Consider the following 53,191-nt stretch of genomic DNA (forward strand, 5'->3'; position numbering starts at 1 on the left):
TGTGCTCATGGCAACATGTTTCTCTTAAGGGAAATATTCAAGGTGAATAAATATTCATCCATTATGTACTCAGTTTGATAACTAAGTGAAGTTGGTGACAGGCGAAATACATATAAACATACTTAGCTATTAAGAGAATAGCCATGACATATATTTCGAAGGTGGAGTTATAGTGGCCACAAGTGTCGCATGTGGATATAATGACTGATGTCATGAATCATCTTACAATAATAATCCCACGAAATCATGCATTTACTGTATTTGGGAATGCCAGTCATGCATTACTGAAAAATGCTAATGCATTTATTTAATTTACTTGTAGGAGTAAAATAAAATATATGGATGAAATGATCTTGTTGAGCACAATCCGCCAAGGTGATGCTTGGTGAACATGGGGTGTAAACCTTCAATATAGTGCATGCGATAAAATCGTTGCTAATGTTTTGGGCTTCATTCATGAGAAAAGTGTGACTTTTAGACTCTCGGCCAAAACATAGACTTTGCAATTTTAACATTGCTTAGTCACTATGAAAATAACAACCACAATGTGATGTGGATCTTGCAATAGTGTTTGAGACACTCGTTATAAATTATGGTATCCATCTTGATGGATGGATGACACTATAATTATAAATAGTAGCCTAGGCTCCATTGCCATGCATTTTACGAATGTAATAGAAGGTAATCACATGTATTTGCAAATATTTTCATGGTTTCCTATGACATATTCAAGAAAAATGTGCAAGAACAATATTTATTATGAGAGTAAAATATTTTAGTGAACAACAACAATGAATGCTTCGGAGGAGCAAGTTCTAGTACGGCTGATGCCTTATAGCCATATGTGTAGACTTCAATTTATGTAGGATAACACTCTGAAGATAATCACCAATATGGTGTAGATCTCGCAGTAATAGAAAACATAGTCTGACTATTGTCAGTAGATGTTTATAATTCTATTACCTTATGTTATGCTAAATGTATAAAATCACTTTGAAGGCAATCGTTTGTCAAAATGACATGGTGTAGACCTTGCCGTAATATTGGATAGTCTACAAAATTTTGCAGTAGATGCCAATATTATCTTATGATATCTTGAGGTAGTCACATCTAAATATTAATATTCAGAAGAGCACTTTGAAGATAATCATCTTGTAAAACTAACAAGATGTAGACCTCACAGTAGTGATGAATAATCTGCGAATTGTGCAGTAGATGTCATCAATACCTTATGATTCACAAATAAAAATTTAGGCTATATACACATTAATATTTGGAAGAGCACGTTGAAGATAATCATCTTGTCAAAATGAAAAAAACGTAGATCTCACAGTAGTGATGGATAATCTGCGAAATATGCAGTAGATGCCATCAAATACCTTGTGATTCACAAATATATTTTAAGGTAATCCAACACTATAATTTCATGTGAGTTTACATCAATATTTGCAAGAATATATATATTTAATTGCCAAAATAAAGTTGTTGTACACAGTTACATGTTATAGAGATTGCATGAGGCAAACAAATTAAACATGTAACATCTTTTTTCTTCTTCAACACCTTACAACAAGTACACGAACTAAACCGGAGAACCAACCAAGTCTGATGACTTATATGCAAAATACTGCAATGCATGTGTACTGTATGTATTAACATGAGAATATAGAAAATAGGAGGGTTGATCAAAGAAATTTCCAGAAGGGATAAGGTTGCCCCACTTTTTCCTCATGTGTGGTTGCTAATGGAGATATTCACCGCCGTTCTCATTTAGGAACGATGAACCAATTGATTCATAGTGCTCTGATTAGGCAAGTGCCGATGACATCAATGTTGCGGGGTTGCGTTCGTTGGTATTATGCGTGCCGGCCGATCGTCGCAAGGATCGCGTCGGAACGCTGAGGCCGTTGCGCCGCGTTCTAGATGGAGCCGCCTCCATGCGGCATGCCGGAGGGCGTCCAACAACTTGGATGCCGGGTCGTGGGGAGCCATGCCAACAGGTTGCGGCCTCGCGTGTTCCCGTCTCGTGCGCTGCCTGAGGAAGGAGCGCCACGCCTCCATGCGTCGGCCGGAGGGAGCGCGGTCGTTTGAATCAAGCGCGCAGTTCCACGTCGGGAGGAGACGCATCGTGGAGAGGGCGGCCAAGCTGTAGGTTGCGCGCCGCGCGCCGCCCCGCAAGGAGCCTGGCCCGGATGGGTGCTGGTCGCTGTGGACTTCACCGACCGCCGTGCCATGAGCGGTCGTGGAGCGTGGAGATGCGTCATGCGCCGCCATGGCGTGGGGCCGTGCCCAGTAACCGTCGGGAGCCACGGTTGCGGGTGGAGGCGCACGATGCGAACACCGGATCCGCGCTCGCCGCGTCGGCCTCTTGGTCTGAGGGCCGAGGGCCACCGCTTCATCAACGCCGGAGGGCGTCGCCCCCATGGCCGTGCATCGGTCTCGTAGTTCTTGTGCTCTGTGTCTGCTCTCGGTAGAGGCGTGCTGATAACGTGTGAAAGAATAAAAGAAAAGAGAGAGAGCAAATGATGGAACAATCATCTCATTGATTGAAGTTTTGGGTATATATACCCCGGTACAAAGACGGTTTACAAGGAGCAGTTGTCAATCTAAGCAACCGACATAAGCAGGGATTATCTCCTAATTAATTTAATTAATTTATTCCTAACAGATTCATCGGTCTCGCGGTGTCGAGGTCAAAGTTTAGGTGGTGGTAACGGCAAATAACAAAGGCGGCCGGCGGGCGGCCGGCCGGCGGCGCACACGCCACAAACTCTGGGGTGGCGTGCCGGGGCCGGGCATCCTGTCACGGCGGAGGTGAGAGATACCCCCAATTAATCGACTTCTTCTTACCCCCCGCGCCGCAGAGCCAACGACCAAACCACCGCGCAACCGCACGCCACCCTGCGTCGTTCGGGGGCGAGGGGGACAGCGACCGGCGCGTGCGCCAGCGAGGGGAGGGGATATAGATGGAGGCGGGCAGTGCCGTGGGGGCGCGATCCACTTGGCCACCAGCCGTCCTGAATCGAGACCGAGACCGAGACCGCGCCCGAGCGCCCCGCCGTGTCCGCTGCCGCGCCGCCGCCGCCATGCCGCCGTCCGTCCGCACGGTCTCCATCCCCTTCGCCGACCTCAAGGTGAGCGGCCCCCCTTCACCTCGCCTCGCCTGGTGCAGCGGTGGCTGGTTTCGTGCTTCCTCTGGTTCTGACTGACAGACTGACGCCGTCGATTCTGGCGGCTGCGGCGGGTGCAGGAGCGGGACAGGGACCTGAGCGGCAAGATCGAGGAGGGGCTCGGCCCCAACGGCCTCGGCATCATCTCCATTTCCGACGTGAGTGCCCTATCCGGATTGCGCCGTCGCCGGCCGTCTCTTGCGATTGCGTACAGCGGGCTTCTGACAGAGCCAAGTCATGGCCTCATCAGGTCCCTTTCTTCAGCCAAACTGGATTTTAAGCGTGCCTTTTTGCCTTCAGGTGCCGGATTTCCCAGCTCTGAGGAGAACGCTCCTGCGCTTGGCGCCGAGGTATGCTTGTGTCTCTCTCGCCTCAGTTCAGCGCAGGATTCTGTGCAGAAATGTATGAACCCGTCTCTGATATCTCTTGTTTGCTGTCTGTCAGAGTTGCAAACCTTCCTGAAGATGTGAAGAAAGAGCTTGAAGACCCGGACAGCAGGTAGTAAGTTGTAACCGGTTATATGGTTTCGTCATCAGGATTTGGGTTATGACTGCTGCACTTCGGACTTCAGATATCCTAGTTTTGGTTGATAGTGATATATGGCGTGTGCTTCTGTTCATGTCAAGTTTGATAGTTCTCACTCAGCGCACTTTGAGTGTTTCTGCTTGTGTAAAGATCGCTAGCTTGAAATTATTGATATACTGTTGTGGTTGCTGCACAGGTATAATTTTGGGTGGAGCCATGGGAAAGAGAAACTTGAATCTGGGAAACTCGGTAAACATTCCCCTCTTATACTCAGTATGCATTCGCCTGCCACTTTCTGAATGATGATTATTGCAAAGTGACTTTAAACCTTGGGGACTATTGAACCTCATTCCCAAAGTTCATCGTGGAACATGTACAGTTTCGCTTTGCATTCTTAGTTTTGTGTTAGCAAACTGAACTTAACTATTGCATTTATGGAAGTAAATCAAGTGCAACAGTACTATAGTGAACACAAAAGAATACTATTTTATTTTATTTTCCAAGAACTTGTATATGTTGGCATAATTTTAACTCATAAGGCAATTCTGATCATCCATGCAGACACATTCAAAGGCTCCTATTATGCCAACCCAATTTTGGATGTCCCTACTACTGATGATGTCCTTGTAAGTAGGTATAATATTTCTAACATAAAAATATCATCTCCTTTTACGAATAATATTTAATTCTATGAGATTGCCGCAAACTTTGCTTTATTTTGATGAGATCTCGGTCCATATTAAACATCTGAGTGCCGGTTATTGTTTTGTATCACTCAATATGTTTTGATGTGGTTGCTACTCATTCTGAGAAATTCTCAAGGAAAAGACAAATAAAGCATTTCTACATTTTGAGATTAATATTTCTAAATGACTCTTGAGCTGCAATATTATATGACTTATGTTTGCCTTTTCATGATATCTAATGGTGCTTTAATCTGCAGGTACCCATCATACTGCCGACCAAATATATGGCCAGCTGATCATCTTCCTGAGCTTGAAATAGGTATGACTTGACTGACTGTCCTGGCACTGTAAAGCCCCCTACAACAGTTCATGACTATTTATTCACAGAATTAAAGTTGCCATCACATTCTTTCATTAACAGCATTTAAAGCTCTTGGAAAGCTAATGTTGGAAGTTGGCTTGATGTTGGCTCGTCATTGTGATCTCTATGGTATGTACTGTGCAAACATTACTGTAACTCAGTATGGTTCTGTGAAGAAACACAATTTTTGCCACATAGAAATTTTAATTCCTGCAAAGCATATATGGGTTATAGTATTCTATGAAGATTGTACAATTGAAAAGGAAATGACCAGCTGAATACCCAAATTTTTATAATGTGTTATGAATTTAAATAGCAGTTGCAAACTCTGTTATGAATGGCCAATAGTGATACTCAATGCAACAATGTATTTAAATAACTCTAGGGATACTTGAAACATTCTAAAGATTTTCATGGACAAACAACATCCATTTGTCTTTGTAAGATCTCCAGTAGTTTATATAGGCTTGTTCTCCTATTTCAACATGAAAGCAATAATTTGCGCATCTAATGATAACTACCACATTGTACTGGGAGGGGCGTTTTGGCTCCCGTGTCGAAGTGATCCTGTTATCATGGACGTCCAGCTGCCTGTTGGGATGTGTACCGAGCTGTATTCAATGCTCCACGTGAGCGTCATCAATTCCGGCATACGGAGCAGCCGTACGGGGTGTAGACGTTGACCGACGGGCATTGACGGCCATGTTATTGTTGGGCTTTGTGGGTGACGGATGGCGGAGACGTGCAGTTCATGTTTCCGTCCAGCTCATGTTCCCGCTAGGACGTGAAGTGACTTTGAGCCACCAAGGCACCAACCAGCCTGCTGTCTACGTAGTTCAGGGGGATTTCAAGGTTCGTTGGTTTCCAGGTTCCCATTCTTTGTGAACAAAGAGTCCAGGGTGGCGGAGCACTTCAATTTCCATGTGGCAGTGTACGGCGCAGTCGTTGCGTCCATGAGTTGATCCAGTGGGATTGCGCAGCGATATGAGATCTTGCGCTGCAGATTTTGCTAGCGGCGGGAGTGGGCAGATGATTTCATTCGCCACGCAGACGAAGGAAAGGATTAGTGGGAGAAGCTCTTGAGCTCTGCTGAGCACGAGATGGACGAAGAGGAATCCATGGCCGAGGTGTGATTTGAGGTCACGGTGCAGGCGACGCAGCTGGATTTTGACAGGCACCTCCCTTCATGGGGCTGACACATGTTTGCAGGGTCGGCCCATGACTGTGAACATCTGCCTGTACCATCCTCCCTATTGATGACATAGTCAATTTAATGGCTGCATGTGTTGGGCCAGAGGGCGGGAGCATCTGGACCCGAGAGCCAAGATGCATTTTCGCATTGTACTGCAATATACGAAAGGAAAATATTTGGTATTAAGAAACATGTATCGTGGATATGGCATCCGTAAGTGTCTTTAGGAAAAAGCGACCTCCATATTAATTCTAGGTCTTCTAATTGTGCTTTACTTTTGAATTTTGGTTTACCAATTATTGGTCAAATGGATCAACATATGTCTCTTTTACAGTAATGCAGCACGGAGTGGGACAATATGATGGTGAAAGTCTTGAGCAGACGATTTCCCGTTCAAGGTGTCACAAGGGGCGTCTGCTGTACTATTTCCCCAGACAATTCAGGTACATCCAGCATATGTACATGACTCGTAAAAGAAACGTTCATAAAGTATTAATTTGCTCTAGATGGTGAATACCCCTGTAACTTACAGTTTGTTGGAGTTTAAGAGTATTTAGAATGGTTTATTGTGGTTTGGTGGTTCTGCACTTCCTTTAAACAGCCCATCAGCTCATCAAGGATAATAGCATTAGCAAACTATACTATCACAGTATCACTTATGCAAAGGCATATTACACTTGGATCAAATCTTAAATTCTTTGTTTCCCATTCAGCCAAACTTCCAGTTTTTAGTTGTAACAATTGATATTAACTTACCTCATATGACAGCGCACAAAAAGAAGGTGGTGATTCTGTTTCATCGTGGTGTGGATGGCATACTGACCATGGGTCTTTAACAGGTAATACACATCTTATCTCGGTTTCGTTTCATGTGTGTTGCTATCACATTGCTATGGTTTATCTTGAAGAATTATTTTTTGTAGCTTATAGTTTGTCTGTTCATGCAGGACTTACATGTGGCCTGTTTATGAAAAATTCAGTGGAGGTCCCCTGTCCTGATAGTGCAGCTGGGCTGTACATCCGGACACGTGATAACCGAGTTGTTAAGGTAAGCTCCTGTGAGTCCCAGTAGCTTTCTCATCATATAAAGATAATAGGCTATATAATGTAAATTATGAAGTCATCTTTACATTAGCACATGTATAAAAAAAAGGTATACATGTGCTTGCTGCACTGGGAAATAGGCATCCTTGACAACCAGTACCAACTATGCTCCCCATCACTGGTTAAATTGTTGCACATAGTCCATGTTAACACACATCATTGGTTAAATAATTGCACTCAAACTACGTTAACATTGTACTCACAGTGCCGCGTTTATTTGCTTTTGGTTGGATACCGTAGGTTACATTTGGGGAGGAAGAATTAGCTTATCAAATTGGTGAAACTACTGAAATACTATCAAGAGGTCGTCTATGTGCAACTCCACACTGTGTGCAGGTATTATGTCAAAGAGCTTACCAGTTGAACGTGTGATAGCAACCTACTTCTGTAACTTATCAACCTACTTCTGTAACTTACATACTGATTATCAGTGTTTCCAATTTCCCACAGTTGTAACTTATCATGCTGCTGTTGTTACTTTCAGGCACCCAGCAGTGAGAATGCTTCAAATGTTGAGCGCTCTACTTTTGCAATGTTCATGCAACCAGATTGGTACGCACAAACTTTCTACTCAAAATTGTAGTGGCGGTGTAGTTTTGCTTTCATTTGATTGATTATGTTATCTGTGTTTGTTCCTCTGCGTTAAAAGTAATAGCCAGTTCGATGTCCCGCGCAAGCACTAGAAATTTACACTCCTTAGTGAATGCACTTCTGTTTTCACGTTGGGCCAGTTAAGCTAAACCCAGGAAAACTAGATTTCATAGGGTATTAATTAATCCGGAAGAACTGGGCGGTTACTATGGGTTCTTAAACATCAGCTTACCTGTACTAAAAGAATAATCATTCTTTTATAATTGTTTTGCAGGAATGAGACGCTTAACTTTCCAAGTGAAATTCCTTACCACCAAGAGGTTTGTCATTTATCCATCACAAAATCTTGCCTCACTGTGTTTCTTCTTTTTCGCAATGAACATAAACCTGCATTTGGTGCTGGTCCGCTCCTTTTTGGTTCTACTAATGTCAGTTTTTTTGTGAACATGTCAGTTGATTCCACCAAACGGAGCGCTTACGTTTGGAGAGTACTCAGAGAGACTGGTGAACAAGTATTACGAGGGGAAGACATGATTCACGTGGATTGCTACGATGAGGCGTGGAGAAATGGCCCCAATGAAGACATAGTGCTACTAGGAAACTAAAATCTTTAGCTAGTCGTGCCTGCAAATACACTTCCAAGTTCCTAGAAAGCATAAAAAGATTTATAGGTATTCTAAATTACATAATTTCCGTACCGTGTGCGTTTGTAAAAAAGATGCAAAAAGATGACCTGTTGAAAACTGTATAAAATAACATGAAATTAGTGTACATGTAGTTTTTGTTATAGTCCTAATTTGTGTATGCAATGCTCTATTTTTGGCAAACTTGTGGAATCCAAAAGTGTGCTCTTGCAAGAGGAATATCATCGCTAACTTTCGCCCACATTGCTAAGCACGACATGCTGCCATCCTCTTCTCTACTGCCCTAGTTTGCCTGAATCTGCCGATTTTCACTGCAGGCCGCCACATTAACAACTCTCTGTGATATTAGACATTGAACTTCATGTAGAAGAAAGGAAGGCCAGTCTATTGCAACAAAATACCAACAATGATGCGTAGTGACTGTTCTCATACAGATGAAAAGTACAGTAGATCTTTCTCAGTGGAAATTCCTTCTATCAGTAACAATAATGGGGTGTTTGGTCAATAATTTGCGCCATCACCGGTTCTTCTTGCATCCATTCTTGAAGAAGCAAAGCTTTGGATTACTGCCGGCGCAAAAAAACTAGGGTCTGTAAATTTTTTTGTAAGTAATTGTCATGCCGTTGGTGAGGGATGTTATGTACCAAACCGCTTAATATAGACAGTCAAAATTGTTTGCACTTTTGGAGAGAGAGAGAGAGAGAGAAGGGGGGGGGGGGGGGGGGGGGAGGCTTCGCCAGTGCTAGCAGGGATGATGATAGCAGCATCTGCGACAGGGAAGAGATGTTAACGGCATCAACCCGAGAAATTGAGGAAGGGATCAACAAATAAAAGTACAAATTCATGAATACTTACTTGTTAGAGATGCCATCATGGAGAAACCGACCCGTGTGGTGATGAGGTTATTGCTCTCCGGGAAGACATCATGTGAGAATGGCGGGCATGGATCATATATATTTGATCTAGTGGGGTACAGAAAACAATTGGTCTAATGAGGCCTTGAAATTTCTAGAAATGTGATTCTCTAATCATACGCTAGAAACCTACATGGAGATATTTGTTTGAGCATATGTTTCATAGATTCATATAGTGATATTTATAAGAATATTAAAGCATACACGAACACACATTCACACTATATAATTTTCAAAAACTTAAATGTAGATTTTTGTTACAAATACAGTTTGAACTTAGCACAACCCAAGGATATATATTTCGCAATAATTGTATAACAGAGAACAACATAGTGATATTTAGCACAATGTTGCATTATTAATTATGTTGACTAAGTAAATTTACTAGTTAAGATTTTTGCAGGACAAATATTCCCTCCGTAAACTAATATGAGAGTGTTTAGATCACTACTTTAATTATCTAAATGCCTTTATATTAGTTTACAGAGGGAGTACAATATATGTATAAGTGTAAAATTTTAGTATAAGTTGCGTTAATTTTAATTTGCCGTGAGCCAAAATTTTGTTTGGATAGGCCCTAAACGGGATGGAGACAAAAATTCTAGGGAAAGTACACGTGCACCCAATCGTGGGAAAATAGGTGCAGTCGTCGATAGGATGGGTCATCCCCTGCCGCCATGGCCTTCCCTTCCCCCTTTGTCATTGGCTGCAGTGGCTCCTTCCCCATCGCCACCGCCACCGTCAGGGCCTCCTCCCCACGCACCATATCCGCCGGGCCCTCCTCCTCCACAATGCGTGCAACTCTTCCTACGGCTCCCTGGCGACCACCACTTGGACCTTTTCTATTGTCCAAGGATTTTCTTACAATAAGCACACTGTTTGAGCGGAGAAATTTAAAACACGACGATTGCATTACTACTTATTACTTACACGAACAGCAGGTTTCACCGCTTCTCTTGCGTGAAGACGATGTGTGAATTGGGTGCGATGCCCGGGTTGGACTTCCCCTCCAACTTCAAAATATGTGCGACACTCGGGTCGATCTTCTCCTCTAGCTTCAAGACGACGGGTGCGATGCCCGGACCGATCTTCTCCTCTAGCTTAAGACTATGGGTGTCGTGACCCGGCTCATCTTAATATCTTCCTTGAAGGACGCGAGTGCCATGCTCGGGCTCGTCTTCTCCCTCGGCTTGAAGACTACCAGGTGCGACGACCGGTGCAGTCTTTTTCTCCGACTTCAACACCATGGGTGGCGCATCCCGACTCGTGTTCCTCTCTTTCTCGAAGGATGTGGTGGCCCGGCTAGTCTATGCCTCAATTGTGGGTGTCACTGATCCACTTCTCTCCCCTTTGTTGAAAACAGTGATGTCTTGATGAGAGCGGACTCCCCCGTCCAGGATAGAGTGTCATGAAAGGGTTGGTGTCGAGTCCACATTCAGTGGTAGTTCGTTGGCCGACATGCCGTTTAGTAAGAGCCCGCCATCGATCCAATGCCCTGCTAGTCCTCAACATGCTAAGAAACTAGGAGTAGCTAGCAAGAAAATTATAAGCGAGAATGACGATGGTACATCGACTTACATGTGCAAAGTGTCATAACGACTGAATGTAGGGCGCTCCGACGAGGATGGCAAGCGGAGGCTCGGGTGCCCAACACGCTAGCATCGCACGATGGCGATACCAGGAGGCGCTCGAACATGAGCGACGACTGAAGTAGGCGGTGACCTGACAAGTCATCTTTGTGCGATTGCGAGACCAGGAGGCATCCGGACAGGAGCGATGACTGAAGTAAGCGGTGGCCTGGTGCGTCAACTTTGTGTGGTGGCAAGACCAGGAGGCGCCCGGACGGAAGCATTGACTGAAGGAGGTGGTAGCCCGATGCGCCGGGAATACGCTATAGCAAAACCAGGAGGCGCTCGGACGGGAGCGGTGAAGAAGTAATTCCTCATGTCAAAGTCATAAGAAGCATAGGTCGTCTAGTGTCATTCACACATTTCTATCGCAAACAGAAGCCGCAATGGTTGAAAAAAAAATCTACCTCATCCATTTATGGTCCTCGGTCAACCGTTGTCCCATGAGCCGAATCCTACAACTAATATGATCTCCAAAACGATGTTTTAGAAAGAAAGATATGTCCTCGATCAAAGAGGTTTGAGGACGTGAACATCACCGATCCTTCACGATGACACTTGGTTTTCACCTAGGAACGATACTCTAAGTGTTGACACGAGTCGGAGGCCTTCGACATCACCTTTATGTAGGAAAAAATGTCGCCCAAAAGGCGAAACCGTTTAAATACCAGCGTTTTCATCTAGACTAGTCAATTCCAACATATAAGAGCATGGCCCATTGGCGGGGAGGGGACTTTTTACCATTCGACCAATGCGATTTTGAGAAACTTGATCCACCATATCATAAATTTTGGGTAGTGGTGCATAAGTATTTTCGCTATTAAGCTGAAAGGTCCATGAAAGAGGGAAATCGGATACATTGATTTTTGCTACTATGTAGATTTTTTTCGATAAAAAACATTTTCATTCCATCATATATCGAATTGGTACAACCATACTTAGGGCATGTCCGACCTCTAGATAACACGATGTACACGGCCAAAACATCCAATAAAACCAAAATGAAAATATTTGGGCCGACCTATTTTATACTATGTAGATGGACGAATCAAGAAAAACATGATAGTCATCCATGGATTGTCTAATGAAAGGGCACCAAAACTGATTAATAAGGATCATGTCTGCAATAAACATCAACTATACGTAGGCAACAAATTGAAAATAAATTATACATATGCAATATCAGCTTGTTCTTCAGTTTGGATGGATCAAAAGTATTTTCACTAGTTAAAGCAACAAATATCAGCTTGTTCTTCAGCTTGGATAGATCAAAAGCATTTTCACTAATTAAAGCAACAAAAAGGGCCTATTAGCTCAGCTGGTTAGAGCGTCGTGCTAATAACGCGAAGGTCACAGGTTCGAGACCTGTATGGGCCACTCTTTCTTTTTTTTCCTTTTTTCTTTTTTACACGATGGGAAATTGCCAAAAAAACAATAAAAAGATTGGCTTCGCCCGGGTTCGAACCGGAGACCTTCAGTGTGTTAGACTGACGTGATAACCAACTACACCACGAAACCTTTGTGATTACTAAAGCAAAAGATGTATTATTTATTTGATGCGCTCACTAATGTGGTAAACATATAGATGTCATGTCAGTTTCAGATTTCCAGCAAAAAATACAGTAACAAATGTGTAATCTTCCGTAATTACTCACTTATATAAATTTAATTTGTGTACTTGTATTTCTAGTCAATGAAAACTAACACTTATGTTGGGATAGAAAACGTCTCCCTATTCTGTATATTTTGCCCCTCTCTTTCCTAAACCATAAATATATAAGACTTTTCAAGTCAGAACAAGATGGTTAGACAGACAAATCAATGTCATGTCAGATTGAGATCCTACAGGAAAAAACAAGGACGAGTGTGTAGTCTTCGGCAATGGCGTAAGCTATATAAAGTTATTTTGTGTAGTTGTGTTACCAATCAATGAAAACCAACACTTGTATTGGGGTATATGATGCCCTGGAGCCAAGTGCTTTTCCGAAATTTTCTGCTGGTCTCAGTCATGCCTTTTTTATTTTCTGTTCCAGGTATCATGGTGATCATTGCCTATGAAGCAACGCCAACTATTGTATCATCATTTTCCCTTCACACTTAGTTTTTTTAGACAACTCTTCTCAAACCGGGACAAATGTATGGCCAATGAGAAACATTTCTTAAATATACTCAAAAGGATGATCACGTCTTAATATATTTGTTCTTAGCAGCTCATGAAAATTAGATGATCAAGACCTCATATGCCTCGGTATGTTTGCTTTCAACGACAAGGCATTGGGATCTACCAAAATTTGGCATCGATTGACTAGCACTATTTTTGCTAAGAAAAATATAAGTAATATAAGAATTACATTCCTCCATGTTATATTTGATCTCTCCGACCACAAATGCATATCTCGATTTTTCGCTCTCCTTACTGCCCCTATATCCAAACAATCAGACTCGATGTCGATTGATAAGTTACTCCACTGTAAGGCCAAAGAGAGGGCTCCCATGATAGCCATTTTTATAGAATATTAGGCAAGGCAAATTCGTGATTAACTTCAGTAAATAATTCATGACTAGACTAGAAATTAGCATCCAACAATCTAGCACACTAGATTAACACTAAAACATGTACAACAACATTGCATATGTAACATCAACCATAATTAGAGACATGAATATATCATGACGCATACAGTGTTCGTTATTAGCCATAGCTGGCGCTGGAAAGATATTTTTAATTCTAATGTTGGTGACGACCTGATGCAGACGACGATGAGTAGCGCCGCCTTGGACGAAAGACGAACCATGGTGACAGATTTGAGCAAAAAACCTAATTCGTTTTCTCTCCATGTAGGATCACAAGGACGAACATTTCTGAAGACCTGGTCACCCACACGGTGCATGCCGGTGTTTGGGATGGAGTAGACTACTATGACGACGTGAGTCAAAACCCTAGGTGTTTTAGGGTGCCTTTTGCCGCAGCTGGTAAGCATGATATATAGGAGGACCAAGATAGTATTGTGTCACGATCACGATCTCACACTGACTTGGTTTCCAAGTTGTGAACTTACCGGAAAAGTAAGCGATCAATTTGTGTGCTAAGACATCAAATAAAACAACAAAAGGAAGCAACACTCCTGCAAGGTCATTGGTCGGATTTCTGCGGATCATTCACGTGCATATTGCACGCCCGCCAGGCGAGGTGAGACGAGTGTGTTCTTGTATTTCACTCCTCAATGCAACACTTGGTGTTATGAGGGGGGGGGACTATATAACCAGGTATCACACCTCTTGAACTTCCAGGGTGGGACATAATTTTAAAACCACCACTTTGCCATGAGAAATTTCAAATATTATACATGCGCCTGACCTGTTATATTATATCTAACCAACTTCAGACTCCAAAATATCATTACATGTGTGAAGATACCGACATGTGGTGAAAATAACGATGCCATCATGGTCACTCAATACCATATCCGTGCATGTTATTCCTTCGAAAATGGAGCCGACAATATTCAACCTTAGACGGCGAGGAGCTAGGAGGAGTCGTTGTTATTGCATTGGATCCGAGTGTGTGCAGGCATGTGTGAGCTAAAAAATCCCTTTAATTTGGTCAGGTCGATCTTCAACGTGTGTAAGGAAGATAGATAGATGGGGGGAAACCTGGTGAATACTTCCAAGGGGGCAACTTCGAGATCGGAAAGAAACCTGTCGGGGTAAACTCTCCATAGAAGCATCATCAATCGAAAGCGCATAGTATTATCAAGTTCACACACTAGATGAATGAACCATTCGTTTCCAACCGGTTGGATCTCTGTAATATCAGGTACCTCCAACTCCCAACTCATGGAGTGCCAAAGCCGCTTCGCATTAGAACATGAAATATATTATCATCTTGAACGCCACACACTGGACAGGTAGCCCTGACCTCGAGATTAATTTTATGTTTGTTGCAACAGGATCAGCACACCAACCCCAACAAAGGGCTAATCTCAATATCCACCCTCTCCATCACAAAATGCATAATGAGTGGATGAGGTTGCGTTTCAAATTGCAGTTTGACAATGGAGATACCTATTTCTAACAAAGTGAGTTGTTCAACTCATGCAACCTACTCCCTCCGTTCCTAAATATAAGACCTTTTAGAGATTGCATTATGAACTATATTTGAATATACATAAACATATTTTACAGTATAGATTCACTTATTTTGCTTTGTATGTAGTTTCCTTATGGAACCTCTAAAAGGTCTTATATTTTGAAACGGAGGGAGTAGGTTGTCAAGGCTTGGAGTGAAGGATCGAAATAAAGCAAAAGCTAACCTCATAGAGAACATTTAGAGTATTGTTGTAATTTAGACTTATGATTTGGACACAATGGGGTGGTGGCGCAGTTGGCTAGCGCGTAGGTCTCATAGCTAAAGCGAGTGATCCTGAGGTCGAGAGTTCGAGCCTCTCTCACCCCAACCTTTTTCCGACTAGTGATTTTTGTCCTTACTGCTGTTGCTGAGACTGGTAAGGTGTGCCAATAAACACGATCACGCCAAGTAGAACAATCCTAAAACCTTATGCTTGATACATAAGCACACATCAACTGATACCCCGATACAAAAATAGGAGAAAAGCCACACGCTGAGGGAACTAAAAATGCCTTTCAACTAGGAGCATCACAACAGCGCAGGTACCTTCGTTCACTGCAATCCACACTTTTATCCGTTTCGGATTAGAAAAAAAACAATCCACACTTTACGCACAAAATTATCTGCGAGTACAAGTGACAGGTACATGCATATCTTGCTCCTCACCTGAGCCTTAGGTCTCTCTGTACAAGCAGAACGGAAGGGCAAATTTTTGTCAGGTACGGTGCAACTTTTTCCGACAAATCATACAATCAGGACTTCACGGATTTAAGCAAGGATTTTATCAGGAGCATGAAAACAGATACGAGTACTGACTGATTTTCGTGCCTACCTGAAACATCCAAACTTGTTATGCAGTGTTGACTAGATTTGTGGAAGGCAATCATCTCTAGAGCAGCTAGCACACCGGAGTAAATCTGATAAGAAAAGCAAAAAAATACTTCGCTGATGCCAGTGGGAACCATGTCTACAAAAGAGAGGCTTTACTCTTGTTCCGCGGTCTGTGACTGATGTGGGTCTGTTCCACGTATTATCTGACTACAATACATCATTTATAAGTATACTACATTACATCATTTCCATACCATGTGCGCTTGTAACCCTAGGCGCCGCCCCCGCCCTGGGCGACTCAGGAGCTTCCAACCCTAGGCGCCGCCGCCGCCCTTTCTTCCTCCCCTCCTCCTCGCCGCCGCCGGGTGAAACCCACATGGCAGACGGCGGCGGCGGGGGACTCCCTCTCCCGGCTCCCCTTCCTCCGCGGGCGGCGGATCTAGGCGGTTGACGGCGGTGTCCTATGGCGATCGCGGTCGGGCGCGAGAGGCCAGGCCCCGGCGAGCGGTGGCGGGGAGCGGGGCGCTCGGCGGCGGCCCTCGGCAGGCGATGGCGGGCACTGGGCTAGCGACGGTGCTCCGGCGTGTGCAGGCGGTGGTGGCCCGTGTGCGCGGTTGGCGGCTCCCTCTTTGACACGGACGGCAAGGGGGGTGGTGGCGTCTGCGGCGGCGGTCCTCGCTGGATGCGGGTGGCCATGGTGTTGCTTGTCCTCGATCCCGATCTACTCTGATCTTCAGCGGATCCGGCCCCGGATGGCTTCTTACTGGTCTTGGGTGCTGGCCTTGCAGATCCGGTGGTTGGAAGGGTTCCCGGGGAGTCCCTTGGTCGGTGCGGCGGCCACTCCGAAGGCAGCGCCTTTGGGTGTTGTTCCCCTTGTTGGAGGCTTCAGAGAGGATCCCCTTTCTTCCACCCCTCCCAGGAGCTTAGGTGAAAACCTCAGATCCCCTTGTTCCAAGCGACGACGACACCGCGGTGGTGTTTTCCTTCTTGAAGGCGTTGCTCGGGGCCGGCTCAAGTGGCGGTGGAGGTGGCGGCGGTTCGATGTCGGCGCATTTTGGCCAGCTTCATCTTGGAGGCTGTCACGTCAGCGGCGCTCGTCTGGTGGAGCAACGGCATTGCTGTTTGCGTCATCAGGCTCGGGATGCTCCAGGGGAAACCCTAGATCTGGGTCTTCCTGGGTCAGACGATGATGGCGTTTTATCGCCTTCCCTCCTGGGGGCATCGTTTTGAAGCAAGTGCTGGCTGGAGGAATGGTGGAGCGGTGCTTCATCTCACACATTGATGGCGGCGGATATCGGCGGCATGACGCTGTTGGGACTCGACGACCGATGCATGGAGATGGACTCGCGCAGGAGGAGGTAGCTGTCTGGCGTCATGGTGACGTCGATGGCAGAGTGGCTATACAAGGTAGAAGCCTCAATATCTGCTCTGAAGACGGACCGGTGGAAGATGGCGGCGACAGCACACGAGTGCGTCAGATCGGTTTTGTGCCCTACACCCGGTATGTGGCAGATGACTCGACCGTCTCTGCTGGGGCTTCCGGTTTTTGATGTTAGGATTTAACTGGTCTGGGTATGTGGCCCAGCTAGCAGCCCTTCATCATATGGATAGGAGTAGCGACAGTTGTTGCGAAGTTGACGGATTCAGACATATTGTTGTAATACTTTGTAAGGTCCTCGAGTATAATCAATAAAATGGCCGCTTGCATCTCCCAGATGCAGAGGCCGGGGATCATCCTCCTTTTCTAAAAAAAATAAAAATAAAAATGTGCGCTTGTAAAAAAGATGCAAAAAAAATGACCTGTTGAAAACTGTATAGAATAAGATGAAATTTGTGTACATGTAGTTTTTGTTATAGTCCTAATTTGTGTATGTAATGCTCTATTTTTTACAAACTTGTGGAATCCAAAAGTGTGCTCTTGCAAAAGGAATGTCAGCGCTAATTTTCGCCTACATCGCTAAGCACGACATGCTGCCATCCTCTTATCCACCGCCCTAGTTTGCCTGAATCTCTTGATTTTCACTGCAGACCATCTCGGTCGCCACATTACCAATTCTGTATGATATTAGACACCGAAGTTCACATAGAAAAAAGGAAGGCCAATCTATCAGTGCAACAAAATATCAACAATGATGCGTAGTGATTGTTGGAATACATATAAAAGGTACTACCTCTGTCCCTTAATACAACACGTGTTTGCAGTTCAAATTAAACGGCAAAAACGTCTTAAATTAAGGGATGGAGGGAGTAGATCTTTCTAAGTGAAAATTCCTTCTATCGGTTAGAATAATCATATGGGATGAATATAGTACACGTGTTTGCAAGAGGAATATCAGCGCTAATTTTCGCCAACATCACTAAGCACGACATGCTGCCATCCTCTTCTCTACCGCCCTAGTTTGCCTGAATCTGCCGATTTTCACTGCAGACTGCCACGTCAATAAAAAAGGAAAAGGAACAATTGTTGGTGGTGCTCTGGTACAATGTGTGTTGACCTACATGAAAGGATTAACAGAAAAGCATTTTGTAAAATCTGTTCAAATGAAGTTGTTTGGTCTGTTTGAGTCAGCTAATGACACAATACTCTTCACGTTTTGTGGGAGAAGAAAACAACCATTCTCAGAAAAAGGAGAAGAAAACAACCAGCTCACACAGGGAGGGAGGGAGGGAGGGAGGGAGGGAGAGAGAGAGAGAGCAACACACTAGTAGAAAAGAGGGTTTTGGTCCAGGTCCTGAAATCCTATTAGTCCCGGTTCACATACGAATCGGGACCTATGGTGACATTGGTCCCGGTTCGTGAGGCCAGGGCGCCGGCCGGGCATCGTGGGCCATTGGTCCCAGTTCGTCTCACCCCTTTTGTCTCGGTTCCAGTCAAGAACCGGGACTAATAGGTCGGCAACCGTTCGTATTCCCTTTAGTCCCGGTTGGTGGATCAAATCGGGACAAAGGTGTGGTGGCGGGCATTCGTACAACCGTTCATATCCTCCTTTAGTCCCGGTTGGTGGATCAAATCGGGGTGACGGCCCTTCGAATCACACCTTTAGTGTCGGTTTGTCGTCCAACCCAGGACTAAAGGTCCAAATGGTTCGCCCTCCCGCGTCGTTTCCAGCGATGAAAACTACAACCGAAGCAGAGTCTATCGCCATTCTCTGTTCTTCTCCTCTAGCGCTCTCCTCTGTTCTTCTTCTTCCTCTGTTCTTCCCCTCTCTTCTTCCATTCTTCTTCCACCATGACATATGAAACCGGAGTGGTGCGCGCACATGGCACGACCAAACTCAGGGTCGGGTACACGAACGAGAGCACGACGGTGCCAAATTTTCTTAGACGGTTCTAGGAGTGGGTTGACGCCGCGCCGGAGCATGAGGCGTTCTTGGGGCTTGATCTAGAGTACACAGCCAACCATCAAGGTGTTGCCGTCATCCAGTTGTGTTTCAAACAACATGTCTTGATCTTCCAGTGGACGAGGTAAGTTTTGCGTCTTTCTTTGATCCAAGGTTATGAAAATTGCATGTATTGCTCTTCTCTAGGTTCCATTTGATAGCAATATGGAGTTTCTATATACGTTACATTGGATAGTTAATTGAGGGTTTCTTAATCAATTCATAGGCTATGAAAATTGCATAGGATAGCAATATGTGTTACAACATTGGATATATTAATCTCCCTAGGTTCCATTGGATAGCATATATTGATCTCCCTAGGTTTCATTGGATATATTACAACATAGGCTTTCTTTGATCCAAGGTTATGAAAATTGCTTATATTGATCTCCCTAGGTTCCATTGGATAGCAATATGCAGTTTCTATATATGTTCCATTGGATATATAGTTAATTGAGATTTTCTTGATCAATTCATAGGATATGAAAATTGCATAGGATAGCAATATGTTACAATATTGGAATCCTATAAAGATTAATTTCTCTTTAGTTGTAGTGAAACATTTTTTCATTAGTAGGTTTTGAGGCTTTTTTTGATCCAAAGGTTATGAAAATAGCATATACTGATCTCTCTAGGTTCCATTGGATAGCAATATGCAGTTTCTTTATATGTTCCATTGGATAGTTAATTGAGGGTTTCTAGATCAATTCATAGGATATGAAAATTGCATCGGATAGCAATATGTTACAATATTGGAATACTATAAAGATCAATTCATAGGATATAAAAATTGCATAGAATAGCAATATGTTCCATTTGAATCGTTATGATAAATTTCTCTTTAGTTGTATTGAAACATTTTTCCTTGTTGCAGCAGTATGTAACATTTTTTCCATTTTAATTTGTTGATGTTGCAGTAGTGACAAGCATTGTCCAGAACTCATGGACTTCATTCGCAGCGGCATACGTTTCGCTAGCGTTGACATAACGAACTACATGCCGAATATGAGGCGCAACTTTGGTATTGAAATACCAGTTGTGTGCCACATTGATCTCCAAGGCCTATTTTAGCTTCAATGTGAGAGGACTTCGATGGCTGATATGGTAGTCGCCTTGATCGACGACGAGTACCATGATATGAAGACTTCATTCCCAAAGTCTCAGCACAAGAAGTGGGGGAAGACCCCCACTTGACCCTATCAACGTTCAGTATGCAGCAAAAGATGCATACGTTGCATACGAGTTGTACCGCAAGATTAGTATCGTGAACTATGGCCAGCGTCACCTTGCAGCACCAGCTTTGGGACATTCAGATTCAGATTCAGGTTCAAACAAGTAGTGTTCAGAACGGCGCGCACTTGTATATATATATGTATACTAGCTATTATTATGTATTGCTTGCATGTATTATTATGTACTGCTTGGACCAATTTATATATATTTAGTTTCTGTTTGTGCCATTATATAGTTTCTAAATTTGAATGGTTATTTAGCCCTTTCTTTATTCATCACCACTTTAGGTATTATTGTGAACTAATTCTTTACTCATATTGGTGTAATATTTACTGTATTCAAACTTCTCCATGGTTCATATCCCCCCCCCCCCGATACAACCCATAGATACATTGATATAAGCAAGCAACACAAAGAAAACAGAATCTGTCAAAAACAGATTAGTCGGAAGCAATATGTATAATTTGAATACTTATGTAACTCCAATAAATATAACAAATTAAGACAAAATGGGTAAATTATATATGAATCTTGTGTAAAAGATTGAGATCAAAAGCACGTTTCAGTAAATTTAAAAAATTCCTGGACTAAGGTCGAAAGTTTCTGTTTTTTCAGCAAAATTAAATTGCAAACACCGTAGACCATCCCAAAGGTCTTACTTGGCGCAAACACAAAATGCTATGTGGGTGAAATGATGACACCATGCCAACTTTCAACCTACCGAGAGTTCATTTGTAGTGCTTTTCAATTTCTCGGTCATTTAGTTCAAAAAGAAATTAGTAAATGCATGAAAAATACCAAATAAAGTCAGAAATAGTTGAAAATTGATGATGTGGCCTTGAATGGTGCATTTTGAACACACAAAAGGTCTGGAGTTCAAATAAGTTCAAAAAAATGAAATCCCTTTTGTAACACATGAGTTTTCGTATGAAACCATGATACTTTGAAAGACATTGTCCTATTTGTATACGAAGTGCGCCCAGTTTTTGCCGTAACCCTCTCAACTTTTTAGCACATGCTATGTGGGTGAAATGATATGATACCATGCCAACTTTCAACCTATTTAGAGTTCATTTGTAGTGCTTTTTAATTTTTGGGTCATTTAGCTAAAAAAATCAGTAAATGCATGAAAAATACCAAATGAAGTCAAAAATAGTTGAAAATTGATGAAGTGGCGTTGAATGGTGCATTTTCAATACACAAACGGTCTAGAGTTCATATAATTCCAAAAAAATGAAATCCCTTTTGTAAGAGATGAGTTTTCGTATGAAACCTTGATACTTCGAAAGAGATTGTCCGATTTGTACACGAATTGCGTCCAGTTTTTGCTGCAACCCTCTCAACTTTTGAGCACATGCTATGTGGGTGAAATGATGATACCATGCCAACTTTCAACCTATTCAGAGTTAATTTGTAGTGCTTTTCTATTTAAGGGTCATTTAGCTCAAACAAAATCAATAAATGCATGAAAAATACCAAATGCAGTCAGAAATAGTTGAAAATTGATGATGTGGCCTTGAATGGTGCATTTTGAACACACAAAAGGTCTAGAGTTCAAATAAGTTCAAAAAATGAAATCCCTTTGTAACAGATGAGTTTTCGTATGAAACCCCGATACTTCGAAAGACATTGTCCGATTTATACATGAAGTGCGTCCAGTTTTTGCCGCAACCCTCTCAACTTTTTAGCACATCTATGTGGGTGAAATGATGATACCATGCCAACTTTCAACCTATTCAAAGTTCATTTGTAGTGCTTTTCAATTTCTGAGTCATTTAGCTCAAAAAACAATAAATGCATGAAAAATACCAAATGAAGTCAGAAATAGGTGATGATGTGGTTTTGAATGGTGCATTTCGAACACACTAAAGCTTTGGAGTTCAAATAATTCCAAAAAATGAAATCCCTTTTGTAACAGATGAGTTTTTGTATGAAACCGTGATACTTCGAAAGAGATTGTCCGATTTGTACACGAAGTGCGTTCAGTTTTTGCCGCAACCCTCTCAACTTTTTAGCACATGCTATGTGGGTGAAATTATGATACCATGCCATCTTTCAACCTATTGAGAGTTCATTTGTAGTGTTTTTCAATTTCTGGGTCATTTAGCTAAAAAAATCAGTAAAATGCATGAAAAATACCAAATGAAGTGAGAAATAGTTGAAAATTGATGATGTGGCTTTGAATGGTGCATTTTGAACACACAAAAGGTCTGGAGTTCAAATAAGTCCCAAAAAAATGAAATCCCTTTTGTAACACATGAGTTTTCGTATGAAACGCTCATACTTCGAAAGAGATTGTCCGATTTGTACACGAAGTGTGTCCAGTTTTTGCTGCAACCCTCTCAACTTTTTAGCACATGATATGTGGTTGAAATGATGATACCATGCCAACTTTCAACCTATTCGGAGTTCATTTGTAGTATTTTTCAATTTAAGGGTCATTTAGCTCAAAAAAATCAAAAAATGCATGAAAAATACCAAATGAAGTCAAAAATAGTTGAAAATTGATGATGTGGCCTTGAATGGTGCATTTCGAACACACAAAAGGTCTACAGTTCAAATAAATTTAAAAAAATGAAACCCCTTTGTAACAGATGAGTTTTCGTATGAAACCCTGATACTTCGAAAGAGATTGTCCGATTTGTACACGAAGTGCATCGAGTTTTTGCCGCAACCCTCTCAACATTTTAGCACATGCTATGTGGGTGAAATGATGATACCACGCCAACTTTCAACCTATTCAGAGTTCATTTGTAGTGCTTTTCAACTTCTGGGTCATTTAGTTCAAGAAAATCAATAAATGCATGAAAAATATCAAATGAAGTCAGAAATAGTTGAAAATTGATGATGTGGCTTTGAATGGTGCATTTTGAACACATAAAAAGTATGGAGTTCAAATAATTCCAAAAAATGAAATCCCTCTGTAACAGATGAGTTTTCGTATAAACCCTCATAATAATTTTCGTAACCTAAAAGCAAAAAGAATTACTAAAAACAGTAAGTCAGAACATAGTAAAATAAATAAAGTAACAAACGAAACTTAAAAATATAAAGAATCATTGAAAACACTAAGTAGGAACAAAAAACTATATATTCTTTAAAAAGAAATGTCAACTAATGGGCCACCACGATGTGAATACGACTAGAAACCCAAGTAGATAGTTGGACCAGGATTCAGGCCCGCGGAAGGCCCAACAACTAGTGACAGTTTAGGCCCGGAAGCCTGCATATGATAGGAGCTCGATACTGTGTGCGCACAAGCGCTTATAAACCACTACACTTCTCCCTCGGCTAGTGAGATGGGACTAAACATCTAACCGCACCGCGGCTGTGCGAGGCATAAGCCTTTCGTGTTGGTTTGTGGTACAAACCGGGACCAGAGACAGACTTTAGTGTCGGTTGGTGGTACAAACTAGGTCAAATGGCCCCCTTTCGTCCCGGTTGGTTTCGCAAACCGGGAGTACATGTATCTTCTTCCCCGTCATTAGGGCTGCTGAAAATTGACCTTTAGTCCCGGTTTGCCGAGTCAACTCGGACGAAAGGGTGGTATTGGTGCCGGTTCGGGCCACCAACCGGGACAGAAGGTTTTCGCATATAGGCGGGAGTTGTCGAAATTTCCCCCAAAACTCTCCCATTGCTCGCCGCCGCCCCCCGAGCCAGTCCTCGTCGTCCCCGCCCCCGATCCAGTCCTCCTCATCGTCGCCGCCGTCCTCGAGCCTGTCACCGTCGCCCCGAGCACGTCGCCGTCGCCGCCGCCCCCGATCCAGTCCTCCTCCCGCCGTGGACGCCCTGAGAACGTCATCGCCGTCGCCCCCAAGCCCAGCGCCGCCGCCCTGAGCCCGTCATCGTTGCCGCCCCTAGCCCGTCGTTGTTGCCGCCCCGAGCCCGTCAGCCCCGGTGAGCTCCTCCTCTGCGTGCTCGGCTTGTCGCCGACGCCGCCCCTGCATATTGTTGTTCATACAAATTTTGTTCATATATAGATTATACTAGAGATGTATTCGAGATGTATTAAGTTGATTATTGGTTCTAACTGAAAGAAAACCTTTTTGCCTCTAGAGATCTATTGCATTATATATCATAACGTACATCTATGAACTATTCAACATTTGGAAATGAAATATAAAAAAGTTTGTGCATGTTTAAAACATAGAAGTTAGTGTAATTCGGTTATTCATACAAGGAGCTGAAATATTTACATAAACTATATGGATCAAAGAGAACAGTTGTTGGGGGAGATAATGCTCGGTGATTATTTGTCGTATCACAACGACACCGATGGTCTGGAAGGAGTGGATAACGACTCAGATGATTGAACAATGGAGGGGGAAGGACATGATCATGATGGCTCCGGTGACCGAAGGTATGTACATATATTAACACTTCATTCTTTCTTCTTTTATATCCATCCGGATCGAGCCAAACTTTGGTAAAGAGACGAGGCCCGAAGAGAAGGTTGTGCATGGATGAAAAGTTCACGATCACAACAATCATTTTTTGCTCAGTGCGGAGCTATTTTTAGGGACAACATCCCGATCAGCATCAAGCAATGGAAAAAGCCTAAGGGCGACGACGTCCCTGTAGGTGATTATGTCACCGATAGGCAGAAAGATGATCTTTGGACCGCGTTGAAGGAAAATTTCACCCTACCGCCAGAGGAAGATCCGAATAAGCTAGTTATAGAGCCACTTGTCAAGGCGTGTGCTCTTAAGAAGATGGCACATCTATTCGGGAACTGGAAGAATGATTTGAAATCAATGTTTGTCGACAAAGGGAAGACTCCAGAATTCATCGACCGATTTAAGAAGATAAGAGATCACTGGCCCGCATTTGTGGCCTACAAGTCATCGGAGAAGAGTAGGAAAATGTCAGAGACAAACAAGATCACTGGCACTCCGCCTCCTTCTCCAGCTCCTCCGACGCGTGAGGGTACTTCGCCTCCTCCTTCGCCTACTCCGGCGCGTCAGAGCAGTCTGCCTCCTCCTCCACCTCGTAGGCAACGTCGGAAGACAAACGCCGTCGCTCCGGCTCGTCCGGCGCGTCAGAGCAGTCCGCCTCCTTCTCTCAAGCGGAAGAGAGATGATTCCTTCTCTCCAACGGCTAGCAGTAGAAGCAGAGGAGGGAGGCAAATCAGATTCGGTCCATCTCTCAAGCCTCTGGAAAACTTACCATATGATAGGACCAAGGAGGAAAACGAAGACATATTCGTGTCGAATTGAGGGCTCATTTTGCAAAGAAAACTCCACCTCCGAAGGAGAAGCTAGATCCTGTGAAAGTGGAGCGCACTATCAATCAACTGCAGCATCCACCAACGCCTCCGCCGGATTCCAACTATGACCGCATTCTTAAAAAGACATATACACAAGTGGTGCGGTCGGGAACTACTTCTAGTGATGCAAGGTTAGCAGAACGAACAAGTGGGAAAACAATTCTCGAGCTCGATATCGTCGTTGCTAATCATCCGGAGATGGTGCCCGGTACCAATCATGATGATTACTTGGGGGATGATGTAACAAAAGAACAATATAAATACGTGCACGGGAAGCATCTCGTCAAACCTGTCCATCCTGCTCTAACAACGATGATGCACAGATTGCATGAGTGGTACATGAAAACCCGCAGGGAGTCTGGGAAAACGCTATGTATGTGGCAGTGAAACCAGAGTATGAATTCATTGGACTTCCCATGATTACTATTTAGTTTTAGGAGTTATGTCAGTTATACAATCAACTGGCCCTCGACAAACAACTCATGACTTCCTAATGTCTGTAAGTATTACTTCTATAGTTAAGTTTCTAGCTCAGCTCGTTCATTGCATGTATATATAATTATCCTCACTATATATATTATGCAGATTGAAGATCATCGAATTAAAAAAAGCAAGAATCGTCGACGTTGGGTTCATTAGCCCTGATGCTGTAAATGAATTGACGGTACGAAACTCAATCAAAGAGACCGAGAAGGACTTGCTAAACTCGTTCCTTATACATCAAAAGGGGGAATAATATTTCCTTACAAATTCAAGTGAGTGTTGTTGTCTTCTCTATAAACTCGAGGTTAATTAAGTAATGCAATTGATGAGTTATATATGCATGCGCAGAGACCACTTTATTTTGCTATCCATTGACGTTGGCAGGGCACTAGTAAATGTCTTAGACTCGAGACGTAAAGCCAAAAAGGATTATGAGGACATTACCGCAATGCTTAAGAAGTAAGTTCAGTCAATATACCGAGACCATATCGGCATGCAACTTTCGTTAATTTCCTGATATCAAGTAATCATTTTCTTTGCCTCGCAGGGTTTGGACGAAGTTCGTCAATAAGGTTCCCGGTCTAAACAAAGAGTTGCGATTTACGCACCCCAAAGTAAGTAGTACTAGCTAGTTCCGCGCATCTCTATTTGATTCAAATTTTCATCAATATACCATTACCATGCTTGCTTATCAGTTTGCTTGAACTCTATTCTCGTAAAGTGTATGCACCAGAAAGAAGGCACTGTTTTATGTGCATACTACGTATGTGAGTTCATTCGCCACTCGACCTCTGAGCGGGTCTTCTCTGAGAAACAATTGCAAGTACGTAAATAATATTCACAATTGTGTTGAGTTTTATTCATACATATGTTATTCTCGTAAAGTGTATGTACCAGAAAGAAGGCATTGTTTTATGTGCATACTACGTATGTGTTCATTCACCACTCGACCTCTAAGCGGGTCTTCTCTGAGAAACAATTGCAAATACGTAAATAATATTCACAATTGTGTTGAGTTTTATTCATATATATGCATGTATTGACCCCCCCTTCTTTAAATTAGATCTCGCAGATGCGGGATGAACTCCTACCATATGATCGCATACGAGCAATTCAAGAGGAATTGGCGGGATTCTTTGTTGACCACGTCATACCTCAAGACGGAGAATGTCATGTGGATTTGTCATTGTATCTTAATTAAATGATGTTTTGGATTAATTGTAAAAGATGTTATACTGTATATATGTAATAGCGTCGGATAGATATACGAAAACTTGTTGTTCGACCAAGCATGGAGAAAGAGAGGACACTTCTCTCTATTAGCTAGCTAACACGATATGAAACCACTAAATTAACGCTCCAAACCCACCCCCCCCCCCTCCCCCCCCACACACACACTAAAAAAAACCCGAGCTCCGGCGAGAGGCTGACGTGTGGATGCCATGTTGTCCCGGTTGGTGTGACCAACCGACACTAAAAAACCTCCTGCCCGGGCTACCCGCAAAGGCCACATGAAGACCCTTCGGTCCCGGTTAGTAAGGGAACCGGGACTAAAGGTTATGGGCTTTAATCCCGACCCTTTAGTCCCGGTTCCAGAACCGGGCTAATGCGCCTCTAGAACCGGGACAAATGGGCCATTTGCTACTAGTGACAAGGCATCCGGGGGAAGGGAATACACATCTGGATGCTTGGGACACCTGCCAGCTGGCAGTGGCGGAGAGTGACACTTGGAAGCAGGTCCGATTCGTACAAAATTACATGTCAATTGAACATAATCTTGCTCCTTGCGTTCCTTGGCAGTTGGGCTCAGTTGCGGTTGTCGGCTGGTCACTTTGGCGGTGTCACGCAGCAGCACAAGAAGTTCCATGCAAATGCAGCAGCTGACACGGTGGCCGGGCGGCGGTTGACAATCCGATAAAACCGGGCGGCGGTGTGATGAATGGGAAGAGATAAAATTGAGAACTGAGAGGATGATCCAGAAATCAAATTGCTATGGATGTAGTCATAGAGCTGATGTTCAAATCAAAACACTACATAGGTGATGTTGCACCAGAAAATCGATTTGCTAGCTAGCTTTGCACGTATAATATCCTCCCAGCAAATCGATTTGCTAGCTAGCTTTACGGAATGTACCAAACTGCTGAGAGGGGGGGGGGGGGGGGGGGGGAGGCTTCGCCAGCGCCAGCAGGGATGATGACAGCACCGTGTGAGACAGGGAAGAGATGTTAGCGGCATCAACTCGAGAAATTGAGGAAGGGATCAACAAATGAAAGTACAAATTCATGAATACTTGCTTGTTAGAGATGCCATCATGGAGAAACCGACCCGTGGTGATGAGGTTATTGCTCTCCGGAAAGACATCATGTGAGAATGGCGGGCATGGATCATATATATTTGATCTAGTGGCGTACAGAAAACAATCTGTCTAATGAGGCCTTGAAATTTCTAGAAATGTGATTCTCTAATCATACGCTAGAAACCTACATCGAGATATTTGTTTGAGCATATGTTTCATAGATTCATATAGTGATATTTATAAGATTATTAAAGCATACACGAACACACATTCACACTATATAATTTTCAAAAATTTAAATGTAGATTTTTGTTACAAATACAGTTTGAATTTAGCACAACCCAAGGATATATATTTCGCAATAATTGTATAACAGAGAACAACATAGTGATATCTAGCACAATGTTGCATTATTAATTATGTTCACCAAGTAAATTTACTAGTTAAGATTTTAGCAGGACAAATACTCCCTCCATAAATTAATATAAGAGTGTTTAGATCACTACTCTAGTCATCTAAACGCTCTTATATTAGTTTATAGAGGGAGTACAATATATGTGTAAGTGTAAAATTTTAGTATAAATTGCATTAATTTTAATTTGCGGTGGACAAAATTCTGTTTGGATTGGCCCTAGGCGGAATGGAGACAAAAAAGTTGGGGAAAGTACATGTGCACCCAATCATGGGAAAATGGCTGCACTCGTCGATAGGACGGGTCATCCCGTCAACTTGACATCCGGCATAAGGCAGTCGATGGGGAACGACGACATTCTTCGATTGCCCCTGCCTCCGTCTCCGGGTCCAGGTGATCCTCCCCCACCGTCGCCACTGCCTCCACGCCGCCCCCCTCCGCCACCGGCTCCAGACCCAGGGACTCCTCCCCTCCCCCTCCGCCAACACCACCGCCAACGCCTCCAGGTGTACGGGCTCCTCCCCCCTCCGTCACCGCCAACGCCAACGCCTCCAGGTGTAAGGGGCTCCTCCCCCTCCGCCACCGCCTCCCACGCCATCGGCAGGTGCAGGGAGCAAAAAAAGGAAAATTTTGGCTAGAGGACGAGTTGATGGCGCATTTTAAACAAAAGCCAAGTATTTCTTCACAATAAACCAGTAGTTCATCGCGTTTGTCTAGGGCAGTTCCACTAAGAGCATCTCATCGGAACTTCTTTCTCTTTTTTGTCTATCCCAATTGATTGATGGGAGTTTTAGCCATCATTTTTCCTCTCGTCTGCCTTGAGATCAACAACTAGTTGTCGGTTTGTCATTCAATAGCATCCAACCATGGCTAAAATCGAATGGCTTTTTCTTTCATTTCTTGATACATAGTGATCATCACCACCATCTACCAAATAATGTATGTATAATGATGAGAGTGTAATAAACTAATAATTCAAATGATGACAAAATAAAGTGATTATGCTTACGTGAGTGGACACTTCCATCCCAATTTGATGACGGCCAATCGCTTGTGCATAGCAGCCGACATATTTGTTCACTTTCCCTTGAATGATCCTCATCGATGTTGGAGATATGTCATGGTACGGTTGCTCGAGATAGGATGCGGCTCCACATATTGTATGTGTTCATGATAGTGCTTGTGAATTGTCTTCCAATACATATTGCCATATTTTTCCCGTGCCACATATGGGATCCAATGTTGCGTCTAAGCAATCATAGTGCGGAGAGTGGCACATCGTCAGGCGCAAACTTTGCTTTTGGCCGTTGGATGAGGCGGTGATGGCGACACCCGAGCTTTCTTCTTGGAACGCCCTTGAGACGTTGTTCTTGCCTTGTAGCTGGTCCACTCTACATGAAATCCTAAAGCTCTTTGAGATTCGACGATGGTAATGCTCGAGTGTCATGCTCCCCCTCGGGGAATCGTTCTTGGAGTGGTGATCGGCTGGAGGGACCAGAATTGCGTGAGGATGGTGAAAGGCGGAAGTGTTTGTTTCGAGGCTTCTATGGCAATGATGACGAGGGTGAACAATGCTAAAGGCGCGACAATGGTCGTGATCCGGTCTCTTCTTTAGCATGCCTATGTTATTTTCTTGGCTTCTTTGTTGTTGTGAAGTCGGAATTGCGGCAAACTAGGCCCGATGGTGACAATGTCAAGCAGCATATGATTTGTCTGGTGGTCTTGCGCGACACTAGCCTCACATAGTTCATCTTTGTAGCTCATCATCACAGTTAGAAGCTGTGTTTTCCTCATCGTGGGTGGCTGTATTTTTCTTTCGTGGGCCATCGTCATCCCCTCGCCCCAAAAGCCAACCCTGATGTGCGCTTCACGGAAGGGGATGCCCCCCTTCCCCTTCGGTTGAAGCACCCCCTTTGCCTCTCCGACGAACGGCGCAATCGGACATAGGGGACATAAAAGGAAGGAATATGCCTCCGAACATAAGGACGAGCGACACAACTATTTATATTTTTGTAGCGAGTCTTGCAAGGTTCATTTCAACTTCATGCATGAATTGATTTCAAGTGTGAACAACTAAATTTTATCGGTATATGTACTCATTTTGGAAGAAAAATGTAAGGTCACGAGACATGTTATTTATATTTATTTAGTTCTGTTACTTATGTGATTAAAGTTGGGTTTGCCTTTACGATTGACTGCAATATTTGTTGATTGCTTACTATTACCAAGCAAGCCGATGATTATTTTTTTGCAATGAACGTAGAGCTTTATTCAAACGAAGGTGTTTGCTGGATAGTCAGCCATAAGGGTGCTAACCAGAAAACTTGAAGTTTCAGAGAGCCAGCTCTCGGTTACAGTCGCATTACATGCCCGTTGTGCACACAAATGTGTTGGACCGTTTGCTAATCTAGCAACATGTTAAATTACAAAGGAATTAAAACTAGCAGCAAGTTCTTCGACTTTATGGAGAAAAGGGGCCACAACAAATGAATTCCTTAGCCTAAAGGTCAAAACAGAAAAATTATCCATAGTACTCCCTCCGTTCCTAAATATAAGACCTTTTAGAGATTGTACTATAAACTACATACGGATGTACATAGACATATTTTAGAGTATAGATTCACTCATTTTGCTTCGTATGTAGTCTCCTAGTGAAATATCTAAAAGGTCTTATATTTTGGAACGAAAGGAGTACTACTTGTTGCAGTATGCATGCATGTGATGTGATGTGACAGGCAAATCCGACCGCTAACTTTTTCTATTCCTTCGATAATCAACTCGAACGGGCCATTCGTCTGGTTTCTTCCTGTCTGTCCGTCTTTGAACTCTCTTCGGAAACTGGTCTATATTTGTGAAAATAAGGAAGACTGTAAAGGAAAGAAGAAGGAAATCGGAGACGCGTTATGGACGGCAGTGATTTTAAAGGATCCAAACCTGTTGGATCATTGATCACGCTGTTTGTGGAGCATCGGTTTTCGGTAGAATGTAATGCAGGGCCCCCATTTGTCCCTAGATCGGCATGAACTTGGGTTTACTGACATGATAACCTGGCGCACCATGAAACCATTGTGCCAGCACGTTAATCTACATGTGTTCACTCGCCGGGTTTATCATTGCGTATTCTTGTCATCATTCCTCGGGTTCCTAGACACACCAACTGCATGCCAGATTGAGATTCAATAGAAAAACACAGCAACAGCCAGTGTTGATCTAAACATTTTTATATTAGTTGACAGAAGAGTACATGCCCCTTTCGGCACGATTTAAAAAGCATGATTAAATTTACGTGCGTTTTCACAATAGATAAGATTTAGGGTGCATTGCATTTACTCGTAGTATCTACTCCCCCGTTCCTAAATATAAGTCTTTTAAGCGATTTCACTAAGGGTCTACATACGTAGCAAAATGACTGAATCTATACTCTAAAATATGTCTATATACATCCGTATGTAGTTCACTAGTGAAATCTCTACAAAGACTTATATTTAGGAACTGAGGGAGTAATTACTACTCCGCTGTACTATTATTATCTGCATGCATATGTGAATGTTGTTTTCGAGCCAATCTCATAACCAATCAGTAACCACATATTTCAGAGAATTAACAAACACGTCTTCTAAACCGTGACGAAGAATGTAATAATCTTTCACAAGACCCAACATTAAAAAAAGTTAATAAATTTCTATCATGTGAAGTACGACGCGCATCAGCTAGACTGGCCTTTAAATAAAGTTTTCCTAAACTGGACACATTGTATTAATAAAAAAACATAATACTAAATACATACATACATGCGAAAACAATCAGAAAGACCAAGACATGACATTTGTCCAGAAAACTTTGCAGGAAGAATTCCTAAAACTTTTTTACAAGTAAGTCCATCGGGATCTCTGCAAACAATCAAATCCAAAACCACCATCCACCGTCAGCGTTGCCAGGACGCACACTGAAGGAAAAGGCCGAGCACCAGCAAACCAAAATCCAGGCCAGCGTCATAGCTTTATAGGCGTTGTAAGCCAAAGATCAAACCTACAAAACAGACGCTTAACGATGTGGCGTGTCGATCGAGGACGTTTCCCACACCAACCTGAATCTAGATCCACTCCATCCCACCAATGTTGCAGGGGAAAACACCAAACTTGCCGCCGTCGGGCCACCAACCTTATACCAACAAAAATTCGTCTAACGTGCCGACTACACCACGAGAGGCGACAACCGGCAGACACACAAGAAAGCACAAGGCCTACCTGTGAAAGAACGGCAAACAGACGAAGCCATCGGCTCAATGACGTCTCATGATGAGGAAATCAGGAAAAAGACCGAAGCCACTTCATTACACATCATCAACCTCACCAAATTAATCCATTCTACTACGAACTACATACATATGCAGATATATATACACATACATATTTTAGAATGTAGAATTATTTGTTTTGCTTCATATGTACTCTATTATAGAATCTCTACAAAGACTTATATTTCAAAACATGAATATTATAAAATCTTTTAGTTTTTATAAAAATCAAACTTATATAAAATAATTAGTATGTTTGTTAACTAATTTTAGTACATATGCAATTCATAATTAAATATTCAAAAACATTGCACATTTGTGAACAGAGGGAGTACTCCCTCCGTTTCACAATGTAGTACGGCTGTATTTTCTGAAATTCAAATTTAACCAACAAAACCGATTGCGACAGAAAAAAATTTATACCACTCAATTCGTATCGACATACAAATTCAGTAAGATAATTTTTATTTCCATCACAATCAGTCTTGTTGGTTAAATTAATGGTTAAACTTAGATTTCAGGAAGCGCAGAGGGGTAGTATATTATGCCCACGATCTGACACACTATCACGCTGCGTGCTGTATAAGGTGTCACGTCATCGATGAGTGATAATTTTACTTCCAAGTAATCAAGACGTAGATTAGAGTAGTAGTAAAATTCCATTTTCGTTTACATGATAGACTTAGCACATATACACTAGCGTAGAATATAGTTCCGATTTCTAAGGACCTTTACTGTCGGTTCTGCAACCGGCACTAAAGGGTGGGGACTAAAGCCCCCTTCCCCTTTAGTACCGGTTCGTCATGAACCGGGATCAAATGTCCACCACGTGGCACGAGCCCGCGCTGGGGCTGGGGGTCTTTAGTCCCGGTTGGTTACACCAATCGGGACTAAAAGGTTTAGGGTTTGGGGTTTATGGTTTATTTTTCTTTTTTCTTTTTTGTTTTTCATTTTTTTTATTTCAAACATATTTTACGCTACTGCATATTGTACACGTTATGCACATATAAAAAAAATTCTTATAGAACCGATCATATATATATCATCGAATTTCTCGCACGATCATTCACACATACACATATATATATACAATTTTTCTTATAATTTGCAGATCATTAGATGGAGGCATTACAACTTGTAATGGTATTCTCCTTTGGGATCTATGACCTGGTCGAGCAAAAATCTCGTTATTTCCTCTTGAATTGCTCGTACGCGATCCGTTGGTAGGAGCTGATCCCACATGTCTTGCATCTTTATTAAAAAAGCAGGTCGACATGAATATATTAGTTGTGTGTATATATATTGGATCATGATAAAAAAGAATTGGAATAGTATTCTAGCAAACGTATCCAAAGTTGTCTATCACTTTTTGACCTTTGGGACGTCATCATGCGAATGTTCTCGCAAACGTAGTATGAACATAAATTATTCCCCTACGCCTGCCTCGCGCACTTTACGAGAATAGAATTCAATCAGGTAATAATTAATCAAACATGATTATGGTACTGAAACTAGAATTAAAGAGATGGTAGCTAGCTAGTACTACTTAACTAAAGAGATGGTAACTAGAATTAAATAGTTATAAAAGAGAATATGTCACATCCGAACCATAAACCGAACGAGGGCCAATAGGAACGGATATCAAAACCATGCCACTATGTATAACAAACAACGAACGGGTATAAAAATTATACAAGTAACTATACATCTAAATCACACAAACATGATTTTCTTTTTATAAAAAAGATAATAAGAACAAGAGGCTCGCTAAGGTGGTGCCGGCGACGGGACAGTGCGGGCGATCGACGGTGGTTAGGACGGGGACGGGAAGGCACTAAGTAAACCACACCTACATATACAAACTAAGAGTTAATTTGAGCTCAAATTGCATATAAATCAAATAAACTACCACATATAATTACTCCCAAAGTAAAACCCACAAATCACAATACTTATAGAGCATTGCAAGAGCTAATCTAGCAATGAGAGATAAAAGGACAAAGTTGCTAACCTTTGTGATCACTTGGATGGATGGGGGGCCTTCAAATCTTGACAAATTTTGGGCAAAATGAAGCATGAGCTCGAGCTTTGGGGAAGAACGGAGAGGAGAGGAAAGGGGAAGAACAGATAGCTCGAACGTGGGTTGGACGAAGGGTTTATATAGGAAAACCTTTAATCCCGATTGAAGACACAAACCGGGATTAAATGTGAGCTTCTAGAACCGGTTTGTGCCACAAACCGGGACTAAAGGTTCTAGTGGGGCCCCAGCCTGATACCAGTCTGTCACCACCCCTTTAGTACCGGTTCGTGACACGAACCGATACTAGAGGTTCAACACGAACCGGGACTAATGATGACTGCCCCCCCTAGCCGTTGGAACCGGCACTAATGGTCACATTAGTGCCGGTCCATTTACAAACCGGGACTAATGTATCTCACATAAAGTAGTTTTTCTACTAGTGATATAAGGTGAAGCACTAAGAGGGTCTAAAAACATCTACAACCGGACCCCATATGTTCGTCTCAAACGTTCGGGTCGTCCGTCTGGTCAGTGTCCGGTCATTAAAAGATGATGCAGACTGGCCTTAAACGGGCCTCAAATGCCCGGGTTGACCGACACCCCTCATATCTAGCCCAAATATGTGGCGGATATGTGGAGCCTGAGCATGCCCGCCTGACAGGCCCGACACACCCACGACCCCATGGTTGTCCCACAAAAAGTTGTATCCGGCTCATTGCTCCGAAACCCTAGCTCACCCGCTCTCCTCTCTCGCTCTGTCCTCTCATCTTCCCGCGCCGAATCCGATCGAATCCGGCGAAATGTCGAGCTCCCGCAGCCGTTTCGACGACGGCCTGGATCCAGAGTATGAGCTTGCCCTCCGCATTGCCTTGGAGCGGTCCAAGGTGAAGACCGGGGGAAGCTCCGGATCGACAACCTCGCCGCTTCCCCTCCGACGCAGCTCGAACGCCGGCGCTGGCCCCTTCCGGTCCGTGCATAGCTCCGGCAAGCGGCCTGCACAACTCGGGCCTCCCCTGTGCCGTCCCCTGGCCCCGCCGACTGTTGCTCCCCCACGTGGGCAGCGGTGGGTGTTTGTCCCCGCCGCGCCGGCCCGGACACGCACGCCATAATCAGAGATGCGCACCGTTGGGAGAGGTCGGAGGCGAAACAATCCGTACGCCGCCGCCGCGGGATGGAGGCGGAGCCCTATGAGGATGTGCGACTCCTCGAATGGGTCTACCGTCGGTCGCTTACGACCGTGGAGACGGACGCGTGGCAGCTCCGGTGGAAGAACGCGAAGGCACTGCGGATTGCCATTGAGTAGCCCGAGCGCCAGGCGGCTCGGCTTGCCAAGCTCAAGCGGGAGCAGGAGAGGGAGGTCCGGCGGCTAAAAGGGCTCATCATCCTCTCTGACAATGATGATGACGACCACAACTCCTTGTCCGACGACTCGGTCGATTCCCCACCAACCGTCGACTCCTAAAGCTGCGCCGGCGGCCGGAAGGGCAAAGGGCCGACGAGGAAGTGGTGATTGTCCCGTCTCCGTTCATATTTTATTTATGTTTAGCTAGTTCATATTTAGGATTTGCCGATGAATCCAATAAACTATGCTCCTTTTGTTCTGCCAATCCGATGAACTGTGTGTTGGTCTACTTTTACGTAGTGTTGCATTGGTTGTATGGTTTTGAAAGTTCGGATATGAGGGGCGCAGATGTGGAAAGCAACAAATAAGACGCACTCGGTAAGTGTTCGGATGTGTCCGCGGGCGTTTAAGGGACCGGATTTGCAAGGTTCGGTATAGATGTTGTAAGTGCAAAGCTAAGCTAAAAATGTAACATCTCAAACCATTTTCCTTTTTTGTGATTCTGGTTGTCAAATGGGCTGGAAGAAAACATTCCTCATATAAAGTTTAAGCAGTCCCTTTCTGGGATCAGTACGGATTAGACATACCGGGATAATGATTGGGAGATCATGGGGTTATTCCTCCCTCCTTCTTTGAAAGTCTTTTCTTTCCAATTAAGTTGGTCGGTGTCACGTGCTAGCTAGCAGCCGGACAAAAAGAGGAACATATGCTCGAACCTTGAATGGTCAAATGGCCCTAACCTGGGTTTGCTCTTTGCTGCTACCGGCTTAACATGGGTTTGGAAAGATTGGCAAAGACCAAAGAGTTCCTCCTCAATTGACTTTGTTCTGCCCATTTCTGCATTTCTATGGTCACGCAGGACTGACTGTTCAGGATGAATTTGAAGTGAGCAACAATACGAGTAGATGCTGTAGACGAAAAGAACAAGAATAAGAAAAAACGAGTGATGTTATTACAAAACTAAACTAGGATGGGGCCGCGTTTTGCACTCTCGCACATGAAGACGAGCAAGTGATGAATATATGCGGTTTATGGCAAAAAGAACAGACCGCTGAACTGATGAACTTGTTTACTGTGCTGGCAATGCGGAGAGTTCAAATCAACATGCCGCATGATTTACCAAAAAAATAAATGCTGCGGTGAACAAAGGATGTAAAGTACTCCTTCTGCGGGCTGCAACCAACAGTCAGGAAAAGTGGATGAAGATTTTACAATAGTCACTTTTTTCTCGCCGGCTGCAACCAAGATTGGAGGTTCTTCTTCACAACTGCCTTCTGCATTGAACAACAGACAGACAGAGGAGCACAACGAGATAAATTCTTGATGCAAACCAGGGTGATAAAACCAACAAGGGAGCACCCCCCAACATACACATGATTAGGGTTTGACTGAGAGCCATACACGACGAATCGCGAAAGCATCGACAAACTGAAACTGTCAACGCTGAATCTATCTGTCTGTCGTCTTCAACGGTGGAGCGGAGCCTGCGTAGCCACCGAGGCGTCCGGGTCGCGGCGAGGTGCTGGATGGTGCGTCGTGAATTCTACATATATAATATATATGTTAAAATTCTACGACAGCTACCGGACCAAAGGCCTATTAGCTCAGCTGGTTAGAGCGTCGTGCTAATAACGCGAAGGTCACAGGTTCGAGACCTGTATGGGCCAGCATTCTTTTTTATTTTCCTTTTTTCTTTCTTTACACGATGGGAAATTGCCCAAAAAAACAATAAAAGATTGGCTTCGCCCGGGTTTGAACCGGAGACCTTCAGTGTGTTAGACTGACGTGATAACCAACTACACCACGAAACCTTTGTGTTCCAATTATCCATGAGGACCTTTATAGACAAGATGGTTATTGGCGCCTGCTTGGTTGAGTAGATAGTTGAGTGTCATGTGATGTCAGATTTAGATTCTACAACAAGAAAAAGGACAAGTGTGATACATGAAAAATTAAGAATTTTATCTATGTTAAGCAATGATTACTGGAATGGATTTTTGATGCTTCAGATTTTCGCTCTATCGTGCGAGCACTTGTAATATATCATGAGAGAACAAGAAGATTGTAAGAAATGGAGACAACATTCCTGATATTGTTGGTGAAAATTAAAGCATACATTAACTTCATATTGATGAACAATTTAAAGATCGGCCGTCTCCAACGGGTGTGAGAACCTAGCATCAATGCCAAAATGATCTTCGCAGTCGGAAGGGTTGGTTCTAATCAATATAGATCTTGCAATCTTCTGTGAATCCAAACGCATGGGTATTGGTGTTTTAATTCGAAATCACTTGGGCATGGTATTAGCTGCTTGAAGATGATGCGCGGACCGAGTTGAAAATCCAGAACTGGGTTGCAATGCGTCATGCGCTCCTATTTGTGGAGTACGCTGGGTTCCAAAATATTGTGGTGGCATGTGATTGTTTCACCTTGGCTACCAAAGTAAATAGTAACATGGCTGATAAATCTCATATAGGTGCTATTGTGTTTGATATATAAAATAGGGACTCAAACTTCTCAACTTGTAAGTTTACTCATGTAAACTAAGTGTGTAATGTGCCAGCACATGTTCTAGCAAAATCAATATAACATGATGTTGGGCCCGGTTGATATAAGGAGGCTCCTGAAATTATGAGGACCATTGTGTGTACTGAACAATTTGGAATATGAATGAATGATGTTGCCCATTTCCTCGAAAAAAGGGACAAGTCTGTAGTCCTCGGCAATGGCTTTCATTATATAAAGTTATTTTATGTAGTTGTGTGTCCAATCAATGAAAACCAAAACTTTTATCGGGGTATATGATGCCCTTGTGCCATGTGTTTTCCCATATTTTTTCTGCTAGTCTCAATCGTGAAACTTTCTCTTTTGTTCGAAATGTCATGGTGCTCATTATCTCTAAAGCGACATCAACAATTGTTTCATCATTTTCCCTTCACACTTATCTTCCTTAGATGACCCTACTAAAAGTAGGACACATTTATGGTCAGTGGGAAACATTTTATTAAATATACTCAATAGGATGATTATGATATATTTGTGCAAGTCATTAAAACTAGGTGATCAACACCTTGTATGCCTTGGTGTATTTACTTTCAACGACAATGCTTGATGAGTTAGGTCGATTTAATATTTCTCTTATCTCTCTCTATTTGGTTAGATTACTAAGGGAGATGGTGTATACATTTTGAACAACTATTGAGGAATATTACCCAGGTAGGCTCGGAAGAGCATGTCGGCCTTCACACTAAGGCTATCAAGACGTTGTATGCATCTTCTTATCATGCAACAGACGAGGGTTGGAGATTGGAGCGATAAACACTTTTGACACAATCCTCTATTTGGTCATAGCCTCATAGATAAGGTTCAAAATTGGTGAGCCAAATTTTAAAATACTTCCCCAATATGCTTGATAGTGCGAGTTAGTTTTCTTGTTAGCTCGGGTCACCATCCTTCTATAATTGTGATATTTGGCAAATGTCTAGAGATATACCTAAAAAGCAAATGTACGGAGGTAATTTCCATATTGTGTTGATGGAGTCAGTTTCATGGAAAATGTTACTTTATTAAAGGTTAATGTTTCCTTACCATTGAAGTTGAAAGGTATGTTTTTGTTAATTAAGCATGGTTCATCCCATTCTCCTTCGTTCGAACACATCACATTCTCATTTATTCCAACCAGACACAACATTGGTTCATCATACTGACCCTAACAAATAGCTAATCATAATACAGTCACCCTCTCTCCATCTAAGTGCATGCTAAGTGTATTTTTTTCTTGTCTATGTTACAATCATAGTTAAGAAATAAAACTACATATTTCTATGGAAAGCGCTTTTGTTAGAAGTAAACCATTTTTATACTATAGATAATGCAAGCTAATTAGAAGCTTACAGTTTCAAGTACAAAAAATTTACTTCCCCGAATAGCTAAGTTTATATTTGGCAGTAGAAACATTGCAAGTCAGTAAGTTGAATGCTTTATTTTGTATGTTTGGTAGTAGAACACGATAGAAGGTTGCAACCCATCAACTTGGAAGTAGGTTGGAAGCTTCGGTTTTATGCTAGTTGTAATCTTTTATCTAATGATACAAAGTAGAAAGATGCAATTCATCATGGTTGGCTGCATTTCTTTGGCATAAAGTTAGAATATACAGATGTGTAATGTAGGCGCGTATAGAAAAGTTCACCCAAGCTCCAATGGCCATCATGTGGATTCACCTACCCTCTCCGGTGGTTGGTTCCTAGACTCCGCTAGTAGTTTAGGTTATAATTATTTAGTCATTGCATGGGCGGTGCCCACACGGATAGCGGTGATTCATCTTCGAGTTGGTGTTTTGGGCTTCGGTCCTTCTCTAATTCGTCTGCCGAGCGGGCAACCCGGGAGTGACCTAGCCACCGTCGCCGGTGGTTCCCACCGCCAACACCTCCCTTCGCCGTCGGCACACCCTGTTGGGGAACGTCGCATGGGAAACAAAAAATTTCCTACGTGCACGAAGACCTATCAAGGTGATGTCCATCTACGAGAGGGGATTTCCGATCTACGTACCCTTGTAGATCGCACAGCAGGAAGCGTTAAGAAACGTGGTTGATGTAGTGGAACGTACTCACGTCCCTCGATCCGCCCCGCGAACCGTCCCGCAATCCGTCCCACGATCCGCTCCGATCTAGTGCCGAACGGACGGCACCTTCGCGTTCAGCACACGTACAGCTCGACGATGATCTCGGTCTTCTTGATCCAGCAAGAGAGACGGAGAGGTAGATGAGTTCTCCGGCAGCGTGACGGCACTCCGGAGGTTGGTGGTTATCTATCTCAGCAGGGCTCCGCCCGAGCTCCGTAGAAATACGGTCTAGAGGAAAAACCGTGGAGGTATGTGGTCGGGCTGCCGTGGCAAAGTTGTCTCAAATCAGCCCTAATACCTCAGTATATATAGGAGGGAGCGGGAGGGACCTGCCTTGAGGCTGAACAGAGCCCCAAGGGGTCGGCCGAAGCAAGGGGGGAAGTCCTCCCCTTCCAATCCTAGTCCAACTAGGATTGGAAGGTGGAGTCCTTCTCCACCTTCCCACTTCCCCTTTTTTTTTCCTTTTCCCTTTGATTCCTGCGCATATGGCCTCTTGGGCTGTCCCACCAGCCCACTAAGGGCTAGTGCGGCACCCCTAAGGCCTATGGGCTTCCCCCGGGTGGGCTGCCCCCCCCGGTGAACATCCGGAACCCATTCGTCACTCCCGGTACATTCCCGGTAATGCCGAAAACTTTCGGTAATCAAATGAGGTCATCCTATATATCAATCTTCATTTCCGGACCATTCCGGAAACCCTCGTGACGTCCGTGATCTCATTCGAGACTCCGAACAACATTCCATAACCAACCATATAACTCAAATACACATAAAACATCGCCTAACCTTAAGTGTGCAGACCCTGCGGGTTCGAGAACTATGTAGACATGACCCGAGGGACTCCTCGGTCAATATCCAATAGCGGGACCTGGATTCCTGATACTTCTCAAACGTATCTATAATTTTTGATGGTTTCACGCTGTTATCTTGCCTTCTTTGTATTTTTTAGTACCTTTTTATATATTTTTGGGACTAACTTATTGATTCAGTGCCAAGTGCCAGTTCCTGTTTTTCCGTGTTTTTGACTCTTTTCAGATCTTATTTTGGAACGGAGTCCAAACGGAAGAAAAACCCCGAAATGATTTTTCCCGAACGGAAGAAGTCCAGGGGGCTTTTGGGCCAAGCCAGGTGGGCTCCAGGGAGCCCACAAGCCCCCACTCCGCCACCAGGGGGAGGCGGCAGTGGGCAGGCTTGTGGCCTCCCTGGCCGCCCCCTGACCTAGGTCTTGCGCCTATATATTCCCAAATGTTGCGTAAAAAATCAAGGGAGCCTCGAAAATACTTTTCCGTCGTCCCAAGCTTCCGTTTCCGCGAGATCTCATCTGGAGACCCTTCCCGGCGCCCTGCCGGAGGGGACTTTGGAGGTGGAGGGCTTCTTCATCATCATCATCGCCCCTCCAATGACTCGTGAGTAGTTCACTTCAGACCTACGGGTCCGTTGTTAGTAGCTAGATGGCTTTTTCTCTCTCTTGGATCTTCAATACAAAGTTCTCCATGATCTTCATGGAGATCTATCCGATGTAATCTTCTTTGGCGGTGTGTTTGTCGAGATCCGATGAATTGTGGACTTGTGATCAGATTATCTATGATATATATTTGAGTCTTTGCTGATTTCTTATATGCATGATTTCATATACTTGTAAGTCTCTCCGAGTCTTGGGTTTTGTTTGGCCAACTAGATCTATGATTCTTGCAATGGGAGAAGTGCTTGGTTTTGGGTTCTGCCATGTGGTGACCTTTCCAAGTGACAGTAGGGACAGCAAGGCACACATCAAGCAGTTGCCATCAAGGGTAAAAAGATGGGGTTTTTATCATTGGTTTTATATTATCCCTCTACATCATGTCATCTTGCTTAAGGCGTTACTCTGTTCTTATGGACTTAATACACTAGATGCATGCTGGATAGCGGTCGACGTGTGGAGTAATAGTAGTAGATTCAGAAAGTATCGGTCTACTTGTTTCGGACGTGATGCCTATAGAAATAATCATTGCATAGATATCGTCACGACTCTGCACACTTCTATCAATTGCTCGACAGTAATTTGTTCACCCACCGTCTACTTGCTTTCATGAGAGAAGCCACTAGTAAACAGTACGGCCCCCGGGTCTATTCACATCCATCGTTTACAACTCCGCTTTTACTTTGCTTTCTTACTTTGTTGCTTTCAGTTCTCACTTGGCAAACAATCTATAATGGATTGACAACCCCTTCATAGCGTTGGGTGCAAGCTTTTTGTGTTTGTGTAGGATCTTGAGATACTCTTCCGCCGGATTGATACCTTGGTTCTCAAACTGAGGGAAATACTTAACGTCGCTGTGCTACATCACCCTTTCCGCTTTGAGGGAACACCAACGCAAGGCTCCAAGGCCATGGGGGAAATCCTTTGCATACTTGCCTAGGAAGTCCCTTAAGGTGTAGCCGCAGCTGAAGGATTCCTGGTGCCGTCGCCACAACTATTTCTGGCGCCGTTGCAAGGGATAAACAGCAGCCATCAGAAGTATTTCTCGCGCCGTTGCCGGGGAGGAGAAATCAAGATCTATCCAAGTAGGTCTCACAAACTCTTCTCTTGCATTTACTTTTGTTTCCATTTACCTCTCGTTTTCCTCTCCCCCACTTCACATTTGCCGTTTTCTCCTTTGCCTTTTTCGTTCACCCTTTTCTCTCGCTTGCTTTCTGTTCGCTTGTGTGCCATGTGCCCTCAATATGCTTGCATTTTCGCTTGCTGAAAATCTAGTGATATGGATCCTCATCCACTTGCTAGTCTCTTTAAGAGACCCACTCGTGTGGAACAAATTGCTAGTGAGTTGAGGGCAATTGACTATTTCTTTGGAGTTTTGCGTAAGAAGCGTGAATCTGAAAATTGTGAGGAAGAAATTCATGAAGTGATTCACGAGGGCTCCTTGGATAAAAAGCATGATTGCAATGATTTCACTATAAATCCCATTAGTGACAATCATGCTAAAAATATGCAAAACCCTATGCTTGGGGATGCTAGTTTTGCTTTGTCCACTACTTGTTGCAATAATCATGATTGGGGTGATGATCTTTCTTATGATCTTTAAAATTTGTTCAAACCTCATGATGAATATGATATTTGCAACAATACTGAAAGTGGGATTGGAGAAGTCATGACTTTATTTGATGATAATCCCACTATTTTTGAAGAGCATCAACTTTGCATGCATGTGGATCATGAAAAGAATATCCTATGGGATAGCTATATTGTTGAATTTGAATATGATCCCACATGTAGTTGCTATGGGAGAGGAAACTATTTTGGTAGAAACTTTCATGTTACCAAATTACCTCTCGTTATGTTGAGATTGCTATCGTCTATTTCTTCTTCCTTGCATATGGCACCTATTAGTTGTCTTGACAATTTGTTTTCCTACAAAATGCCTATGCATAGGAAGTATGTTAGACTTAGATGTGATTTTCACATGCTTTAGGATGCTCTCGTTGTGCTTCAATTCTTGTCTTTTGTGAGAGCATCATTCAATGCCTAGCTAAGAGCGTTAAACAAAAGCGCTTGTTGGGAGGCAACCCAACGAATCTATCCTTTTTATTTCTGTTTTGTGTTTTCCACACTTTCATAATTCTGTTATGATTGTGTTTTTTGTGTTTCTTTTTGCGTTTGTGCCAAGCAAAACCGTTATGATTAGTCTTGAGGATGATCGTTTGGTCATGCTGGAAAAGACAGAAACTTTCTGCTCACGAAAAGAATTTTCATTTTTTTCTGTTAGAGCTTTTGAGTTGATTCTTTTTGCTGCTAATTGCTACGAACATTCTTCACACCGTCGTAAGTTTTCAGAATTTTTGAAATAACAGAGGTATACGAAACATACAGATTTCTATAGACTGGTCTGCTGTTAACAGATTCTGTTTTTGTTGTGTTGGTTGCTTATTTTGATGAAACTATGGATACGATCAGGGGGTATTAGCCATGGAAGATTGAAAGTACAGTAACCTAACATCAGCACAAGTAGAATTTAAGTTTGCTACAGTACCTAAGGAAGTGGTGGTTTGCTTTCTTGTACTAATGATATCACGAGTTTCTGTTTAAGTTTCGTGTTGTGAAGTTTTCAAGTTTTGGGTGAAGTTCTTATGAACAAAAAGATAAAGAGTGGCAAGAGCTTAAGCTTGGGGATGTCCAAGGCACCCCAAGAGATTCAAGGATGCCGTAAAAGCCTAAGCTTGGGGATGCCCCGGGAAGGCATCCCCTCTCTCGTCTTCAATCCATCGGTAACGTTACTTGGGGCTATATTTTTATTCACCACATGTTATGTGTTTTTGCTTGAAGCGTATTGTATCGTAGGAGTCTTTTTTTTTGTCACAATCATCCTTGCTGCACACCTAGAGAGAGAGACATGCACTCACCGTGATTTTGTCGAGCTTCACTTATATCTTTTGGTAGACAATTCAGCTCACATGTGCTTCACTTATATCTTTTGAGCTAGATACTTTTGCTCTGTGTGCTTCACTTATATCTTTTAGAGCACAGCGGTGCGTAGCTTGGTAGTTGATCTATGCTTTGAAAGTAGTCTCAAAAGGGGTAGTTATCCAAAGGGATACGAAAACTTCCATCTTCATGTGCATTGAATAGTTAGAGAAGTTTGATTCATCTCAATTAGTTTTGAGTTGTGGTTATGGTAATATTGAAGTCATATGCTAGTAAGGTGTTGTGGATCTAGAAATACTTGTGTTGAAGTTAGTCATTCCCGTAGCATGCACGTATGGTGAACCGCTGTGTGATGAAATCTGAGCATGATTAGTATATTGATTGTCATCCTTTGCGTGGCGGTCGGGATCGCGCGATGGTTTATACCTACCAACCCTTTCCCTAGGAGTATGGGTTGAATGCTTTGTTTCGATTACTAATAAAACTTTTGCAACAAGTATATGAGTTCTTCATGACTAATGTTGAGTCCATGGTTTAAATGCACTTTCACCTTCCACCGTCACTATCTTCTTAGTGTCGCGCAACTTTCGCCGGTGCACAAAACACACCATTAGCCTCCCTCAAAACAGCCACCATACCTACCTATTATGGCTTTCGCAAAGTCATTCCGAGATATATTGCCATGCAACTACCACCATGATATGTGCCACCACGTCTACATTGCCTTTGCACGATCGTAAGATAGCTAGCATGGTGTTTCCATTGATGTCTATGCCATGCTAGATCATTGCCACGGTACACTACCGAAGGCATTCCATATAGAGTCATAGTTGTTCTAAGTTTTGAGTTGAAAGTGTGATGATCATCATTATTGGAGCATTGTCCCATGTGAGGAAATAAAAGAGGCCAAAGAAGCCCATAAAAAAAGAGGCCAAAGAGCCCACCAAAATTAAAAAAAAATGAGAGAAATAGAGAGAAGGGACAATGTTACCACTTTTTCCACACTTGTGCATTTTGAGCACCATGATCTTCATGATTGAGAGTCTCTCGTTTTGTCACCACCATATAGCTAGTGGGAAATTCTCATTATATAAATTGGCTTGTATATTCCAATGATAGGCTTCCTCAAAATTGCCTTAGGTCTTCGTGAGCAAGCAAGTTGGATGCACACCCACTAGTTTTCTTTAAGAGCTTTCACATACTTGTAGCTCTAGTGCATCATTTGTATGGCAATCCCTACTCATTCACATTGATATATATTGATGAGCATCTCCACAGCTCATTGATATGCCTAGTTAATGTGACTATCTTCTCCTTTTTGTCTTGCAACCTCCACCACATTCCACACCATCTATAGTGCTATAATCATGGCTCACGCTCATGTATTACGTGAGAGTTGAAAATGTTTGAGAAAGTAAAGGTGTGAAACAATTACTTGGCCAATACCGGGGTTGTGCATGATTTAAATTCGTTGTGCAATGATGATAGAGCATAGCTAGACTATATGCTTTTGTAGGGATAACTTTCTTTTGGCCTTGTTATTTTGAAAGTTCATGATTACTTTGCTAGTTTGCTTGAATTATTAATGTCTCCATGTCAATAGCAAACTATTGTTTTGAATCTAATGGATCCGAACATTCACGTCACATAAGAGGAATTACAAAGGACACCTATGCTAGGTAGCATGAAAGCATCAAAAATTCATTCTTATCACTTCCCTACTCGAGGACGAACAGGAGTTAAGCTTGGGGATGCTTGATACGTCTCAAACGTATCTATATTTTTTGATGGATTCACGCTGTTATCTTGCCTTCTTTGTATGTTTTATGTACCTTTTTATATCTTTTTTGGGACTAACTTATTGATTCAGTGCCAAGTGTTAGTTCCTGTTTTTCCGTGTTTTTGACTCTTTTCAGATCTGATTTTGGAACGGAGTCCAAACGGAAGAAAAATCCGCAATGATTTTTTCCCGAACGGAAGAAGTCCAGGGGGCTTTTGGGCCAAGCCAGGTGGGCTCCAGGGAGCCCACAAGCCCCCACTCCGCCACCAGGGGGCGGCGGTGGGCAGGCTTGTGGCCTCCCTGGCCGCCCCCTGACCTAGGTCTTGCGCCTATATATTCCCAAATATTCCGCAAAAAATCAGGGGAGCCTCGAAAATACTTTTCCGCCGCCGCAAGCTTCCGTTTCCGCGAGATCTCATCTGGAGACCCTTCCCGGCGCCCTGCCGGAGGGGACTTTGGAGGTGGAGGGCTTCTTCATCATCATCATCGCCCCTCCAATGACTCGTGAGTAGTTCACTTCAGACCTACGGGTCCGTAGTTAGTAGCTAGATGGCTTCTTCTCTCTCTTGGATCTTCAATACAAAGTTCTCCATGATCTTCATGGAGATCTATCCGATGTAATCTTCTTTGGCGGTGTGTTTGTCGAGATCCGATGAATTGTGGACTTGTGATCAGATTATCTATGATATATATTTGAGTCTTTGCTGATTTCTTATATGCATGATTTGATATCCTTGTAAGTCTCTCCGAGTCTTGGGTTTTGTTTGGCCAACTAGATCTATGATTCTTGCAATGGGAGAAGTGCTTGGTTTTGGGTTCTGCCATGTGGTGACCTTTCCCAGTGACAGTAGGGGCAGCAAGGCACACATCAAGCAGTTGCCATCAAGGGTAAAAAGATGGGGTTTTTATCATTGGTTTGATATTATCCCTCTACATCATGTCATCTTGCTTAAGGCGTTACTCTGTTCTTATGGACTTAATACACTAGATGCATGCTGGATAGCGGTCGACGTGTGGAGTAATAGTAGTAGATTCAGAAAGTATCGGTCTACTTGTTTCGGACGTGATGCCTATAGAAATAATCATTGCATAGATATCGTCACGACTCTGCACACTTCTATCAATTGCTCGACAGTAATTTGTTCACCAACCGTCTACTTGCTTTCCTGAGAGAAGCCACTAGTAAACAGTACGGCCCCCGGGTCTATTCACATCCATCGTTTACAACTCCGCTTTTACTTTGCTTTCTTACTTTGTTGCTTTCAGTTCTCACTTGGCAAACAATCTATAATGGATTGACAACCCCTTCATAGCGTTGGGTGCAAGCTTTTTGTGTTTGTGTAGGATCTTGAGATACTCTTCCGCCGGATTGATACCTTGGTTCTCAAACTGAGGGAAATACTTAACGTCGCTGTGCTACATCACCCTTTCCGCTTTGAGGGAACACCAGCGCAAGGCTCCAAGGCCATAGGGAAAATCCTTTGCATACTTGCCTAGGAAGTCCCTTAAGGTGTAGCCGCAGCTGAAGGATTCCTGGTGCCGTCGCCACAACTATTTCTGGCGCCGTTGCAAGGGATAAACAGCAGCCATCAATGCCCATATTGGATCCTACATATTCTACGAAGATCTTATCGATTGAACCTCAGTGCCAAGGATTCATATAATCCCATGTGTCATTCCCTTTGTCCTTCGGTATGTTACTTGCCCGAGATTCAATCGTCAGTATCCGCATACCTATTTCAATCTCGTTTACCGGCAAGTCTCTTTACTCATTCCGTAATAAGATCCCGTGACTTACACTAACTCACATTGCTTGCAAGACTTGTGTGTGATGTTGTATTACCGAGTGGGCCCCGAGATACCCCTCTGTCACACGGAGTGACAAATCCCAGTCTTGATCCATACTAACTCAACGGACACCTTCGGAGATACCTGTAGAGCATCTTTATAGTCACCCAGTTACGTTGTGACGTTTGATACACACAAGGTATTCCTCCGGTGCCAATGAGTTATATGATCTCATGGTCATAGGAATAAATACTTAACACGCAGAAAAACAGTAGCAACAAAATGACACGATTAACATGCTACGTTCATTAGTTTGGGTCTAGTCCATCACATGATTCTCCTAATGATGTGATCCCGTTATCAAGTGACAACACTTGCCTATGGTCAGGAAACCTTGACCATCTTTGATCAACGAGCTAGTCAACTAGAGGCTTACTAGGGACAGTGTTTTGTCTATGTATCCACACAAGTATTGTGTTTCCAATCAATACAATTATAGCATGGATAATAAATGATCATCATGAACAAAGAAATATAATAATAACTAATTTATTATTGCCTCCGCTCGATGGTTTGAACTGAGGGATGATGGTCATGCGTGAGCTTGGGCCGGCAGCCGTGGCAGTGCGAGCGGCACGACTGTCAGACTTTCGGTGGGGTAGGATAGACCCTCTCGGCTGCGCAGTGTGGCGGCCTCCTGTGGCTTCCCTGACAACATTGTCGGCGACTGGCTGCTTCGACATCTGTCCGTGTGGCGCTTCTGCCGTGACGTGCTAAGCTTTATCTTGGCATCCCTCCGACGTGTGAGGGTCGGGTGGCAGTCCACCTTGAGGAAGCTTGGTGGTCTCTGTTCGATGGTGGGTGTTGGAGGTTTGTGGTGGTTCTCATGTGCGTTTGGCGCGTCGCCGTCATGGAAGGTGTGCCTGCTAGCGAAGGTGCGGTGTGTGGGGGTGTGGTGTTGGTGATTCTCCCAACAAAAGCTCGCTGGGTTTTGCCGGCCGACAGTGTCGGCTTCTGCGGATGTCGTTTCACCTTTTTGGTGACGCTGATGTGGAGTTCAACCCCCGCACACCCTCGGTCTCAGGTCTTTGGGTGAAAGCCTAAGGCCCGGTTGGGCTGGGCGATGACGTCTACATTGTTGCTTCCCCCTTTGGGGTGTTGCCTTGAAGACCTTGAGATCCGGTTCATGCTTTCCATGTGCTAGACGCTCAAGGCGTTGCGGTCGGCAGGTGTCCGACACGTAGTGTGGAGGTTCTAGCGCCGTGACTTGTGCGGCGGCGATGATGGTGGCAAGATGTGCAGGTTTGTGGCTGGTCTTTGTTCCTCGACAGTCGGCTTGCTTTTGAGTGTGAAGTCGGAGTTGAGGTTTTGCGGGGCGACGTGGTGGCAACGATGCCAGGCGATGGGTAATCTGGACTCTGTTTGGTGCCAAACGTGCTCCTTATTCCTTGTGATCCTTGTAATCAAGGTCGGAGCTGCCCGATATTCGTCGTCACCGGTCGATTATGTGGCTACGGCCAACATGGTTCTTGTGTATCGTTTGTTCGGAGGGGGCCTTAATGGGTCGTCTGCGTCGGAATCGGGGTCTCTTGCTCGGGGAGAGGTGATGATGATGACATTGCTAGCAACCTCGATGGTGTCCTCGCTTCGGCGCTGTGTGTGTGGGGCTTGTGTGTGCTAGATCGGCGGGGGTGCCCTTATTGATGGGCGTGTTGTAACGTTTTTAGTCCGATTCTTCATAAATTAACTAGGCAACTCTCTTCTGTTTTTTTAAGAGATCGAGATCGTCAAGGGCCGAGTTTAGAAAAAAGTCTTTTGCCTATCATGCTTTTAGAACGCCTGCAAATTTATCACCATAAAAGGACAGGAAATATTCACCTCCATTGCAGAAAGATTTTTGAGCTGTAAAAATGCATGAAAAAAGAAGCATCATGCAGTGAGCAAAAGATAAACCTCATTATCTTACAAACATAGTGAGCAGAAGATTAGTCTCAAGACTGATGTATCACAAATTCACAAGTAATCAACAATGCATGGAGACAAAAATTGCTTTGAAAAGGAAAAACAATTAAGCACTTTGGAACAGTTATTTTTTTGTCCATCCATGGATGTTTTTACATCATGAAACTTTGCAAGTTTGTACAACATTAAACAATGTTTATCACAAAAAATAATCATGTTTTTTTCTATTATCTTCAAAATTTACTGTTCATCCTATGTGCATATACCCGGGAGCAAAATAACATTTTCGTGAGAAGCTCTCCTTTGCTGAAGTGGCTAGAGGCACGACATTAGGTTTTCACATGAAGACATACTCTAGTGGAGAGGTGTCGAGCTCCTCGACATGGCCTCTGTAAAGGAAACGGCACCCAAACCCAACAAGTGGCGCCGTTTAAATTCCATATATCACTCCAAAACTAGTTGGTTCGTCAACTGTGCGAGTGATTTCTTTAAGCAACACGTTTCTTCTGGAATTGATCCATCATCAGATCCTAAAATTTGTATAGGGGTGAATGAGTATTTTTCCTATTCAGCTGAAAGACCTATGAAAGAAGGAAATCTGAGGTCCGTTACGCACGCCGATTTTTAAATTGATCTATAAAATCTCGTTTTTGTACCATTTAGATGGACGGGTCGAGCGAACCTGATCAATCATCCATGTTGGGTGGTCTAATAAACGTCGACTATAACCATGTGACTTGCTATTTTTTTTTGGGTGAATTTTCTTTTTTTATGATAGAACTACCTGGGTACCACGTATGCCCCTGCTGATCTTTAGTTTGGCAGTGAAACAGCAATCTGGATAAATAAGCAATCAGAATTTGGTTGGCACCAAAGGCCTATTAGCTCAGCTGGTTAGAGCGTCGTGCTAATAACGCGAAGGTCACAGGTTCGAGACCTGTATGGGCCACTCTTTCTTTTTTTTTTCCTTTTTTCTTTTTTTACACGATGGGAAATTGCCAAAAAAATAATAAAAAGATTGGTTTCGCCCGGAGACCTTCGGTGGTGTGTTAGACTGACGTGATAACCAACTACACCACGAAACCTTTGATATGTCTTGTTTCACATCTACTACCACTAAAAAAGGAAGAGGAGGAAGATCTAACTATAAATCTGGACCCTGTACTCGCTTAATCAACGGATAGATTACCCTGTTAACGAAAGCCTTTCGTTAACGAAACCCACAACGTCGTCCACGTCTTGGCCCAGCCCACGCCCGCCCACCTCCGCACCCGCACCCACAAAAAAATCCCCGCAAAATAAAATCCCACCCACGAAGGCACGAACGGACGAACCCCTATCGTAACTCCCTCCCCCCACGCACGCCGTAACCCCCTCCCGCTCCCTCCCCCGCCCCTGCCTCCTACACTACCACCCTTCCAGACGGCCCGGCCCCTGCACCACCACCCTTCGTCACCCCCGCGGCCACCACCGCACCCCTCCCGGCATCGGATACGGCAGGATCCGCACTGCCCCGCGCTCATATCGGTGGACAGCGGCGGAGGGACAACGCCCATGGTGGTCTCGAGTCCAGATGCGGCGGTTGATGCACACAACGTTGGGCACGGCGGCAGCGATATCCAGCCAGATCCAGTCGAGGAGGCGCGGCACGTGCCGAATCCTATTGCGGTTACGGCGTGGAGGCGAACTAGGAGGTCCGGGAGGGGGTCCATTGGTGGGGCTTGAACTCCAACCTCATGGCCACAATGTTCCTCGCCGGTTCCGAGCGAGATGGCGAGCTCCAACGGGGTCTCTCCATGACGAAGGTGGTGTTGCACCTGTGAGAGAGACATAGGTGAGGGGAGAGATAGAAGAAAGGAGGAGAGGCAGGGAGAATAAGAGGGCGCGAGGAGTGGCGGGGAGGTCCTGGGCTCCTGGCGGTGCCCGTCTCCTGCACCTGACCGGACAGGGGGAGCAATGAGGTACAGCTAGAGAGAGATACGAGAGGAAGAAGGGGAAGAAGGAGGCGGGGGAGCGATGAGGTACGGCTAGAGAGAGATATGGGAGGAAGAAGGGGAAGAATGAGGCGGGGGAGCGATGAGGTACGGCTAGAGAGAGATACGGGAGGAAGAAGGAGGCGGGGGAGCGATGAGGTACGGCT

General features: G+C 43.7%; 1 protein-coding gene and 6 non-coding genes across 7 annotated transcripts; 5 read left to right on the top strand and 2 right to left on the bottom strand.

The window, feature by feature from the left end:
• Window positions 1-2,680: 2,680 nt before the first annotated feature.
• Window positions 2,681-8,418, top strand: LOC123449703. Its single transcript, XM_045127014.1, has 15 exons — window positions 2,681-3,134; window positions 3,251-3,328; window positions 3,471-3,520; window positions 3,615-3,668; window positions 3,892-3,944; window positions 4,257-4,329; window positions 4,639-4,700; window positions 4,803-4,871; window positions 6,269-6,377; window positions 6,703-6,773; window positions 6,882-6,982; window positions 7,279-7,374; window positions 7,523-7,590; window positions 7,904-7,949; window positions 8,083-8,418. Exons 1-15 carry the CDS (start codon window positions 2,967-2,969, stop codon window positions 8,161-8,163), a joined length of 1,179 nt encoding a protein of 392 aa, XP_044982949.1. The 5' UTR covers window positions 2,681-2,966; the 3' UTR covers window positions 8,164-8,418.
• A 3,700-nt stretch (window positions 8,419-12,118) lies between these two features.
• On the top strand, window positions 12,119-12,192 carry TRNAI-AAU. Its single transcript has one exon. It is a non-coding gene; the product is annotated as a tRNA-Ile (tRNA).
• Window positions 12,193-12,259: 67 nt separating this feature from the next.
• On the bottom strand, window positions 12,260-12,333 carry TRNAV-AAC. Its single transcript has one exon. It is a non-coding gene; the product is annotated as a tRNA-Val (tRNA).
• A 2,851-nt stretch (window positions 12,334-15,184) lies between these two features.
• On the top strand, window positions 15,185-15,271 carry TRNAM-CAU. The gene is given in 2 exon segments: window positions 15,185-15,222; window positions 15,236-15,271. It is a non-coding gene; the product is annotated as a tRNA-Met (tRNA).
• Window positions 15,272-38,097: 22,826 nt separating this feature from the next.
• Window positions 38,098-38,171, top strand: TRNAI-AAU. Its single transcript has one exon. It is a non-coding gene; the product is annotated as a tRNA-Ile (tRNA).
• A 70-nt stretch (window positions 38,172-38,241) lies between these two features.
• Window positions 38,242-38,315, bottom strand: TRNAV-AAC. Its single transcript has one exon. It is a non-coding gene; the product is annotated as a tRNA-Val (tRNA).
• A 13,611-nt stretch (window positions 38,316-51,926) lies between these two features.
• On the top strand, window positions 51,927-52,000 carry TRNAI-AAU. Its single transcript has one exon. It is a non-coding gene; the product is annotated as a tRNA-Ile (tRNA).
• The last annotated feature ends 1,191 nt before the right edge of the window (window positions 52,001-53,191 follow it).

Source organism: Hordeum vulgare, chromosome 1H (genome assembly GCF_904849725.1).
Source record: "Hordeum vulgare subsp. vulgare chromosome 1H, MorexV3_pseudomolecules_assembly, whole genome shotgun sequence".
NCBI classification, from domain to species: Eukaryota; Viridiplantae; Streptophyta; class Magnoliopsida; order Poales; family Poaceae; genus Hordeum; species Hordeum vulgare.

Bases quoted from the DNA above. Each gene is read 5' to 3' on its own strand.
- LOC123449703 (XM_045127014.1), top strand. From the start codon at position 2,967: ATGGAGGCGGGCAGTGCCGTGGGGGCGCGATCCACTTGGCCACCAGCC. The intron at 3,521-3,614 runs GTATGCTTGTGT...GCTGTCTGTCAG, and splicing joins CTCCTGCGCTTGGCGCCGAG to AGTTGCAAACCTTCCTGAAG. The intron at 6,378-6,702 runs GTACATCCAGCA...CTCATATGACAG, and splicing joins TATTTCCCCAGACAATTCAG to CGCACAAAAAGAAGGTGGTG.